Source organism: Cryptomeria japonica, chromosome 2 (genome assembly GCF_030272615.1).
Source record: "Cryptomeria japonica chromosome 2, Sugi_1.0, whole genome shotgun sequence".
Taxonomy (NCBI): Eukaryota; Viridiplantae; Streptophyta; class Pinopsida; order Cupressales; family Cupressaceae; genus Cryptomeria; species Cryptomeria japonica.
The window spans coordinates 146,869,603-146,941,691 of NC_081406.1; the positions used below are offsets into that span (position 1 = coordinate 146,869,603).

The window sequence follows — 72,089 nt, forward strand, 5'->3', positions numbered from 1 at the left end:
CGGACCCAGTATAGCGCATAGCTTTTTCAACAGCTAGAAACAATTTTAACAGTCCAAAAACTTTAGCGCATGTCTGGGGGCAGCCGAGCACGTGTGGTTATTATTTTAGCACATAGAAGAATTTCAGTAGCGCATGTAGACTCTGTTCTAGCGCGTGATCCAAAACAGAAAAATAGAAAGCAAAACCGGGAAAATTTTGAAATTTTCAAAAACATTTTTTTTAAGGCCTTTTTCCATCAACATCATCTTTCATCACAACAAAGTGACAAACAAACCATTAAAGCTATTTCTCAAGTTAAATTTGTGTCAAAACAAACCTTGTCAGAATCCGAAATGAATCGCGCCATAAAGGATGTCTCTCCTATCATAATCCAGAAATTTCATCATCAGTATCAACAAAATCCTTTACCATCTTACGGATTTTTATCTCAAAACATTTGTTTAAAATATTCAAATTGTCAAATCAAGTTTCTAGATCGGGAGACTTTTAATCCATATCATTTGACACACTTTGTCGTGAAGGGGCATCTAAAAGCCTTCACTTTCATAGAGTAAGATTTGAAATTTTCAAAAACAAGAATCAACTGAATCCAAACCAATCAAAGGAAACCATTGATCACTCATGCATGACTAATCCCCTTATTCTGAGAAGAAAGAACCTTTATCGCAACATCACGTTGAAGAAACAACAACCTAGTTTTTCCAAATTCATCAAAAGAAACAAGTTCTTATACATCAGTCAAAAGAAATGAGTCCTAACATAAATCAAGATCAAGATATCATGGCTCTCCAATCTAATCCCATTTTTGATCAAGATCCCACCTATCAAGAATCTTATGATGATCCCCTAATCTTTTGGTATTCCATCCACGATGATCCCCTTTCATCTCAAGAGCAGAGTCCCATTCAACATCCATCTCTTAAGCAAAATCATGATATTCCTTCCATATCCTCCACTATTCTAATTTGAAATCAAGAGGAAAGCACAAACTCAAATGATCCTACTCCAAGTCAAGATCAAGATCGAGTAATCTCTTCATCCTCCAAATCTATCTTAGGTCCTTTCATTCCAAAGTCAATCTCTTCTTCCAAATCTATCTTAGGTCCTTTCATTCCAAAGTCAAACTCTTCTTCTTCTAAATCTATCTTAGGTCCTTTCATTCCACAATCAAACTCTCCATCCTTTCATCCATCTTGGGTCCTTGCTTCCCTCCATCCACAAATCCATCACCTCAAATGATCCATAAGAAAGATCAACGAGGAGCACATCTTTGAAATTCTTTCAACCCTCTATCTAAAACATCTTTCCAAAACTATTCTTCTATCATTTCCTCTATCTATTTTGGGTCCTTCTGTCCCAAAATTCAATTTTCCTCCATCTCTTCATCACTTCTCAAGTACCACCACTCATCCTGAAAACCTTTCTATCTATCCTTGCACAAATCTTCAAACATTCTATCTATTATCCAACACCTCTTTTCTATCCTTCCATCCCTTTCATTCAATCCTTTACATAAAATCTTTCATCTGTGAGATAGGTGTTTGTGTCATTTTGTCACATACTTGCCCATGCTCGAATCTAATGTTCAGTCCTTTTCCTAGATATCTATTCATGAAATGCTTCAGAATCCGAGGTTGTTCCTCTTTAACATTTTCTTTTGGTTGGGATACACACTCAATCCAGAAAAGAACCACTTATCATATCTTGGTACCGACATCTTTTGATTACTATATCTCACACACTTAATTGATTTCTCTAAATCATTGTGATCTCTTAAATTGAAGACATGGCTAGTGAAAAATCTAAATTCTTGCTTCAGCGCCACTGTAATTATCAGACCCATGTAAGTTTCATCACTTACAAGCCAATGCAAGAAAAATAAAGAAAAAAAAAGAAATATCAAAAGCATGAGCAAGAAAATGAACATCAAGAAAAGCAAAATGCAATGAAATCCAATATCAAAATGATTGGCTATGGGAACATACAAGTAACTCCATCGGGGCTATGGATGCCTGGCTAGCAATGGAGCAATATTTGTGAGATTACAGCGATAACCTTGTCGGGGCTATGGACGCTCGCTAGCAACGAGGCTCTATCCAGGATGCTTTTGAAGTCAAGGTAACTCATGTAGCTAGCCATGTTGGATTCTGAAGATTACAATGATCATATGAGCCAGAATGAACCCACTTGCACACACATGGGTAATCAAAGACTAAGTACCTTGATCCAGTTTGGGATTCTTATTCCCTTTTGAGTCTGCTTCCTAGTTGCTAGAAATGTTCAGTTGAAATTTCCAGAGGTTCTAAGTGTGGGTTGGGTCTCTATCTTTGAAAAGTTCGAGAACACTTATTCAAATGGTGCTAAATACTATGACAATCTTACATATCACCTTTTTGCAAATGGAAACCTCTATGCTTGGGGGTAAAGTTCATCCACTCTATTCCTCCTACCATATCTCCCATGTCCTCTAATCCATATCCCTTATCCTATCTATTCATATCTTCTATCATCCAATTATTTCTACAATCTTGCTTCACTCTAATCCATATCCTTTATCCTATCTATTCATATCTTCTATCATCCAATTATTTCTACAATCTTGCTTCACTCTAATCCATATCCCTTATCCTATCTATTCATTTCTTCTATCATCCAGTTCTTTCTACAATCTTGCTTCACTCTAATTCATATCTATCTATCCTATCTATTCATTGCTTCCATCATCCAATGCTATCTATATCCCATCTCTATCCATATCCCCTTTTTCATCCTTGATCTTGATCAAAACTATGGACAACAAATCTATTTCCACCTCAATGGTTCAGTCATCCATTCATCCATTCCTTTTCTTGATATACATTGGGGCAACCAAATACATCTTTCTTCTAATCCAAAAACTCAAAAAAATCAAAATATCCAAAAACTCAAAAAAATCAAAATATCCAAAAACTCAAAAAAATCAAAAAATCCAAAAACTCAAAAAAATCAAAATATCCAAAAACTCAAAATCAACAAAATCAAAGCATGAACACATGGACCATCCATCAAATCAGATCAACAACAAGAAAACTCTCAAAGCCTGCAATCAAACTTATCACATGTCTTGTTAATCAATTCATTACTTGAAATCAACATCAACATCAAACATGTCTTATATAGGGATAGGTACACTCGAAACCAGACAGATCGGTCTTATACGGGGTACTCACTCTTTGAAACCAGACATTCTTATCAATCATCGACCAAATCATAACAATGACATCAATCAGTATGACTGCTGGATTTTGTTCTAGTTAGCCTTATCTTTATCAATTGATGGAAATACATGTTTCACAAATCATATTGTACATATCATATCCACCCATCTGAGGCATCACCAGAAATTCACAAATGCTTATCAATCTTGGACATACTTAGTGTAGTCACTGTCCTTGGTTTATCTGAAACAATTATCCAAATAATATCCCACCATGGCTAGGTGATCAGTGTACATATCCATATCAAAGTAGTATCAACAACAAGGGGCAAAATCCTGACCTTGCTAGGGGCATTTCGCCTTCAATATTTTCAACATCAGACCAAAAATATAGCAAGACAACAAGGATCAAAACAACCAACAAATGCCAAATGACAATATGAGAAGGCTAAACATCATAGACTTGAACTAATTTCAACTAAACACAGATCTATTTGCAAGATGTTTTAATTGAAAAGAATACATTTCCAATAGCATGCATGATTACTTATGGTTGTTAATTTTTGCTTATCATATCTCCTAAGTAACTCAAGGATGTCTTACGACTAGAGAAGCAAGGAAGGAATGTGATGTTTTATTTGTCTTCTATCTATGAGTGAAGTCTTTTATCATGCAAATTTGTCCTACGAAGCAATCAGGTGGCATATCGTTGAGGACATTTCGAATTTGTATGGGACAAAGGTTAACTCTTGTATGTTTACGCAATCCGCACTCTGGTCATCCTGGTTCAATTATACCTTGACGCTTGTGCTATCTTGCAAAATCAAATATCATGTAATTTTTTCTCAGGTCATTATGGTTCAATTATACCATTGTGCTTGTATAAATTTTCAACATATCCTAAACAAATCAATGCTCAATGATGATATCTACAAAGAAAGCAAACAAATGGCTATATCGGATGGCAAATGCAGAATGAGGATGCTACCAAAAACATAGTTGTGTATCACTTTACACATAGCTACATATCATTTTACAATTAATTGTATATCATATCATACATCTCATTTTCAAAATATCATTCATTATTCATCATTGCATCCCTCGCATGCATACCTATCACATCACCATGGAATCTTTTTTCACTTTCATATCTCTATCATTCTTCTAAACTATCTTCTATCATTCTTCCAAACTATCTTCTATCATTCTTGTAAACTATCTTCATCATTCTTCCAAACTATCTTCTATCATTCTTCCAAACTATCTTCTATCGTGTCTTATACAGGCAGTATCATTCCTGAAACCAGACGCTCGATCATCCATGTCTTATATAGGCGGTATCATTCTTGAAACCAGACACTCAATCATCCATGTCTTATACAGGCAGTATCATTCTTGAAACCAGATGCTCAATCATCCATGTCTTATACAGGCAGTATCATTCCTGAAACCAGATGCTCGATCATCCATGTCTTATACAGGAGGTGTCAAACCTGAAACCAGACTTGCTCTCATTCCAATCAATCTAACCAATCTTATCAAACCCATGCATGCCATCACTATCTACTCTTCTATCTTTCAAACAACATTCTTCTTCTTTCGAGAGATCATTCATGCTTTGTGTGCACGAATGATCTCCCGAGGGGGCATTATCATATCAAATATCAACATCAAATCCAATATCAGTTTCCACATCAAAACAAAGCTATCAAAATCAAACTCACATCAACAACATAAAGCAATTTGCTCATCTACATCAAGTTCAAAATCCTATCATTTCATATCAACTTGTAAAACAACTCAAGTTCTCAAAAACCATATCAAAACTTGTAACACAACTCAAGTCTCCACAATCACATAAACTTGTAAAACAACTCAAGTTTCCCACCCATATCAGCTTGTAACACAACTCAAGTTTCCAACCCATATCAACTTGTAACACACATCAGGCTTCACACATTGAACTTGAAACAGAACACACAAACAAATCATATTCACCATCAAATATCGAATCTGGGGCATCACACATCAAATAAAATCTGGGGCACGACTGGCAAATCAAAAAGAGCGACACAAAAATTGCATTTGATCATAAATCATGATAAAGCATCATTTTCTTTGAAATACCATGTGCACACACGTCACTTCAAAGAGGGGCAAAATGTAGACGTATAAAAATGACCATATTCCTAAATGAATATTTTATGTTCATTTTTCTATTTGATTAAATCCAATTTAATTAAATTATCCACATTCTTCTATTTTATTAAATAAATTATTCAATTTATTTAAATTAAATTCACTATACCCATTTAATGAATAAATCATTTTATTCAATTAAATCCCCCCTATCCACTTTTAATTAAATTCAAATTTAATTAAATAGTTATCCTACATTGAATAAATCTAATTTATTTAATTTCTCCAAATGGCAACCAAATTGAATTAAATTATTTCAATTAAATCCTATTATCCCTCCATCCACTTGCAAAATCCCAAACCCCTTTCTAATCCCTTCTAGAATCTTCTAATCACTTCTAATTAACCTAACCCCTATTCTAAACTTTGTCACATCCCTAAGCAAAGGGAAGTCACTTCTCAAACCCTCAAAGTCTTTGATAACCATTAAAGGCTTTCAACCTTCAACCACTAAATGGCTCAAAGTCTTTGATAACCATTGAAGGCTTTCAACCTTCAACCACTTAATCCCCAAAGTCTCCAATAACCATTAATGGTTAACTCAAACCCTCCTACATGGTTAAAACATTTATTTTAACTCAACCTTCACCCAACCCAAAGGTCTCATCAGGCCATTAATGCTTTGACCATGATTATCTCTTAAACATTTGCACAAAGGTTTATCCTTGGATTAACTCTTAATCCAGTGGGTAATCCTAATTTAAGCTTGACCCTTAGCCTCTAGATAACCATGAGGTCTTCTCAGGCCTTTAATGCCTCCAACCTCTTCTCTCAACCCAATCCTATGTTGACACTTGTTCCCATTTCATTGATGCCAATTGTGCACATGGATCCCCAACTTTCAAACTTGGCCCTTGATTAAACCATTCAATCTTGACCATCCATTGCCCTGTTTATGCTATAAATAGAGCTCTCATTCCTCCATTCTCAACAATCATCCTTCAAATTTGTAGCATCACACTTATGCTCAAATACATTCAAGCTTTCTCATTTCATATATGCTCATCATTTAGCCTCTTTTAAATTAGGAATTAGACTAAATATGCATGTATAGAATAATTTCTTTATCATTTTAGCTCAATCATAGACTAATATATCATGTTAGGATAGTATTCATACTAATCTCATCATCTTATCATCTAGTTTATTGCATTTCTAGAATCATATATAGCTTACAACACATCTCATACTAAAATCAATCAAAGCATCCCTCGTTCTTGCATTTGCCATCCCTGAACCATTTTGCTCAGTGATTTGAGAGCAAAAACATTGGTTTGAGGGACATTGTGAGATAGAGAACCATGGGACCCACCTTGGGAAGCTGAGTAATACATTATTACTCCATAGGTTGCACCAAGAAGTCCTGTGTGTGTGTGTGGACTAGTATTTTGAAATATTTTCACATATTTAGTTTTATCAGCCGACTTTTCCCGCATACAGTAACCATTTCATATATCTCACTCTCGTGGTGAGAAAGCTTCTCTTCTACATCGGTACACCACTCTTTCTATTGCTTTGCTTACCAGTAAACTCTACTATTTTACCTCTCCTCTATTATGCTCTACTGGATCTCGACCTCACTTCTCTTCTCTTTACCGGTACTAAACTCTATTGGGTCTATGCCAGCCTTCTCTAAAGCTTCCTTCACTTCTGCTCTGTCGATATGAACACTATCGGTTCTGCACTGCTACTAGTTGAACACTTCAACTTGGTTCTCCCTCATATTGATTTGTTCTCACATGCAAAAGTAACACTTGATCACTTTGCAACACTATCTTCCTTTCTTTGGCAACACTATTCTCTCATTCAGCAACACCATCAATATCTTTGGCTTGCATATATATAGCCTAGTTCTCCTACAAAAAGCCAATTCAAATCTCAGGTGGTTAGGGTTTCCTCATCATCTTTGAGGAAAACCAAATCCAATCAGATCTTGTCTGATCTAATCTCCTAGATAGCGAACTGTACATCTCCTCCATTAACGCACCTTCCAATACATGTCTTCTAATCTTAGCAACCATGACCTCATCTCTTGACCTGCCTCTGTCAAAATGCCATTAATGTTTCTGTTGTTTCCTTCTTGAGGTCTTCTAACAACTGGATCTTATTTCTTAGATCTAGGCACCAACAACTCCCTGATTTTTCTTAGTTGCTCATTCTTTCTCAAGCCACACTGTTTTGATCTGATCCCTAAATCACGGGATCCATATTAAATACATACCTATAGAAACACCTATCTCTACACGACACTCTACCAACCTCCGCATGCTTTCCACCCCATCTCTTTGTGGCATCCATGTTGGTATCCACCTCTTCAGCAATCAACTCCATTACTGGGTTTATGTATCAATATACTAACCCTGTAGGTTAAACCTTCAAACCGGTCTGTCATCAACCTTGCACTCTGCTTCTCTTTTGGTGAACTACTCAATTGGTCAACACTCTTGCTAACCTACCTTATGCACATTTTCATCAGATGGAGAGTCTTCTTCATCTGGACCTTGTCCATATTACATCCTTTAGTGCTCTCTCATGTGGCTTCCCTGTTTGTGCAGAAAACCTTGGAATAGGCACATGTGATCTAGTGTTGGCACATTCACTGTTAGTCATCTCTTCACATGGTGACTACATCTTCATCCATTGGGAATCCTGCTATTATGTAACCTCATAGCATACCGGTGACCTTTTCATTTTTCTTCTCCGGTGTTGATGTGATTTAAGTAACATTTTGCCTCTTCATCACAAACAAAATCTAAGCACCTTGCTCATCCCGCTTGTACACTGGTCATGACCTTTGCAGGCTGACAACCACTCACTTGGTTGATCTGAATTCTCCATGTCAACACATTACTTACCAATTGACATCCTTTCCTTACTGATGATCTACAACACAAGGTGATATCAAGAATATCTCATCTTGTACTCCTGCATGACAGTGTTGCACATACATCTCTCATATCGATAGTCATCCCATACCGGTTGACATCAATGATAGAAATACCAATAATCTATTATACCAATTGCATTCTTCTATACTGGTTGACATCAATGACAACACAATGCCAACACCTCTCCCTCTCTTCTTAGCTCTCTCCTATTCTCTCTTCCTCCCCTCTCTAAGTCATTACCTTTCTTTCCCTTTGGGATCCCATATGACCCCTAATGACACCATATGACCCCTTCGGATACCATATAACCACTCAAGACACCATATGACCCCTTTTAACATCCTAGTACATGACGTGACCTCTTAGGACACCATATGACCCTTGAGGATAATATGATGTCTTAAGGGGTTATATGGTGTCCTAAGGGGTCATATGGTGTTCTAACACATGTGTGGCCCCTCAGGACCCCAGATGACTCCTGAGGACACCATATGGCCCTTTTTAACATCCTGGTATGTAGGACATGACCCCTAAGGACCCCTAACAACACCATATGACCCTTTAGGACACCATATGGCCCCTTATGACACATATGACCCCTTAGTACCCCATATGTCCCCTAACAACAACATATTACCCCTCAGGATTTCATATGACCACTTTTAATGTCCTAGTACATGAGACAACCCCTTAGGACACCATATCACCCATTAGGGCCAAATGATGTCCTAATGGGTCATATGGTGTCCTAAGGGGTCATATGGTGTCCTAAGGGGTCATATGGTGTCCTGAGGGGTCATATGGCATTCTAATAGATTTGTGGCCCCGTAGAACCACATATGACCCCTTAGTACTGCTGGCATATGTGTCGAGTATGTTGACATGATGATATTGTGTTTTCATTGATGTCAATATGCTAAAGAGTGAACCGGTATATTGAAGTTAAGCAACTGGCAAAGTGAACCGGTAATATGTTATGAGCCGATATATGTGCAAAAGGCGAAGCGGTATGCTTGTCCAAGTGAACTGGTATATGAAAGGTTTTCTATCAAGGTTTAATATGGTATGAGTACTGGTTGGTAGTCCCAGCCTCAGCGTTTCTGGTTGAAATGTTTTGAGCCTGTGTTATTCAACCAATGGCATTGTGTGATGAGTTAGCAGTGTAATGGAGATCAGATCATGTTGCCATGTCAGCCTTGTGCGTGTGAAGGATCTTGCATGAAGGAGATTGATCCTATCTACCTCAGGAATATGTGAAGCCTCTGCAAATGGTGGAGAACACATGATGGGTTATCGCCTCCATGAAGTGGTGAAGAATGAATGATGGAGAATGTCTTGAGATCTATTCAAGACCGTTGTATTCTAAGGAAAAGTATTCAATGGTCAGGATTGAACTAACTGAATTGCTCAACCTAATTGTTTAGGGTTTAGGGTTTGTGTTACTGACCTATCTATTTCCTATAAGGTCAATGTTGTGTTTCATGTTGAAGTTGTTGGCAAATGTTGTGTGTGTATCTAAGTGCAAAGATACATGATTCTTGCTAGACCAGATAAGAGAGTTGATACCTACAGAGTGTATATGCAAAAGGAAGGAACTAAAGTGGATTTGCATTGGTATTGAGTGCTATTACCAAATCATTGTAATTCCTGTTGATCTCTAACCACTTCAACAGTTGGAAAATCCCTTAACAGGGTAGCTTTAACCAACTTGCTGTAAATCCTTTAACAGGGTGACTCAAAACCATTGGGTTCATGAAATCCTCTAACAAGGTAACCTCTAACAGGGTTTAACCCTTAACCAGGTATTATAGCCATCCCTTAATCGAGTGATCCCTAATAGGATCGGTTCCTAACAAAATCTATTGTAACAATCTTTAACCAGACTAGGTTCCTAATAGAGTGGACTTCTAAAGAGTTCAAGAACAGCTTGTGGGTATTCATCCCCACCGTGGTTTTTCCTAGTTGGGTTTCCACGTGAAAAATATGTGTGTCATATATGATATTTTTTCATGTGATGCTTTGTTGTTTTCTGTCAAGTGATGAATCATGTTGATCTAGCATGTTATTATATTTTTGATGATAGATTACCTGTTTATGCACAAGGATAATGTGGGAATGAGGGTGTAGGTTGTGTGGAAAGATAAGTGTTTCCGGTTTATATCTTTCACAATCTCTTTGTGCTTAACTAGTAGTAATCTGATTTATGACCGGTGTTAGTGATTGCTAGTCAAGTTCACTATTTGTAGTCAAACCAGTTTAGGAAAAGTTTTTGTACCTGTACTAATTCACCCCCCCCAGTACCGGTTTGGTACTCATTGTTTATCATTGTGTTATCAAGTACCATATGAGGGAGTTCATTAAGGGATAGGGTTAAGGAGGAGGGAGAGAGGGGTAGAGAGGGAGAGAGAGAACTATAGAGGGGATATATAGATAGGTGAGAGACCTAGATGGTAAGAAAGGAGTGAGATAGATAGAGGGGAATAAAGAGAGGTGGGTAACGAGACCTATATGCAGAGGTAGATAGGTGGAGAGGAAGGGAGGGATAAACCTAGAGAAGGAAGAGAGGGTGGGATGGAGAGGTAATGACCTAGGCAATGGAGATAGAGAATAAGAGAGGAAGAGAGAAGACAAGAGAGTGGGGGAGGGAGATAGAGATGGAGAGGGGAAGAAAGGAAGGGAGAGACCTAGAGAGAGGAATGGAGGAGAAGAGAAGAGATATAAGAATAAAGAGATGAGTAAGAGGGGATGGATGGAGAGGTAGACATGGAGGGAGTAAGAGACCTGGTGAATGAGGAGATAGATAGGTTTGGAGAGAGAGAGAAGAGAGGGAGAGAGTTCATAAATAGATAGGGGTAAGGGGAAGGGAGAGAAAGGTGGAGAGGGGGGTTGAAAAATAGAGGGTGGACATTAGATAAGTTATAAACCTAGAGGGGAAGAGAGAGGTGGGTAATAATATAGGGAGGGAGAGGTACTTAGGTGAATAGGGAGGGAGGGAGAGCCCTAGATATAGGGAGAGAGAGGATAGAAGGGATAGGTAGTGACCAAGAGAAAGGAGTGGGAGGGGAGAGAAACAATAAGAGATTGAGAGAGAAGAAGAGAGAGGGAAGGAGTCAAGGATATAAATGGGGGTAAAAGGAAGGAATAAAAGGTAGAGAGGATGGGATATACTTAGAGAGGGGAGAGAGAAGTGAGTGAGACAAGAGAGGGAGAGAGATAGGTCTAGAGTTTTGGGAAGATAAAGAGAGTGAGATATAGAGATAAAGAATGCTTATAGGAGCATGCTGATTACTGAAATTTGACATGTTGATTACTGATATTTGACTATCTAAAATTTTATATGATCCTCTAAAAACTAGAATCTACATTATAACTCCTATAGAGTTGAAACCACTCTCAAACATCCTGCCAATATATACATGAAATATAACTTAAAGTATAAGTCACATTAATGTGACTTATACTTAAATATTATATTTCATGTATATATTCTCTTGCCAGGGTGGGCATAACTTGTGATCAAGTTCAAAAATGGGGCAAGTTGAAAAATTGGATAATGCAAAGCATTTGGCGCTCACCAAATGAAAAAAATTGACCTTTCACATTTGGTGCAAGCAAAATGTGAAAACCCAAATTTTTAAATTTTGCGAGTGCCATATTTGGCTCTCACCAAATGGTTTGCTTTGGAAACCACTAACTGTTTATGTTGGATTGTACTTTGGAATCCAATCCAAAGGGTTGGATGACCATTTTAGGCCTGAGATGTGTTTTTATCAGAAGATTAGAAAATTTCACATATTTTTGGTCGTGCTCTCCATCAGGTTTGCATGTGTTTCAATGAAACTAAAAAACCACCATAGTGACTTAAAGCTCTCTCTTAGCTATCCAAGCATGTAAACTTTTTCACATTTTGATTTTGTTAAGGCTTTCATCTATAATTTATTTTGTTAGTGTGTTCGTTTTTGGTAAAAAACCAGCATGCACTATTTTGACTATAGTTTTTTACACATTACATTTTTAGAAACTATACTCAATTCTACACAATTTTTTTAAAAAAATGATTTTTGATTAGTTTTCAGAGATTTTAAGGGGGAGCACACTCAAAATTCTATTTTTTAGGATTTGTCCACTTTGAAAATTAGTAAAAAATCATATACTCATTAAAAAATTAGCTGAAAAATCTAGCATAAACTACAAGGTGTTAGATAATTTCTCATCGAAGCAATTTTAAAAATTAAAAAAAAAATTTAACATTTTAGAGGGGCCACAATAGACGCTATGTTATGTTTCTTGCATAAAAATAGGACCACTTTTTGTGGCCCCTTTTTTCAAGCCCTTAATCTCCACCATTTTCAAAATAAATTAGTAGTTTAGAAAGTAGACTCGAATTACTCTAACTCTTGTTCTTGTTGCATCTTCTAATTTAGAGTGTAAGTATGTTCAATTTGTCGTTGAAGTTTAGACTATGCTAATTTCAAGAAAAAAAAAAAAAGTGGCATCTTATGACCTCTTTTGGTACCACAACTTGGTGCACAAACATTTACTCTAATATTAAGTTGTTTCTCAACAACTTAATATTTGTTACACATAATTAAATACATGAACACTAATCTCAACAATATTTCAGTTCCTTCTTTTGATATTTTTGGGTGTAATTTATTATAGTTTGTCGAAGTCTTGAAATTTTTCTTGTGTTGGGATTGTCAATTGCTAAGAAGATTATTTGGGCACCTCTAATGCTTTGAAGTTCTAGTTGTGAAGGTTTTTCAGATTAGATTTCTTTGCAATTCGAAATATGTGAGTGTATGTGCTTTTATGAATTATGAAGCTTTTATGGGATTGTAATGGAAAAGACAAGGAATATGATACTATGCAGCCATATTAGCCAAAATTCTAAAGCCTAACAATACAATAGGTATGTACAGTTAAGGAGATTGTAAGTAGTAGTTGCATAAATATTACTAATGAAGAAAGATTGGTCAACTCAAATATGAATCTTATCATTAGAGTATAAATGAAGCAAGCTAGTTCAATTTTTCAAAATGGTTCAGTGATACGAATCTTGTCACAGTTTTTACTAAAGCTCGTTAAAGTTTGAAAGATTAGAAAATAAGAGAATTAGGTATCCTAATTTTGTTAAAGAGAATAGAGAGATACCCCAATAGTCATCCCTTCATAGTTTTGACTATAGCCGATTAAAAATGGGAGCCCCAAGGCATCCATCCAAAAGACTGAAAAAAGAAGAGAATTGGGCAACCACATTTTGCCCAAGAGAATAGGTTTTGAATATGAAATGTAGATTTTTAAACATTGAGTATAAACATATATTCCAATAGAAACAAAGAATAGTTTTTAACATAGACATAAAAATATGAATTCATTTAATTGATTGCATGTCCTTCTCAGAGTTGACACATAGAATCCTATAAAAAATAGACAACAATCTAGAATATTTTCCTTCATATATTTATCTTGGAAAATTGAAAATAAAATTGCCTTTAAGACTTGTAAATTATGAATGCCAAAAATTCCATCAATCATGCATTACGCATGTGATGGATCACATAAAAATAAGGACCACAATTTAAATACAACCTTCTACAAAAAAACTTAAAACTTATGAACACTATTCTTCTTGAAGTTTTCAAACAAAACAAAAATGGTTACAAACATGTAGTTCTAAATCAAAATCATAAAAAAAATTTCAAATCATGAATTATATACCTATGGGAGTTGCTTCTATGCATGACCTTAGATGTTCTAAATAGAAATGATAAGTAGCAACAAAGCTAAGCTATCCCACTACTTAGGAAAAGTATGTATCTATGCTTTGAAACTTAAGAAGCGACATATGCTAGGAGACAAATAGGTGTCCAATCTAATTCAATTTGACTAATAGAGCTTGTGACTTGAACATAATTTCCCAAGTTTTCTATCTTCGTTGCTTGCAATTGTTCTATAGATAAAATAGCTATGGTGGTCATGGAATAAAAGCTTTCTAAGTTGTTCCTTATTCTTAACCACTTTTATTTTGTGTGTAGTTTTATTTGGAACAACCCTTGGAGTATGAAAAGTTGTGGCATGTGTCAACTTAAAAAGGTGGGATAAATTTCTTGACTCTTAGCATTCGACAATACAGTAATATGAGTTTTCTTATTCTTTACTCTTGAGTTCCATCTAATTTTGATAAATTTATATTCTAAACTATGAATATAGAAGATCCCTCATTAGAATTTTAGGTCAACTCTTTCAAAGGGGTAGAATTCATATTTTCACTCATTCTTGGAGGTGATATTTTTTTTTTAGAGTGATATATTTCTTTCCTCTCTTTGGATAGATAGTTTGAACAATTTTTTTGAAATTTCTAATAATTTAATAAAATTATTGATCCATTACAATTTTAATATTTTGAAATTCTTAACAAATGATATTTGATGAATATCTTGCACCTTCATATTAAGGATTCTTAGTAATGCATTCATTTACTTAGTACTACTATTATGCAACATTGCAATTAGCATCTATGTCTATGACAACTGACAACAACTAAATCCCTTTCAACAATCCTATTTTGTGTGCAAATTGCAATCATTCTATTCTAACGATGAAATTTCCTTGAGTGCTATCAAACAGTTGATGTCTTTGTCTATGTTTCCACATATTTGTATGCATATTTAATAGTGTACAACTATAACATATTTAAACAATTTGACCTATGATCAAATGTTGATCTTCAATGTGTTCACCTATGTCACTAAATCTTATGGTGTTTTTCCTGTGACTATATATTAACTTATCCAATCTTCCTTGACTGAAAACAACAAGGTTTATCCATAGAGCAACATAAATGACTATATTTACACTGTCATGATGTCATGTCTTTATTGTTCCTCATTGTTACTCTTCAGAGTGATTTCAATAGCTTAGGCAGTCACCTTCTCTAGGTAGAGGTTTGTCATCAATTATCAAGCTTGTTTATAATTGAACATGGGAAGGTTTACATGGGCTGCCATCTTGTGTAAACCATGCACCTTACTGTCACCATTTTACTATCTTCTTTATAGATCATTGTTACATTTAGGGTAATCATGTTAATCTATTATTGTGTCTATACCTTGGGCTTATGGTCTTGGCTTACTTGGATTGTTACTTATCTAATCTTGACACCACTGTCACAAATGAATTAGCTTTTTTTCTAACTAGATATTGTTATACTATCAAACCATCAATTGTCATCATGCTAGAAAGATCTTCTTTCTTATTGTGAACATTTTGTATTTTGATGGTCTTCATGGCTATCACTTTTCTAATATTGTCTCTTCTTTTGATGAATTCATCAAAGATCTTGTGCCATTTTTTTTTAGGTCTCTCCTTAATGCATGAATTTCTCACCATTGTACCTTATGGTAGTGAAACATTCACTCCTCTCTAATTATCTTCTTGGGATTTTGTGCCTTAGAGTTGTGATAAGGATGCTTCTTCTATGTAAGATGATAGGTCATGCTTCATTGCCATGGTAATCCAAAACTATAATCTTCTTGTTTATCATAGGCCTACCATTGATTATTGTTATGAGGCTGCAATGATTTTTATGGTTGTATTCTAAGTATTATAGACATTTTGGGTTGGAATACTCACAATGACATTTGGTGTTGTTGTAGAAATTACATCGGAAATAGCCTTAGTTTTGGATGGGCCAGCAATGAATGAAGTACTGTTTAATGTTGACAACTTAAGGAAATCAATTTTCCTTTTCATCTTTGCATTTAAGGCTTCCATTTCAACTCTCTTCAACTCTTTTGCAAGAGTTTCATTTTCTATTCTAGTTGTTTCCAGCTCATTGTAAATTTGGGATAACTTTCGACTTAGATCTGGAATAGTTGAAGATTTTTTATTATCTATCTTAACACTAGATATCTTCTATTTTCCTTTATCCATATCTAATTTAAGAATCTAAATACCTGGCTGACTAAGATCTACTAACTTCTGGTTATCCATATTACTCTTAGTCTTTTCCTTTGTGATATTTTTAGATTTCTTATCTAAAATCTCTCTTAAAATAGGGCCGTCAACACTAGGCTTATCCTTTTCCTGAGCCAAGGCTTTGAGTGTTGCTAATATTTGTATCAAACCATCTCTCTCTATCATAGCTCTAGTAACTTCGGATTCCTTTTCCTTTTCTCTTTTACTTCTCAAATCTATTTTTTCTTGGAGTTCTCTTCCCAATGTGTCTATGTCTCCAAAAAATTCTTTTGGATCTCGTATAGTTATCTCAGATCCGAAAGTATCATCTAAATCAATCAAGTTCACATTATCTTGTTCTCGTATTGACTCATAACCACGAGAAAAATTTGTTGTGAGACCTAGAGGAGGAGGTACATCAATACAATTTTCACTTTGGTGACTTCTACTTCTACTCTGACCTCTTGTCTCTTCTGAATACTGAACTTGAGTACATTCTTTTCTATGTGGTTGCATTTCTTCTTTAACAGGTGTATCAAATAAGGAATTGAAAAATCCTAAACTATCTAATTCAGAAATTTTAGAAGATTATACATGAACATTAGGAACATGATTTGACTCTAACTTACTTACATTCTTGTGCTTAGACTTACATGATGAGGGAGAAACACTTGTATCTACATTTTTTCTTGTTCCCTGTCTCTGTGGAGCTCCATGAAGCTCTTCCAACTTTTCTTCAGGATGCAGCCTCATGTAACCTATGGTGTTCTTCGCTTTACTCATAGTAGCAAAATCCTTCAAAGATTTGTTAGAATTATTAAAAAATATATGCACTGGCATAGAAATCTCAGAGTCACTGCCCAAATTTCTCTGGGATATCAAATAATATATTGCTTGATAATATTTGGAAAAAATTTGTGAACCTTGTTCACAAACTGGAATATCTTTCTCACGAAAACATAAAACACCTTTTTCACAAGAAAACATGAACCAAAAACACAAAGCCGCGGGCTCAACCGTAAAATCAAAAAGATACTATGAAAACCTCTACTATATTATAAATAAAACCCTTCTAACCAGAGACTCTTTAAAGTTTATATTGCCAGCAGAGTCGCCATTTTTTGTTGATGCCCAAAAATGGGTTTACACTAACACAGGCCAAAGACCAAGCTATTTTCTTCTAAATATCTATGGAAAACCACTTCCAACTATTAATATTCTTCAAAATTGGACAAAAAATAATAAGGATACAAGACCCTTCTGCACTTTAGGCTCTGCAAAACAAGGGACATTGATCCCCATGCCAATTTGTGATTTCTATGCCACAATCACAAATTATACATGAAACAATACAGATAATCTCATATAAAGATTCAACAGAAAGGGATAATGCTTAGGAATTGCAAATTCCTCAGTGATCATCAACCAATTTGAAGCATAAGATAATTAAAACACATGACAACATACATGTAAATGAAAATATTCTGAAATTCAATAGGTTATAGCAAATAAGTGGTGATTTTGAACATAAAATCAACACCAAGGTAGTTGCTTAGCTATGATCAGTGCCTTACTCTATTGGGTACATGAATTCATAATGCATAAAATTCATTCCAGTAGAATTTATCTAATAACATATAAACCTCAAATAATATTGCCTTGCAATACATCATTTTTGCAACCCCAACCTAGAACTACTTATCAAAATCCCTACAAATATCCCTACCACTCTGCAATTCTACTCAAGCATTTAATTAGCCCCTTAGACCAAAGCATGAACACAAAATGCATACACCACAACAGTGCAATGAAAGATAAAATATTTGATAATATGCATTCAAAACATGATAGAACAATACACTAGAGAGAAATGGGGTTGAATTATATTTCTATTCAATAATTCAACTGTCTCTGTAAGGATACAATTCATACATAAATCCTTCAAAAACCTACAGAATTATAGACATAAGACTCTTTCTATTTTTCTCTGCAAAATGAACTTTTACAACTTTTGTTTCACCTAAACTTTGCTATTAGAAATAAAAATTTGGAACACTCAAGGGACCAAAAATCTGAACCCTGTCTCATAGCCCTAAATTCCCTTTTATAAAAAAACATGGGAGAAAACAAGCTTCAGGATAGAGGAGACACCTATCATCTCAAAATAATTGCATACAACTACATTCTCTTACACAAATATTCATCCTTGATTTCTCTTATGCAGGCTCAAAGTCTGCGGCCACTTTTTCTAAGACTCATGATGAATTTTACCACCATTTCGGTTATACAAGTTCAAAAATATATGCCACTAAAATACAAAAATGGTTATGCAAACTATTTACAACCTTTATTCATCATTCAGATACACACTATTCCAAATGCTCTATTCTTCATCGGATGGCCAATAAAAACTCATGACTTCATCATCTTTTTCCTTATATGAAATATATTTAATGGCTACCTTGTTTGCCTCTCTTTCAAAAGTTCCAAAAAATGATCCAGTGGAAATTATTTTATCCATGCTATCCTCCAGCATATCCATGTTTATCCTTTCACATATTAGCTCTACCTGGGTACTGATGACTCTTTCTGCCTCTTCTTTCCAAGATTGTAAAGGCTTGAATGCCCCTTCTTCATCTTCAATATCTGGAAAAAGAGTTTGTTTCAATTCACTGAAACTTTTCATAAATTCCCTTACCTTTCTTTCTATATTCTTTGGTAAAGCTTCCTACATTGATTTTACCAACAAAAATGGTGGTTGGAGTGCATGTGGTCTCTTGACATGATACTCAAAGGCCATGGACATTATTTTGAGCTCATTTTCTCTTTGCAACCATTTTGTAAACATAAGAATTGCCACTTCTTTATCGTCATCAAGTTTTTTAATACCATTGAATAACAAAGAATATAAGGCATGGACACTATTGAGCCTACTAAAAACATTCTCATTCAAATGAGTTAGCACTGAGCTAACTATATCCTTTTGTTGCCCGATTGATTGATCTTTTGATTCTTTTAGCTTATTTTCTAATTTAACAATCTTTTCTAAAAGCTGAGACTGATTTGGTTTAGTTGATCTTGTAGCTTCAAGCTCATCATCATCATCATATGGGACCAATGATATACCAGGGATACCAGCACTTGTATTAGGCTGAACTGCTTCTCCTCCCTGGACCATAGGTGATGTCCTAGATGTTGATGGCTCAGATGGATCTATAAATGTAAGAAAGGAAACCTTTATTTGTCCCTGCTGAAAGAGTTGCACTCTTGTTTGCAACTCCACACACCTTTTTTGAGATGTATTGTAATCATTGAAAATATTATCAAACTTTCTTATCAGCTCTACCTTTTCCAAAGCTTATCTTCTTGCAGTCTCATGTGCCAAATAAGAAACATCAACATTTAACTTTGTAGCCTCTACACTTGGTGTGTCAGATGCTCTTTTTATAATAAGGCTTCCCCTCAAATTAAGGTTCAAGTCACTGAGGTTGGGATTTCTATGTCCTTCTAGTGCCCATATTTCCAAGGTTATATAATCATCCACAAAATCTGATCCTTTTAATGCCAACCTTGCTTCTTCTTCTGAATTGAAATGTTTGTTGGTATTTTGGTATGGTTTTGTCATTGATGTCAACACCTACTAAACCTTATCAACTCTGCAACTTTGGAGAATCAGCAACATTCACTGGAAAGCAAATGACTTATGCACAGTCATTGGTATATGGTACACCGATAGGATATAATGATCACCGACACTTGGAATGGCATGGAAAATACTCGGTTATGTCAAAGACATCATTTAGATACTATCTTAGAGATTTGTTTATTAACATATTCATATTTGCATATTTGTTCTTACCGACAAATAGGTCCAGGTTATACACCGGCAGGATTATCTTTTCCAAATCAGCATGACATGCTATGGAGATGATTTATTATTCTTGTAAATGCACCAAGCCAACATGTTGAATCAGTTATTGCATCGGATATTGTTTTATTTGTAACTTTATTTTATTGTAATATCTTGTAGAGATGACCTACTAAAATTGGTCTTAGGTTATGATATAAATGTAAGATCTTATTTGTAAGTGTAGACATCTAAAAATGGTCAACGCTTGCGGAGTCATACTTTAACATTTGCGCATTGCCTTATTTTAGAGTTTTTGCGTCACATTAACATTTCTCCTATGCTGTGCACTTGGTCTTTATCTTTTGCGAGCATCGAGTCCTTCTTCTGCATTCTTCATTTGTCTCGCTTTCGAATTTGGTCTTGTCGATAACAATCTTCAGTCATGATTTTGGTCGATCTTATCCCACTGCATCAATGTGCATGCTCATTTAGCATATTCCGACATCATCAATTTGATTTCATTTTGGACATCGTCAATCCTAATCGATGATAGCATTAGGGTTTTGTCCTCTGGTCAATCTTGTCATTTTGTGATCAATTTGTCATCAATCTTGTCATTTTGTGATTGATTTGTCATCGATCGTTGTCATTTCAATCTTGTCATCTTGCGATCGATTTGTCATTGATCGTTGTTATTTTCAATCTTGTCATTTTGTGATCGATTTGTCATCGATCATTGTCATTTTCAATCTTGTCATTTTGCGATCGATTTGTCATCAATCGCTGTCATTTTCAATCTTGTCGTTTTGCAATCGATTTGTCATCGATCGTTGTCATTTTCAATGTTTTCATTTTGCCAAATCGATTGTCGTCTTTCTCAATCATGTCAATTTGGAGAAAGTAGTCATCATTCCTCATCAATTGATGCATTTATCAATCAAATCGTTTGTCAGCATTGGTCCTATTGTTAATCAGAATCATGATCGAATCGACATCAATTATCTTTTGTCAAGACCTAATTGTTGTCCTTGCATTTCTAATTCTCCCTCTAGGTTAAATAATTCATTTGTTTATCCTAAGTCTTCTTATCACAATTAAATATTTATTTAATTGGCTAACTAATTCTTCTCTCTTTTTGTAAATTAATTAATGAATGAAAAATTATTAATTAATTTACCTAATTTTCTAATTTACTAATTTCTCCTAATTCCTAATTTTCTAACTTCTCCTATTTCTCCTAATTTCATGGGAATGACGTGTCAATTTTGTCATAATTTGTCAATCAATCAATTTTGACATAGCAATTTGTCATAATTTGTCATAATTATCAATCAATCAATTTCACATAGAAAGTGTCAATTTGTCATAATTTGTCATATTTGTCATTCTTGATTTGAAATTTCCTTTCAAATCTGTTCATGCTAATCTTGTCTTTTCTCCAATTTATCTATAAATTGGATGAATTTCTTCAATCCCAGTTGATCACATTATCAAATTAATCACTTTTTTGAATCGATCCCTGAATCAATCATGCTTCTAGTATTCTTGCGCTATTGTCTTGTCAATCTTGCTTTCACATCATGCTTATGCACTTGAAGGTGAGATCCACAAAATAAAGCAATTTGAAGAAGAAAGAAGGACAATGGAGAATCATGGAGGAGACATCCGCATTTGTGATGGTTTGCGTTTGAATTGAATGTTTTATTTTCATATCTCTATTGAATGTTTGTAGGTTTTGTTATCATTGCAATCTGGTTTTCGTGATTGAGCTAGTCTAATTTGCTACTTGATTTGATGACTTCCAAATTCCTATCTACATTTCTTGGTGAACCCGACGTGAATCAACCATCTAACCATGTTTTGAGTGCCTTTTGAGCTGATTTACAGGTGAAAAACCCAAGAAATAGGGCAACTCAGGGCTTTCTGAGAACTTCTGCGCCTATGTCAAAGAGATATGTGCCTATGTCAAGGGATCTACACCTATATCAAGGCATTTTGTGCCTGTATCAGAGGGATCTGCACTTGTGTCAATGCATTCTATGCCTATGTCAATGCATTCTGAGCCTGTGTCAAGACATTCTGTGCCTGTGTAAGGCCAAAAACAAAGGTAAAAATCAGTGTTTTTACTTGCAAGTTACTTTGTTTTGCATTTTGTTCTGGTATTCTAGTTTTCTTTGGTACTGATTCTCTGTGCAGCACCTTGGCATTATGTGTGACAAAGACTAAGAATGAAACTACTTACAAATTTTATGCACGTTCGCTAAGTCAAAGACCAAACAAATCAAACTTCTAACTTAGTGATTTTGCAGGTTGCCTTATATTCCAACCAAACTTTATGTTTGTGATTCATAATTAGGCACCTAGTATGTTTGCTAAGTAGGATGGAATGAACATGTCTTCACTTTTCTTGTCAAGTTTGACATTGGAGTAGGAGAGTATGCTCTCATCCTTCTTAGGGTGATCAGAAATCCAGATCATCAATACCATTCTCATGTTTTGGATTGTTTGTTACCTTTAGAGGGCCTGTCTTCCCAACCATTTGCTTTCTTTTGCAAGCAAGTGACAATAGTGAGAAGGGAACGACCCAAAGTGAGCATAGCCAGAGTACCTTGGCATTCTAACTCACTATAAATAAATACTTGCTGGGTGAAAGCTTTGAAGGAAGGGTTACGTGGGAATTGTAGTTACTTGGGAAGTGATGACCCTTGGACTCTTTCTCATATCAGCATCTAAGTAGAGCCTCACGGTCTAAATCATGCTTGCGCGACTACATTTGTTTGGTATCTTGGTAGGCCTATGTCTCAATCACGCTTGTGTGACACCAAGGAGTAACGCTTAACAAAAATCCTTATTAAACACCTTATATTTAGAGGCCAAAAATCCTTCTAGTTGCTTGAGAAGGAGGAGTTCGGATACTTGGAAGAGATACTAAGTTCGCCATGGGGAGATTTCCATGGGGACTAATGCTTGGCTGCCCTAAGAAGTGAGTGTTGTGGAGGGGAGCCCGTGGGGTCAAGCATCTATGTATTCTCCTTGAATCTCATAATGAGTCTACCTCTCAAGTACCTACTGTCCTTACCTACCATAAGAAATGTGTGAAGGAGCATGATTGTCTTGAGTCTAAGTTAAAATATCTTGTCTTCTTTGCTTGTCAAAAGTTGAGTTGTGTCTCATTTCAAAAACAAGAAAAATTAATTCAAAACAAGGTTAAACACAAGAGTATTTCATTCAACAAAGTTCAAAACACCTTCAAACATGGTTGTCAAACATTTTTCAAAATCTTGTCTCAACATTCATCTCACTTAGGTTTAGGTTCATCCTAGGTTTACATTTTGCAAATTCATTGTCAATTACCAAGGTTAAGTTTCACCTAGGTCATACTCATTTGCATGTGTCCTCTTGCATTAGAGAAATACCATTTCATAATTCAACCTTAGGTTTTGCCTTAGGTTGACATTGTCATACATTTGCATTTGCATCCTTGTCCTCATAACATTTAGTCACATTTGCATACCCTAGGTCTCTTCATTAAGCTTAGGTCGTTATCATATCATATTAGGGTCGTTGGCATTGTAATTGTCCCTTTGCATATAGTGTCAAAACTAGGTTTTGTCATACTTGAGTAATCCAAATCTTTGAATAAATCCTAAGTCATTGTTAAGAAGTCTAGACCTTATCAAACCTTTGTCTTTTTGTCATCACTGTCATTTGGTCAAACCTAGCTTAGTATCCAAGCATATAGGGGAGACATTGTCATTTTGTCCTTTTGTCACTTGGTCCTTTTGTCCTTTGAGGTCTAGACATCATTTCAATTTCCTAAGGGTCTCATTTTTAGAATTGCATTCATGAGTTTGTTAAAATATTGAAAAACAACAAAAATGTTAAGTTGCATTGTCATCCTTTTAGGTTGCATTTGTCAATCCCATTAGTTGCATTTCATAGTGACATGTTTGTTGAAATGAGGTCTCAACCTTCTTACAAAGCCATGTCATCACAATTGAGAAATCAATCATGTCAATCCAATCTCTACATGTCTCAAAACTTGGATCAAACTTTTTATGATGAAACAAGTCTCCAAATACAAAAGCTAGAGGAGAAACTAGCTCAAGAAACGGAGATATTGGAACAAAGAGTGAAAAACATTGAGAAGAATACATCAAAAATGTCCAAAATGTTTCAAAAATTTCTAGGTCGAAATCCAAAGATTGAGTCAATTGATGTAAGATCTCTTCTTGAACAATCAGACATACTAGCTCTCCTCTCACAAATAGAGATGATGAAACAATTTCAAGAAAAGAGACAACAACATTATGTGCCAACACAACAAGAACAAGAAGGTGTTTACTATCAATGACATTTTCAACCATCACAACCAATGGTTCAACCAGTTGTTCAACATTTCCAATAGACAACCAATTGTCCAACATATTCAACCAACACAACCAATGGTCCAATTTCAACAATATGTCCAACCAATGGTGGAATATCAACAAGTTCAATCAACATATCAATGTCAACAACCACAACCAAACATTCAAAAACAAACCTTGCAACATGCACCAAGCCAAGTTTCAAACATGTCGGAACAATTGAACCAAGTCCAATATCAAAACATGACATCAAACCAAAAACACGTTCAAATTCCAGATACAACCATGTCAAAACCTCGAAAGAAAGGTGGCTTTATTGCAATGCTCTTTAGGAAATTACCAAGCAAGTTCTTTGAGGAAGATCAAGATAATACACTTATGTCTAGCAATGCCTCATCCCCCCGCAAACAAATTGACTCCCCAGTGGCATCTATCCCTACACCTTTAGAAGTTTCACAAGAACCTTCTAAATTGTCCTCATCAAACAATACACCCAAGGATGCAATTATCCAAGGGCTATCCATAATTGATTGCCATGATAATCCAATTCATGATGCACATCCTTGTCATGTTTCAGAAATACAAGACCCAATGCAACCATGCACTTTATTGCCATTACCTATTTTAGAGGACCCCATCCAAAGTCCCTCTTCCTCATGTTCAAGCATTGATTCCTTGCCAGAATCCATCACAAATGTTCAAAGTGCATTTCCTTCATGCCAAAGCATTAATCCCTTACCAGAATTCCCCATGCATATCCAAAGTCCAACCTCATGTCAAGAGGATAGTTTAGAGCATGAAGAAACGTGTCTTGAAATAGATCAAGATCAAGATCCTGAAACCTTATCAGCCCATCCAATTGTTGACCAGGATCCCATTTCCCCAGACACTCGCAATGATTCCATTATTCCTGTCCATTCTATCCAAGAACACAATGTCCTTTCAAATCCTATTGACATTCCACTTCCTAAGAAAGATCAAGATATCCCTTCCATCCTTTCCGATGATCCCATTAAAAGTCAAGAGAAAAGCACCTTTAAAGAGGATTCCAATGATCTTACTCCTTGTCAAGATCAAATTATTCCTTTAAATCCTCAACAAGATCCTTTTGTTCCTCCATCTCCTTGTCTTAATGCTTCATATACACTCCAAGATCGCATTTCTGTTGATGATCCCATTATTTCTCCCATTCCATCTCTTGAAGAGCCTATCATTGAACCATGTCCACTACACAATCCTAGTCCCCCTCACAATCCTAGTCCCCCTCATGATTCTAACGTGTCAGTGCAAGATGTTCATGAACCCTCAACATGCATAATGGGTTCTTCCACTTTGGTGCAATCCGATCCACTTCAAGATTTCATTATTTCTCTCATATCATATCCACCTCATAAGGGACTCGCATCTTCTTCCCAAATAAAAGAGTATCCTACAAGTCAAGATATTCATAAAGGCAAAGGAGTAGACCTTCACAAGAAAGAACCCCTCCATAGCAAAGAAGATCTTAAGGGTCATGTCTATGCAACTCACTCTCAAGATGTTGGTATCCCTCCATCAAAATCAAAACATACACTTACCCCATCATACCTTCCATCCATCTTAGGTCCTTATATCCCTTCATCCTTTATGCAAGGTTAGAAAAGGCACACATCCTTGAGTAAATTTAATCAATCCAAAAGAAGTCCATTTCATTCATATCCATCCATCCATTCCTTTCCCCCTCCAAGCAATTTGGATGCCAAGTATAAAAGGCATAAGTCTAGAAATCCACATGTATTCAAGGATCAACATGTCCAATATAATCAACATGTCAAAACAAAGAACAATATGATCTATAAAGAAAAAGAAATATCCAAAAGGCCACAAAGGCCCATTGCTCAAAAACAAAAGTCAAAATATATATGGGTTCCTAAATCCCTTGTGCAAGCAATGCACTACAAGGAATGACAAAAGCATGAAAAATCAAAAACCATGTGGATCCCTAAGCAGCTCCTTGAAGCACAAAAGCCTAAAGAAATATCTAACTTAGCATCCAAAGTTGCTATTCCTCCATCCAACCCTCTCAAATTTGTTCCTCCATCACCTTCTTCATCCATTTTGGGCCCTCATGTCCCAAAATCCCAAGCTATTCCTTCATCAAAATCTCCATATCCAAAACCCACTCTTCCTCCATCAGTCCATCACCCCTCAAGGTGTGTGCCAATGTTGATCTTGCCTTCATTTCCATCCACTGAAGCCCAATTATTCCAATACCCTATCCATTATCCAATGCATATTTTCCATCCTTCGATTCCTTTGATCCAATCCTTTGCATAAATCCTTGCCTTAGTTTCATCTCATTTTCCATGTCCTTATCCTACCAACGTCTTTGAGCATGCTTTTAAAGGTCATGGTCCTTTTTTTCTCAAGGCTACCATCCAAACAAAAAGATGCTTGAGTCCTTCTTCCATCCCCTATCATGTGTCCATCTTCTCTTGAAAAAGTCAAAATACAAAAAAAAAAGTGAAAAAAAAAGACAAAAGAAAAAAAGTAAAGCAAAAATAATTCGTCCACTGGTGAAAACTTGGCAAAAAGGCGCCTTGGGCAAGTACCATGATGAAAACCTAGAAAATAGGAATCATGCGTAATCTATGAACTTCTTGCGTGTCATATTTGGGGGTAGGTTTTATCCTGTCATATCCTATTACCCTTCATTATCCTGTCATATCCTATTACCCTTCATTATCCTATCATATCCTATTGCCCTTCATTATCCTATCATACCATGTCATTACCCTTCATATCCTATTGTCCCTCATGTCCAGTTTCCCTTTCCACCTTTGATCTTGACAAGGCTAAGGATCTTCATGAGCATCATGCATCTTATTTGCAGCTTTTAGTCTATCATAGCTTTTGGTATTTATCCATTTTCTTATTATAACCTTTCATCCACATTCCTTAGCTTATTGCAACTTTCTGCCACTATCCCTTAGCCTACCCTGACCTTTAGTCCATGTCCCTTATCCATTCTTGGTCTTTCTTATCCTATCCATATCTTATCACTATCCATACACTCTTTTTCATTCCCTGATCTTGATCTGACATAAGGACGCAAAATTTAAACATGGTTTCAAAAACCTCTTGACATATCCCTCATGCCATGTCACTGCTTTACATTGTCATATCCAGTCTCTTGTCCCATCACACAATAGCCCTTGAAAATTGCATCCATATTATCTCCATGATAAAAGGCCTTTGTCTTCCCTCTATCCACCATCATTTCAGAAAGCCTATTTATCCACCTGTCATATTCCTTACCTTGCTAGACACTAGGGGCAAAATCATAACAAATTGAAAAATGTCTTGAAAAAAATCATAAAAATTGAAATAATGAACTGAAAAAAATCATAAAAATGGAAAAATGTCCTGAAAAAAATCATAAAAATCAAATAATGTCCTGAAAAAATCCCTAAAAAATCAAATAATGTCTTGAAAAAATCCAAAAAAATCAAATAATGTCCTGAAAAAAATCCCTAAAAATAAAAAACTGTCCTGAAAAAACTCCCTAAAAAGTCAAATAAAGTCCTGAAAAAAACAAAACAAAAAATAACTCCTTTGTGCATAGACAGATCGTTGAGCATACATCCAACAACAATCAATCACACACTGCGCTTTATTGAAATCACGCATTCACAGATGAACTTTTTCAATCAAACCAGACATTCAAACTGATCACAATTGTCTTCTCAATCGAACATCAACATCAATATCATTTGAATTTGTCACTACTATCATGGGTCTTATACAGGGTGTGGTATACTCAAAACCAGACTGTGTCCTATCTTAGACGAGGTATTGCATGTCCTGAAACCAGACAACATGATCATCCTATCAACACTTTCAACTTTTGACAATGAAGATCAAGATGTTTGTTTGACTTGTTGGAATTAGCGAGTCTTATCATTTATTGATTTATCTTTGATCATGTTCCTATGTTGCTCGATGATGTCACTGAGTGATTTAGAGTAACTAGGATGGTTCATGGTCCCTTTTCTTATTTTTTGTTGTTGTGTTTGCTATTTGTGGAATGTTTGTTACAAACTGGGGCAACTATATCATTGGGTGTCTGTGATAAGTATGTTCGCTTTGTGAATGCCGCACATACCTTGACCCTTGATGTATGCACCCTAGGATGCTTCACTCATTCCTTGTGTGTGATGTGTCTGTTTGCAATAAGGGTTGCATTTCAGCTCTGGCCTTCAATGCCATGAAGCTATGCATCCATTTTGCTACATTAAATAAAGGTTCTCACCTACAAAGTGCATTAGTGAAAGCAAGTTTTTCTTCATCTCTAACTGTCCTCTGTCTCATTTCTTCTTACTAACATTTCTTCTATCAGTTTAGGTAGTCAGTTCGGTCTAGTTCTCCGATCTCCAAAAACATAAGCTGCATCCTACATTCATTGATTAGTATATTTGCATTATAACATTAGCTGCATCCTGCATCCATTGGTTAGTGCATTTGCATTATATCAAGCATTTTATCCATTTCATATTATAAACGCATCGAAAACACATAAAAATGTATCCATACATATTCCACAATAAATAGTGCATAAGACATCCATGCATGGAAAGTAAACACATCACCCATAACACATTGCATCCCATCATATCACTGCATATCATATCATATATCACAATAATATCTGAGTACAAAATTGGACTGTCTGTCCTAAGTATGGCCCGCAGGCTGACTACATAAATGTCACACTACATATGTCTCTATCATAAGGAGTACATGCCTCTGTCACTGGGTGCTCCCTCTATCCTCCTCATCCCTACCATGTCTCATAGATGATGTCCCTCCTACCCTAGGTCCTGGCTATGGTGGTCTCATAGGTCCACTCACCCCCATGCTGCTCATTGACCTCTGAGAGTGTGGCCTGCTCTCTATCCTTGATCGTGCACGATATGACGCTGCCCTTTACTCTGGTGGAACTGCACTCTCATATAGTTTCCTCCAATGGCATATCTCCTCTTTGGTCTCTACCAGCATCTGTGCCATCTCATGTGCACTGGCATCCCTAATCGACCCAATATACTCAGTCACTCTCTGCTCTTCTTGCTGTGCCTAGGCTATCGTTGTATCTCGCACCGCTATAAGTCTGGCTATCTCTACTCTAAACTGATCATGCTCTATCCTCAAGATAGCATTCTTTCTCTCTAATGTCGCAATGTGATCATGCTGACTCGCTATGGTAGCCCTGCATATCTCCATCTCCTCTATCCTAGCTGTCTCTAGCTCTATGGGTATATCCTGCAATGACTCTTGATCGCTTGAATCTGGCTCATAATCTTCATCCTCATCATCTCCATCCTCATCATCCCCCTCATCCTCTCCATCCTCATCCTCATCTCTATCCTCATCATCTCCCTCCTCCTCTCTAGCGAGTGGGAAGTCCTCCTGTCTCCTAGGTACCGGAATATCAGGATCTATCAATGGCACTGGCCGTCGTCATGCAAACCATCGCTCATACTCCTCTATCATCCCAGAATCCACCACATCTGGTCTCCAATCCCACTATCTCTATTGTAGCTATGTGAAGTTAGCATATGCTATGTGTGGCTGAATCATCCTTCCCCACTGACTCGTCTCTTTGTGAGATTGGGCAAAGTGTGCAGTCCCTCTAGGTATATCCTGCCTCTCTCCAAACTGTCATCTGACTCTCTCTAGTAGGTACATCTCAATCACTCTCTGGCAATTCACTGGTTGCCCAATCAGGTATCTCTCCTATCTACAATATAGTAGCTCATCACTATCATCTGACCATCCAGGGCAATCAAGATATGGCCTCCATGTGAACTTTCTCAATCTGTCTAGCTCATGACGCCAATACAATATGTATCTGAAAGGACCCTATCTCAGTGCTCCCCCATAGCAGTACACGTATGGTCAGTGTGGTAATACCTATCTCTCTACAATCAGTCAACATATGGCTATGTGCTCAAATGCCCATACCTGTAACAGTGTGACTCCACAACTCAAAGTCTGCACTCCCTGATATGCTATCTGATGCAACTGAAAATATAGCATCGCAAGCATAGATGGTCCCCATGCATACACAGTCCCCTCTATCACCATCCACTCTAGCACTCTTCCCCATCCAATAGGGAATCCATGTCCTCATCTGTCCCCTACTAATAGGCATGCTATAACCACTACTATCACTACATATCGCCGATCATACTCTGATGCCATGGTCTCCCAGCCAATCTCCCTCTCTATGATATCAAGGTCATCTGCGTCACACTCAAATAATCTGCACAAAGCATCTCTCCCTGTTGTTGGGTCATACTCTATCATCTCTCCATGGATCGGAATGCAGAGGATACGCCATACATCCTCTAGTGTCACTATCGCCTCTCCAGTCGCTAGATGGAAAGAGGAAGTCTTTGAATGCCATCATTCTGCCAATGCGGTCAATAGTCCTATGTTTGCCCTAATCTTGGGCATGAATGTGATATAGTATAATCCAAGTCCTGCTAATGTATCTTTGTCCATGCTCCTGAGTCTATGTCGTAACATGAAGCAGTCAGGTCGGTTCTCCCACGTGATCAATGGATATTGTCGACTCTGCATCACAATTGGGGCACACTTTGTTAGTTTTAGGGTTTTGCTCCTATGGGTTGCATTTCCTCATTTCATCCACAAATCTAGGTGTTCTTTATCTATTTTGACCTATCCTACCCTTATCCCCCTTTTCGGGATCATTCGTATGCTGTTTTTGGTCAAATTAGGGTTCCCAGTGCACAACTGCGCTTGTGTACCCTATTCTGCACCTATGTACCCTACACAAGCACAAGACATCCCACACAAGTGCAGGATACACCCACATAGGTCCATATGTCATTCTTTTTGTTCCCTGTGGGCCCCACAATGTCCCGCAAGCAAGTCAAATTCATGAAATTGACAATATGGGTTTTTGAGATACATACCGCTACTCTCGTGTCGTCCGGTCATCTGTAGGTACGTACACATTTGCCAAGGTGATATGCCATTGGAATGTTCGCCATCTCTCTGCAAGCATCCTTTTCTAGATTAACAAATCCTCCACTTTGGCTAGTGCAAATGAGCTCTTTTCACTCTCTTTGTCTCATTTATAGATCTTTGTCAGTGCATAGATGGACATGCACTATCTCCATCTTATGTTGGTCGTGGTCTTTTGTGCCTTCAATTGCTTGTCCTTTGTGTATTTGATCTCCGATTTTTAGTCTGTTTGCTCCTATCATTTTCTATCATTCTTATCGATCAATTGGCCTCTTTTCTGGATGTTTCTGGCCAATTCCTCGAGGGGGCATGCATGTGTCATTGTCAGTGTCTGGGGCATTTTCATTATCATTCTTTGAAACAACGCTTAGAATTGCATTGTCTCAAAGAGGGGCAAAATGTAGACGTCTAAAAATGGTCAACGCTTGCAGAGTCATACTTTAACATTGGCGCATTGCCTTATTTTAGGGTTTTTGCATCACATTAACATTTCTCCTATGTTGTGCACTTGGTCTTTATCATTTGTGAGCATCGAGTCCTTCTTCTGCATTCTTCATTTGTCTCGCTTTCAAATTTGGTCTTGTCGATAACAATCTTCAGTCATGATTTTGGTCGATCTTATCCTATTGCATCAATGTGCATGCTCATTTAGCATATTTTGACATTGTCAATTCGATTTCATTTTGGACATCATTAATCCTAATTGATGATAGCATTAGGGTTTTGTCCTCTGGTCAATCTTGTCATTTTGCGATCAATTTGTCATCAATCTTGTCATTTTGCGATCGATTTGTCATCAATCTTGTCATTTTGCGATCGATTTGTCATCGATCGTTGTCATTTTCAATCTTGTCGTCTTGCAATCGATTTGTCATCGATCGTTGTTATTTTCAATCTTGTCATTTTGCGATCGATTTGTCATCGATCGTTGTTATTTTCAATCTTGTCATTTTTTGATCGATTTGTTATCGATCGTTGTCATTTTCAATCTTGTCATTTTGCGATCGATTTGTCATCGATCGTTGTCATTTTCAATCTTGTCATTTTGTGATCGATTTGTCATCGATCGTTGTCATTTTCAATCTTGTCATTTTGCCAAATCGATTGTTGTCTTTTTGAATCATGTCAATTTGGAGCAAGTAGTCATCATTCCTTGTCAATTGACGCATTTATCAATCAAATCATTTGTCAGCATTGGTCATGTTGTTAATCAGAATCATGATCGAATCGACATCAATTATCTTTTGTCAAGACCTAATTGTCATCCTTGCATTTCTAATTCTCCCTCTAGGTTAAATAATTTATTTATTTATCCTAAGACTTCTTGTCACAATTAAATATTTATTTAATTGGCTAACTAATTCTTCTCTCTTTTTGTAAATTAATTAATGAATGAAAAATTATTAATTAATTTACCTAATTTTCTAATTTACTAATTTCTCCTAATTCCTAATTTTTTAATTTCTCCTATTTCTCCTAATTTCATGGGAATGACATGTCAATTTTGTCATAATTTGTCAATCAATCAATTTTGACATAGCAATTTGTCATAATTTGTCATAATTATCAATCAATCAATTTTGCATAGAAAGTGTCAATTTGTCATAATTTGTCATATTTGTCATTCTTGATTTGAAATTTCCTTTCAAGTCTCTTCATGCTAATCTTGTCTTTTCTCCAATTTATCTATAAATTGGATGAATTTCTTCAATCCCAATTGATCACATTATCGAATTAATCACCTTTTCGAATCGATCCCCGAATCAATCACGCTTCTAGTATTCTTAAGCTACTGTCTTGTCAATCTTGCTTTCACATCATGCTTATGCACTTGAAGGTGAGATCCACAAAACAAAGCAATTTGAAGGAGAAAGAAGGACAGTGGAGAATCATGGAGGAGACATCCGCATTTGTGATGGTTTGCGTTTGAATTGAATGTTTTATTTCCATATCTCTATTGAATGTTTGTAGGTTTTGTTATCATTGCAATCTAGTTTTTGTGATTGAGCTAGTCTAATTTGCTACTTGCTTTGATGAATTCCGAATTCCTATCTACAGTAAGATCGGGGATAGAATGCGAAAAATAATTGTGTGAAGGTATATGCAAAAATAAGCAGAGCGATACACACAGACATCATTTGAAGGTGAAGCAAGGTTTTTGTGAAAGCATATCAGAACTACACTGGCACTGAATCCAGCATATGAAGATGCTATTTTGAGTAGTACATCCTTATTGGATTTAACCATCCAATTATAGTTAGTGTGACTCCTATTTTGAGTTTGAGCAATGAGCTCTAGGCGCTTGGCCTTTCTGCATGTGCAGACCCCATTTGTATACACTTACTATCTGCAGTAGTATTATTTGATTGTGGGTAAGGTTTTCCACCATGGTTTTTCCCCTTATAGGGTTTCCACATACAAATTTTGGTGTTATGTGTTGTTGATGACTTTGTATTTTTGTTTCATGCATTAATCTTTACCGGTATTGCAATTATCTGATAAAACTGTCCACCGGTATAAAAGACTGGTTCACCGGTATTAAGCAGTAAGTTGGTTAAGTTGTTTTTGATTTAAATTTATTTGACAACTAATTCATCCCCCCTCTTAGTTGTCTTCGGGACCTAACAATTGGTATCAGAGCCAAGTTCTCTTTTGTAGAAGTTTAATAGCTTGAGGAGATCCAATGTCTACTAACTATTTCAGGAAGGACAACCCTAAACTTGATGGAACCAACTATGGCATATGGAAGATCAGAATGGAGACACATTTAAATTGCATTAGAAAGGACATCTGGGAAGTTACAAAGAATGGCTATACTGCTCCTACTCCTGGTCAGCTTAATCCACCTAACTTGGGAAAAAATGAAGAAAATGATTGCAAAGCAAGAGAAGCACTTTTGAGCACATTAATAGATCAACAAATAATGGGATTATCAGATAGATCAACTGCTAAAGCTATTTGGGATCATTTGGAAATACTGAATGAAGGAGATTCCATAGTCAGAATTGCAAAACTTGAAAGCTTCCGGGTTAGGTATGAAAATCTAAAAATGGAAGAAGATGAAAGGATTTCTGCTTTTATGGAAAGAGTTAATGAAATTGTTTTGGGTATTAAATGTTGTGGAGGAACCTTAAGTGAAGATGAAATTGTTTCAAAAGTTTTAAGAGGATTTCCACTGGCATATAAAATGAAATTCACTGCTATAAATGAGTTAAGAACAATGCCTAATACATTAGTAACTAGAGATACATTGATTGGAAAACTTTCAGCCTTTGAAATTGAGGAATTTGGTCTTGTTGCTACCATAAAGATAAATTTAGCCTTTAAAGCATCAACATCATCTGCATCATCATTTGACAAATCTGATTGGAAAGCCTTTTATGCAAGAGAACATGAGGAAAGCAGGAGAGAAAATGAAGAACTTGAAGCACTATTTGCAAGGAAAATGCCTAAAGGTCCACTTGGAAACAAGTATAAAGGAGTTATGACAAGAGGAAGATTGACAAATGAAGAGGTATGTCCTATTTCTCAAATTGAACCATCATTAGTTAATGAGGCATGTGAAGATAAATATCGAACTAAAGCTATGGAAGAAGAATTAGAACAAATTGAGAAGAATAACACTTGGACATTAGTTCCCCGGCCTAAAGATAAAAATATAATTGGAACCAAATGGGTATTCAGAAATAAACTTAATGAATATGGTAAGGTTATCATAAATAAAACAAGACTAGTGTGTAAGGGATATTCTCAGAAAGAAGGAATTGATTATAATGAGACCTTTGCACTGGTAGCCAGAATTTAGGCAGTTAGATTATTTTTGGCTTTTGCAGCACATAAGAACTACAAAGTATATCAAATGGATATTAAATGTGCATTTCTAAATGGAGATCGTGAAGAAGAAATTTACATTGAACAACTTGATGGATTTTCTTTGACAGATAACAAAGATATGGTTTGCAGGTTAAGGAAAGCTTTGTATGGATTGAAGCAAGCTCCAAGAGCTTGGTATGCAAGATTGGATAAGTATCTTTTAAAAATTGTTTTTTCTAAAGGTAATGCTGACAGCAACTTATACTATAAAGTGACTAATAATGACATCTTGGCTATAGAAGTTTTTGCTGATGATATAATCTTTGGAGGAGAAGATGGATTATGTAAAGACTTTTCTATTGAAATGCAGCAAGAATTTGAAATGTCTATGATTAGTAAAATAAGATTCTTTTTAGGATTGCAGATTTCACAGACTGACAAAGGTATATTCTTGAGTCAATCCAAATACTTAAAAGAGTTACTAAAGAAGATGGAGAACTCTAAACCAGTAAGCACACCTATGACTACAAGTGACAAACTATCACTAAGGGATGAATCTACACCTGTTAATCCAACTAGGTACAAATCTATGATAGGAGGTTTACTATATCTAACGCAAATCAGACCTGATATCATGAATGCAGTATGTATTGTTTCAAGATTTCAGAGTAATCCTAAACAAAATCATGAATCAACAGTAAAAAGGATTTTATGGTACTTACAAGGCACTACAAATCTTGGATTATGGTATCCTAGAGATGAAAACATTGAATTATGTGCATACACATATGCAAATTGGGTAGGAGATGCGGATGATAGAAAAAGCACCACTGGTGGAGCATTTTTCTTGGAAGCAGACTAGTTTCTTGGTTGAGTAAGAAACAAAGTTATACATCCTTATCAACAGCAGAATCATAATATGTTGCAGCAACAACTAACTGTACATAGGTACTATGGCTTAAACAAATTTTGAAAGACATAAAGGTAAAATGCAAGGAACCTATAACTATCTATCATGATAACACTGCAACAATTGATATATCTAAGAATACAGTACTACATTCTAAAACCAAACATGTTTCCATCAAAACTGAATTTTCTAAGGGAAAATGTTGAAGCAAAAGAAATAAAACTAGTTTATGTGAATAATAAAGAGTAGATTGTAGATATTTTCACTAAACCTCTGCCTAAAGAGACTTTTGAATATCTTAGAGATCAGCTTGGGGTCATACCCCGACTGGTAGATACTTAGAGAGTTGATGGTTGTCATCAACCGACAGAATTAACAGAGAAATCTTTTACTCCGACTTTGATGAGGAAGCTACTTCTCAGGGGGAGTAGTTGGTATACTAAATTGGTTGGTATTTTGTATATGAACTTGGTTTTGTAAGTAAATTTGGCATTTGATGTCAAAGGGGGAGAGATTGGTATGGAAAAACACAAGGAAACACATGACACTCTCAGGGGGAGAGATTGTTACTTTGGGAGAGATTACTTATATTTTGGTAATATTGGTATCTTGGTATTTGGCATTTTTGTTTTGGCACTTTGATGGTTTTTCCATCTTGTGTTGCCATCAATACCAAAGGGGGAGATTGTTGGTATTTTGGTATGGTTTTGTAATTGATGTCAACACCTACTAAACCTTATCAACTCTAGCACTTTGGAGAATCAACAACATTCACTAGCAAGCAAATGACTTATGCACAGTCACCAGTATATGGTACACCGGCAAGATATAATGATCACCATAACTTGGAATGACATGAAAAATACTTGGTTATGATGAAAACATCATTGAGACACTTTGTCTTGGAGATTTGTTTATTGGCATATTCATATTTGCATATTTGTTGTTACCGGCAAATAGGTCCAGGTTATACACTGACAGGATTATCTTTTCTAGATCAGCACGACACGCTATGGAGATGATTTATTATTGTTGTAAATGCACCAAGCTGACATGTTGAATTGGTTATTACATCTGATATTTTTTTATTTGTAAACTAATTTTATTGTAATATCTTGTAGAGCCAACCTACTAAAATTGGTCTTAGGTTATGATATAAATGTAAGATCTTATTTGTAAGATCGAGCGTGGAATGCGAAAAAGAATTGTGTGAAGGTATATGCGAAAATAAGCAGAGCGATACACGCAGACATCATTTGAAGGTGAAGAAAGGCTTTTGTGAAAGTATATCAGAACTACACCAGTACTGAATCCAGCATATGAAGATGCTATTTTGAGTAGTAAATCCTTATTGGATTTAACCATCCAATTGTAGTTAGTGTGACTCCTATTTTGAGTTTGAGCAGTGAGCTCTAGGCACTTGGCCTTTTTGCATGTGCAAACCCCATTTGTATACACTTACTATCTGTAGTAGTATCATCTGATTCTGGGTAAGGTTTCCCTCCGTGGTTTTTCTCCTTATAGGGTTTCCATGTACAAATTTTGGTGTTATTTGTTGTGGATGACTTTGTCTTTTTGTTTCATGCATTAATCTTTACCGATATTGACTAGTTCACTGGTATTAAGCAGTAAGTTGGTTAAGTTGTTTTTTATTTAAATTTATTTGACAACTGATTCACCCCCCCCTCTCAGTTGTCTCTGGGACCTAACAATGTTGACCCTTTGACATCCTAATTGTATCAAAAGCCACTGCATCTGCTATGTCCCATTTTGGTAAAATCAGGACTCCAGCCTCACGTATAATCTTCTTGCGTTCATTAGCAATAATTTTCTCAAATTCTTCCATCATCTCATTCTTTACTTCTTCTTGGTTCTCTTGATCCAATCTATCTAGCCTTTGGGCCTTTTTCTCAGTAATTCTTCCTTTGTACTCTTCAATGTTCATCTTCCATACTAGTTATAGAAAGGTTGTGCTCCTCATAAAAGTATTATCTTCAAGGAACCTATCACATGCCTCCTTTCTTGCATCCTTAAAATCTTTACCCTGGATATCCAAAGGAGTGAGATCCAACTCCTAACTAGGGGGCAAAGGAGGAACATTGAGTTGCATTTCTACATTTGTTTCTATGAACATATCTTCCTCCACTTGTTCTTCATCTTTCCTTACAAATGAAAAGGGTGCAAGTGATGGTGAAGGACTTCTGTCTAAGTCTTCAAGATCAATGATCTTGATTCCTTGAAAAGGCTTGATTTGTATTTTTGGGGAAGGCTATGTACTTATTATCTTTTTACCCTTTTTCCTTACTAACCTTCCACTATGATTACTACTCTCCTCTTCATCACTTGTTTCTTCTCTTTCTCTTTTCTAAGAAGATTCATAAGTAGGTCTCCTTCCTACCATGCCACCTGCTCTCTGAGGTAAAGGAGGTTGCAAGCCTAATTGTTGTCAACCATGAAGTTTTTCAAGTTTAGCTATCTTCTCCTTTAAAATCAACTTTAATTCATCAAAAATTTTCCTAACAAAGTCGACCTTGGCACAAAATGGGGTAAAATCCTTGAATGGGTCATGTTTTGGATTGCAGCCCATAACTTTCTGAAGACTATCCACTTTTCTTTCCTCCATTCCTGAGTCATGAAATCAAATTCATTTCTAATTATATCTTAAGGAAATTTATGCTCATGAGGCAATAAACTTCCTTTATTCTTGTTTCTCAAATGTTGTAGAACCCCTCAAGATCATTGTGTCTAGCTATACTCACCCCTAAGATATGGAGCAAAGAATTTATCAAAATGTTCATATCCTTCCTTCAAAATTACAAAATAAGGGAAGATAGTGTAATCTGAGAAAATTTTTCCTTTACCCCTTCCTTTTAAATCCTTGTCATGAATGAATTCTATTTGCCACATTACATCAGCAAATCCCATTCTCAAAGGAACATTGAAAGGCAGTACATGTAGCTGTCCGAAGAAACCGTAGATTCTGATAATAGTACTTACAGGATAAGGGATAAAATCCTTTCAACTATGCTCAATCATGACAAGTGGTAACCTCTCTTTGGGTTTTACAAAATCATGTAATTCTTTAAGAATTCTTGGTGGGTGTACTATCAACCTTTGCCTCAACTTAGAAGCAAAATTATTATCAAAACTTACAAAGTTGGCCTCCTGTCTATACCAAGACATTTGTTCTTCAAAGTTGCACTGGAATCTCTTGGTTATCAATTGTCCTTTTGAGGTTTAGGGTTCCCTCAAAGTAATTTGCATTCCTAAACATGAACATATACATGAGTAAGGAATACCAAAAGAATTTAGCACAAGCCACTTCATTCTTAATATCCTGTAACCCCTCATGAATCTTTTCTTCAAGGTAAGGGGAAAAGTTGAAAACCACTGTATAATTTGGAAGCTAAATTTGCATGGTCATGTACATAAAATCAAGAGGCATCACTGTAATTTTAAAACACAATATTTTGACATAGAGAGAAGAAGGTAGCTTGAAAGTAGGGAGCAAAAGAACCAATTGGGAATGGCTCCTCTGAGCTAGGGCTAATATGACATGTTGTACTCCCTATTGTAGCCAAATGCATTGGAAGGAAATTATTTCTAATAAATTCTCTCATCTTATAGTATCCTATTTTTTGCTCATTCAAATCTTCTCGTACCAAGCTTGCAAATGGTTCATACAGGTCAAAAACCTCCTGGAATTATTCTGTTTTGATAGTCAATAAAATCTCTCTTTCATTTCCCCTAATAACCCTCAAGACTGGGTCATATCTATTTGTAATAACTTTTAGTAGGTCAACATCCATGAAGACACCTGGCACTACTAACTTACCCAAATCATACTGCTAGGGATTAGATAAATAGGAATACAATTTTCTCTGTCCATACCATAGTTTTAATATATCTAGTCTAGTTATTGGTACACTAACATCTGGCAAGCAAAATGCTTTATTAGTTAACCCTTCCCCTAGGGTTTTTCCACTCACAAATTTCTACCCCTATTGTCTATCATTTGTCGAGGGCTTCAATTCATCCAAGAAATCATCATAGAGATTTCTTTTTATGTAATCAATTTGTCCTGAATGTTTTCATGAGGAAGCCATCTTTTGAAGCTAGGGTTTTCTACTATAACTTCAAATTAAGGAAGAAAAGACTAGGGCTAACTTGAGATTTAAATTACAATAGTAATTTAAATAAATTTCACTCTTAACCCTAGAACAATTGAAATTCTTTTCTTACAATTTCATACACAATTTATAACATCAATTCATTTCAAGAAAAGATGAAGGAGCTTAGACAAACTTACTATTTTGATTACGCTAGAGGGATAGCAATTGGGTATTGCAAGGAGTCGTTTCAACCTTCTTCAGCAGCAGGAATATCTTTTGGATCGCTATGAAATAATTTATGAATGAAGAACATCTTTTAAAAGTGCTTTTATTACTGCCTAGAATGAAACACAAATGTCTCATCTGCCATTACTACTCATGCAAGCAAAACAATGGCTCTTAACTTGCATTTGAAAAGTTTAAAACCTGACCATCGATCATCCTCCACATTGGCAAATCTTATGGACCAAACCATTCAATTTGATAGTTACTATCCAATGTGGCAAGCAGGTCCATCCTTGGCATGATATGGCACATCTAACTTATCACCTTTTTCACCACCTTTAGTGACCCCACCATCAACTTTCCCTAGCTCACCTTGGACACGTGGCATCATCTCGTGATGCCATGGTCCATAATAACCTCGTATCTTTTGATTGCGGGACCACGAAAACCATCATATCTTCTCTTTGTTTACCTTCTACCTGCACTGGTCACTTAACAAAGGCCACTAACTCCCGATCATTTCATAGACCGCAATTAAAACATTGCCGCTTGATATAAGCACATGCAAAAATATTTATTTCTAGTAACTCAGGTTTTAACTGTTGGGAACTGGTAACATCAAACATTTTGAAAATTCAAACTGTTGGCTCACCTTTCTCCTCCAAGCATATGTGGCAACATCTCATGATGCCTCGGTATTTATCATCCTTGTACTTTTGACCACAGGGAAGCACAGACCATCAGATCTATCCTATCTTTATCAACTGGCTAAAATATTTAGGAATTTCAGACTTAGGAAAATTATAGACAGAAGCACAAATATTTAAAAGGAGATCGACTATAGGGAAAATTTAATGCGACTTAGGAAAATCATTTCATAGACTGGTCTATTGCAATTTAGCACTTAGGAAATAAAATGGCCCCGCCAATAGAATACAACCCTCATCCTTAAGTGGGAAAAAAGTAATGAAAAAACATAAAAGGCCCAAATATTTTCTTTTATACCAAGACTTAACAAGAAATCACAACCCCTAGAACCCTAAACCCTGAAACCTTGACAAAGGGCTTAATAAAACCAGAATGACCAAAATTTTGCAACACATAATTTTAGGTCCTATCATGACCAGTACCTATTCAAGAGAAACATAGAGTCAAATAAAACACCTAATGAGAAATAGTATCATATGATCAGCGGTAGGATTCAATACTAAACACATAAGACTTGCTTAAAGTGCTTAAACTAAGCAGGCATCCACAATTTCATCACACTTTCTCAAATAAATGTTGGAGTGTTTAAGACATAATTTAATTCATTCACTTGGAATAAAACCCATCAAAATACACACATTCCCCATTGGAGAAGACAAGTTAAATTTCTAGTAACACTCCAACTCATACAACATAACACAAGAAGTAGGAGCAAGAAAATGAATGTTCCTTATTAATTTTTAGAATAAGAATGTTACATTCATGATAAACTATTTTGCTCACTGGATTTACAAAAGATTGACTGTCATTAAATTGCTCTCACGTTTTCCTAGTACATACTAATCAAAAATTTTGGGATCCTTCTTACATGGCCTTGATTTTCCTTTTATAGAGCAAGGGAGCAAACAAGCTTCAGGCCAGTAAGACACATGTCAAAAGACTATTGCCTACAAGCTAGAATATGCCCTAAGGCATATTTACATTGCATAATTTAAAATTATTGGATATTAAATGCGAGCGACAGCCTTGATAGCTTTTGGAGGCTGGATCGACAAGCTTGATGTTGACAAATGCAGGGGTGCTCCTCTACAAGTTCTCTATCAGGGTCAACTGTACTTGGGCACTGAATCTATCAAGTACTTCGGGGTTGATGACTAGAAAATGAGTGCTCTAATCACCCCATCCCAAGTAGGAAAGCTATCCAAAACATAAGATGCACAAAAATAGAAGTGACTCTGACTAGTCCTCTTCTTCAGGTTTCTCTTCTTCTATGGTACAATATCTTTTGTGTAGAGAATTGAACTCATTTGCAGACCAAAAAAAAATTTTCAAACCCTAAAGCTTACCTATCACCTCTTTGGTCCTATGTGCTGGTACCACTGCGGCCTCCAAGGTGAATTTATGATACATCATATCCACCTCCATGATCTTATCAATGATGTTGTGATATGAATTGTTGGCAATTGACACTCATTGGATTCATTTTATTGTCATTGATGGCAACAAAATATGATGGAAGTCATAAACTGGCACTAGGAAGCATATACCAGTAGATACCAACTTTGGAGCATTCAGGGATACACCGACACATGCACCGTCATCAATACTTCTTTGGAAGCCAACATCAAGGAGGATTTACTTAAAATCATTTTATAAATATTATTTTCAAGGCCAATATTCTTGTAAATGTATTTTAAGCCGACATAAGGACATAAGGCATATCATTTGTAATAGGTATATAGGTCAGTCTACTAGGTTATTTTTGCAAGACAATGAGACATATGATATGTGTGGATATAGGAGAATATAGAAGAATTGTATGATGCGAAATATATGTATGGAGATCATTTTGTATGTGAATTCTATATCATGCAATGATCTATAGATATCTTAGAAAGCATTCTTGGAGGAGAGGAGATACCAGTAGTAGTTCAGAGTTTATGAACTGGTACATAGCAGAACCAGAACTAGAACTCTATTTGGCATAGCAGATGCATTCTTGAGTTCATTTTTAGTAATTTACTTTGGCAGAAAGCTTGTAGTCAGTGAGGCTCTTTAGTGATGAGCAGTATGCTATAGGTAGTGTGCCTTCTTGCAAGTGTAGGCCCCTATTATATGTAATATATTTTCATATGGCCAATGAACTGATATTGTGGGTCACAAATCCCACCATGGTTTTTCCTCCTTAAGGTTTTCCACGTATAAATTCTGTGTGTTATGGTGTTCATTTATGTGGATGGTTTATTTTCTTCTTGTTATATGTTTATTTTTTTACCGGTATATATATGCATGGTCTAGAAAGTTAAAAATTATTCATTCTGGAAGAACACTAATTCAACCCCCCCCTCTTAGTGTTCTTGGATCCCAACAATTGGTATCAAAGCTTGGTACCTCGGAAGAAGTTTAACAACTTGAGTAAGATTCTGAATATGAAATCTTTGAACATGTCTATGCAGAAGCAAGTTGTGATGGCTCTTGAGGATTATGATGCTGAAAGGATGAAGAACTTGAAATTGCAAGAAGAATTGAATTCTGCAAATGAATTCATTCTTATCCTGCAAGAAAGGTTATCAGCTGCTCAAGCCAAGAGAAAAGAACTTTTGCAACAACCAGATGATGAGGAGAAAATTGCTCTTAAGGAATAATGTCAGAAACTAAGTCAAGCAAACATGCTCATGAAGAATGAAATAAAAGATCTCACTATGAGGTTATCAAAAGATATTGAGGATAGAAAGAAGAAAGAATATAATCTCGTTATATCTCTGAAGAAAAAATTTGATGAATGTGGCAGATTGACTCATGAAAATAATTTGTTGAGAAATGGTTTGGCACACTCCCGGAACAATGAACAAGAAATTTAGAGACAAGTAACCACTCTGAGAGATGATCTAACTACTGCAAGTGAGTATAAAGAAAATTTTAGGATTAGTGTTGCACAATTGGATGACTTATTGAAAAGACAAAGACAAATTAATGATTCTAGAGGACTTTGATTTGTACAAGGTGAATGCTCCGATACTAAAAATGAAGATCAGACAACCGGTATGTAAAACTAATCAAAATAGAGGAAACCGGTAAGGCAATATAATGCTTATAAATTAAATGGTAGATGTTTTGTTTGCAATAAATTTAGGCATATGGCTAAACAATGTAGAAATAAGGCAAATCGAAACTACAATTTTGTTCCCGCTCAATGCACAAACTGCAAGAAATATGGTCATAGATTAGAAGATTGTAGAATGAATGTTAAATATCATGCATGTGGAAAGTTTGGACATTTTTCTAAACATTGTAGGTCAATAAATGATACTGAATATGTCAAAGAAATTCAAAAGAACAATGTTACATGTTATGCATGCAACAAAATAGGTCATATTGCTAAGTATTGCAGAAACAAGACTCAACTGGTTAATAATGAGAAAGGAAAGAATAAGGTAGATGAAATACAACAAGATCACACTAAGAGATGGGTTAGAAAATATGAAGAATCAAGTGGAGATGGATCTATACTACTAACTCCACCGGTAGAACAGAGTATTCCTCCACCGGCAAGAAATTCCACCAGTAACTAAGGCATAAGCCTTAGGGGTTGGCAATGTCATTGCTAAATTTTGCATATTACCTCGGAAGAGATTTGAAGAATTGTTTTCATCATCGATGAAGGTTCACCCGACACATAAATGTGAAACCGACATCCGTAGGGTTGTTGGTGAAGCATTTATTACAAAAAATTAGGGTTTTATTCATTGATAAAAGAGGCTAAGTGAATTCATTTTCACTCATCGAGCATTCAAGAATTTAGAGAAAAGTAAAGGTGAGTCAAGAGCGAGCAGAAGCATTGTGAAATTTTTTTGAGCAGCTATCAAACTTCCACCGGCACTCACTTTCAGGTATTTTTTGACATGGCATCTGGATCTTCAGCTCCTACTTTTATTGAAAATCCCACCATTATCAAAGTCAAGGATAGGTTAAGGCCAATATTTAAGGAGGTTCCTAAAATTTCTATAAAGGAAGACTCTATAGGAGAATTTTCTAGGGTTCCTGACGGTGTAATGTATGTTGAAGATGTGAGGGCATACATTCACTGCACCCTTGAGGATTTGGGCACTGAAGACATCAAAAACATGTATCAATCCATGATACTGGGAGACTCTGGAACCATCAAAATGGAATTAAAAGAAATTGAGGATCTAGGGTTAACCGATATTTGATACATACCAAAATCCAAAGATGAGGTGATCAGATACGTTCTAAGTAGGGTTCACAATGAATTTATTTGGCTAGATAGGCCTTACATGATCACGAAGGAGGCAATTCAAGTTGTCACCATCTTACCTAGGGTCAGACAAGAACCTAGAAAGAAAATTTCCAACACAGATGTCAAAAAACTCACCGGTGCTACACCTTATAGCAGATCAATGAGGATAAGCACAATCACCGACACAAATATAAAGTTTTTAAGCATGATCATAGGTTACAAGGTAACTCAATCAAACCAATTGAATTCTATTGCTAGTTCATGCATTCATGTTGCATATCAGACACTGAGGAATAATGTGAAATATGATTTATGTGAGTGGATGAGGAGTGAGTTGATGTTAAACCTTGGAAAGATCAAAGGAATCAAGAAAGGCACCTTTAGATATGGAAACTTGATTGTTTGTTTAATGGTTTACTTCTTAAATGAGCTACCCGGTATAGGGAAGAAGCATTGGGCTCATGACATACTGGTAGGTATGAAGATCAAGAAAGCTATCATCGGTCTTGGTACCGGTAGAGATGAGAAACTTTGGGGGTATTTTAAGACTTTTCAAGAAAACCTAAGGAAAAGGTAGAGAATTTTAAAGAACATTGTGGAGAAGTATTCCACTTATATATGTTTCATGGTAAAAAATAATGAAACTCTTATGGAAGCATTTGAACCTAGGGAAATTTGGGTTACTGAGCTTGGATATGAGGTGGATGATAGCATTTTTGAACTCTATGCAAAGATGTTGTTAGATGCCCCATTAGATGATAAGATAGAACATTTTGGTATAGCAAGAGAGAAGGCTTTTGAAGTGAAAACTAGTTTTAATAGGAAGAGAAGAGAGAAGAAAATAGAAAAGATGTCTGCATATATACAAGATGTGCTTTATAAGATAGACACTCAACTGGGTTCCAAATCAAAATAGGCAGCTAAACCGACAAAGGTTGGAACTGCAGAAGTGAAGAACCCACAAGTTCATATTTCCCCTATCACTTCTGACTCTGATCTTGAGGATAATGAACCTCTAGCTTTCAAAAGGGTACAAAGGAATACTGTGGTAAAACCACCGATAGAGCAGAAGAAGGCAGAGCCTAAGAGGAGACTTGTTAGAAAGGCAACTAAGCCTGTTGCACCTCCACCACCAGCATGGAAGCCTATGCAGAAGAGGAAACCGGTCACATCGGAAACCACAAGCAAAATGAAGAAGGGTGATGATACTAGAACCAGTAAGACCACAATGACCTGTGTTGAACTTATTGATGAAATTACAAAAGATGGATTATTGAAAAATATATTTAAGTATTATGAATATTTAGAAGAGAATGAGAAAAGTGAATTAGAAGAGGCTATTTTTGTTGTATATAGACATCTATAGGAAAGCCTTAATTAAAATTTTGAAGAAGATACCTTTATCCTTGTATAATAAACTTGAGGCTAGGAGACTTGGCGTTGTCAAGAGAGATAGGGAGATCAAAGAAGTTGCACTTTTGGAATTGTGTGGTACTGTAAATAATGAGGAAATGAAAAGATGTATAAACACTACAAATAGGACAATCTTCAGTAGTAAATCCCAAAATATAAGCCTTATATGGGGAGAGTAAATGAGGTGGTAAATGATTAAAGTAAGGGATGGACCAAATTCTTTCTGAAAAACCTAGACTTTCTCACATCTCAAGAAGAATTTGCAAGGACAACATCTTCCACCATTCTTGACAAAATAAAAGGGAAAGGTATTTTGGGAAGTTCAACTCCAGTTTTTACACAACTGATAGTAACTATAGATACTCAAACACAACTGGTAGCTAAGGAGAGTGTACAGTCTATATCGACACAGACCATTTTTGAGCAAGGGAATGTACAAGACACTGGAAATTTTGTGGATAATACTCCACTAGTAGTAACTGACACTGCACCAAGTGGCGAAGCCACTGATGCAATGGAGATTGAGATGGAAAAGGTAAAAGCCATTGAGTCAATATCGACAGGTAAAACTGATTCCCCAGCAAAGGTTTTGACAATTGACACTTCTCAGGTTGAGACGAAATCAGTCTCTGAGTTGAGTCCAACTGAATTAATCATGATGGCTACTAAGAAATTACTGAAGGAAGGTACTATAGATAAAGGATTAATTGATCAATTAGTATTTGTATTGCATAGATTATTGCCTGACTATGAGATTGAAGATGGAGCAAGCCCTTCCGGTAAGCTTGAGACTCTAATAGAGCACATATCCAACAATTTTCAATCTTTGAGGCAGATAGCAAACTGACTAGCTTTGGATAATTTCACAGCAGCAAAAAGAATAACTTTTGATGAGCTTATAGAAACAGGGAAGAAGAAAATTGAGGAAAAACTTATCCCTATTGAGGTTTGTTTAAAACAATGTATAAACATCTACAGAGTGTGTTGTAACATAGAAAGTCTTACAGCTAAAGTAGATAGCAGATTGAAGGAGTTATATGATAGGATGGCTAAAATTGCTAACTCTTTTGATGGATTGACTACACTAACCACATCTATTGATGGACAAATTTTGTCCTTGGAGAACCAAATTTTTTCTTTTGAGAAGGAGAGAGATAAAATCATGAGAAGAGAAAGAAATCTAAGAGGATTGGTAAGTCCTAGACTATATTCATTGGGTGTTCACAAGAAAGAGTTCATGGATATGATAGCTAAACCCACACTGGAAGATATACAAGAGAAAGAAACACTTGCCTACTTACTAAGTGGACTTGCATCTATTTTTGATACTTTCAAATCCGGCTAGGATACACGTCTTCAGTTATTGCAAAAGGCATACTTAGAAATCTTGAAGATGACTAAGCTCTAGTGAAACTAATGGTATTATTTTATTCTTTCAATTCTTTCACTGATCTTTGGCATTAATGTCAAAATGGGAGTACATTCATATGTGAGAAATATCAGGGAAACACATTTTAGATGGAGTGTATTTCGCAGGGGGAGCATATCGACAGGGAATCCATTTTTCACATGAGTGTTGTCATCAATGCCAAAGGGGGAGATTGTTGGCAATTGACACTCATTGGATTCATTGTGTTGTCATTGATGGCAACAAGATATGATGGAAGTCATAACTGGCACTAGGAAGCATATATCGATAGATACCGACTTTGGAGCATTTAGGGCTACATCGGCACCAACATTGACATCAATACTTCTTTGGAAGCCGACATCAAGGAGGATTTACTTAAATAATTTTATAATTTTTATTTTCAAGACTGACATTCTTGTAAATGTATTGTAAGCTAACATAAGACATATCATTTATAATAGGTATATAGGTCAGTCTGCGAGGTTATTTTTGCAAGGCAATGAGACATATGATATGTGTGGATATAGGAGAATATAACAGAATTGTATGATGTGAAATATATGTATGGAGATCATTTTGTATGCGAATTCTATATCATGCAATGATTTGTAGATAATTTGGAAAGCATTCTTGGAGGAGAGGAGATACCGACAATAGTTCAGAGTTTATGAACCGGTACAAAGAAGAACCTGAACTTGAACTCTATTTGGCATAGCAGATGCATTCTTGAGTTCATTTTCTGTAATTTACTCTGGCAAAAATCTTGTAGTCAGTGAGGATCTTTAGTGATGAGAAGTATTCTCTAGGCAGTGTGCCTTCCTACAAGTGCAGGCCCCTATTATATGTAATATCTTTTCATATGGCCAGTGAACTGATATTGTGGGTCACAAATCCCACTATGGTTTTTCCTCATTAAGTTTTTCCACATATAAATTATGTGTTATGGTGTTCATTTATGTGGATGGTTTATTTTCTTTTTGTTATATGTTTATTTGTTTACTGGTATATATATGCATGGTCTAGAAAGTTAAAATTGTTCATTCCGACAGAACACTGATTCATCCCCCCCTCTTAGTGTTCTTGGATCCCAACATGAATCACCTTGGATAGGTTCTATAGCCAGTGAATTCAAAACTATGCTGATGGCATCCTTAAAACCCTACCTCTATCTGTCAAAAATCTTTGATTCGCCCCTCTCTTGTGAAAATAGTGGGAATGTTCAACTTTTGAAGTCCTTGAAAAGAATCCATCTTACCAATTAATGTCTTTTTCTCCTCCTCAATGTAAGGAAGCTCTTTAATCAATAAATTATAATTTTTCCTTTGTTTTTCCCACAATTTGGGGTGTAGAGGTCACATTCTTTACTGCCAATAGGACCTCTTTTAAGATATGACCCTTTGGCAACCAAGTGATCCTAATAGGATGAAAGAATTGAATTATCTCATCCAATTGGTTGGGAAGCTGAGGAATTAAAGAATAAGAGATATGTACCTCACTTAATTTTTCAATGACTTCCTAATCTCGAAATAATTCTTGCTGGCCTCATCTTTTGCCTTTTGGAGTTCCTTTAATTTCTCAATATCTTCAAGTCTAGGTCTTGCTGTAGTCCCTCTCTCTCTCTCTCAACCAAATATTTTTTTTAATCTTACATTTTCAATGAATAATCTATCATGGTCTTGGTTGAGAGCTACATGCTTGGGTGAACTCACAAAGCTAGTTTCCACTTTTTGGTACGTCCTGATTTTTGCTGAAATCATACATTTTTAAAAAAATATAATGATTTAAGCTTTAAGAGGTCACATTTGAAGTAATTAATTGAAGAGAGTTAAATCAAAGGCTCTTAGATCAAAATTTCCTGGATAGAACCTCTCTACTTCTAAATCATACTTGCAATGGAGTCCCCTTTGCATCTATCAAATGTTGATAAAAAACCAATTTTACATTAGCTTTTGGGGGGGTCAAATTAATTCATTTAATTTTATTTTTTTAAGTATTTAGTCCTTATTATAAGCTTTCCAAATAGCATAACTTTTAATATATTTAATTTCATTAATATATTTTTATTTTATTTCTTATGAATGTAGGTTTTTCATAGAACATGAACCTCTTTGTTCAATGCATTGGGAAAAATAGTAAACTAATTCAAAAAAATTCTTAAAAATATCTTTGCACTAGGTATTGGTGTTTTCTTTCTAACAAAAAAAATAAAATTGAATTTTGATATATATATATATATATATATAACAAGTTATGTGTTCAAATGTACACCTATATCCAAATTATAATTAGTCGAACTTCAAAACTTAATAAAATAAAAAATATTCAACATATCACTATCAAACCAAGTGCATGCCCTGGGTATTGATGTTACAAACCAAAATTCAAATGAATTAAGTTTTTATCATTTATATAAAAAAAATTATGCATTTAGGGATACACATCACTCTTAAAAAATGTTGTTTGCTGTAAACAACTACTTTTTGAGGGAGATGGAAAAATCAATAAAATTTTATTCAAACAAATTTGCAATAAATATATTTAGAATCTACAAACAAGATGTTAAAAATCACTAGTTTATATCATCTTCAAATTATTAATGGTTTAAAAGTTATAGGTGTCAAAAAGTGAAGGTTTTTTTCAAAATATTCATCTAAGTGTCAAAGTTGGTCAAAAAGTGGGAACCAGTATTGTGAGTTCACCCGCTTGTTCCTCACAATCTCATGGCTTTTTGCCTCCTCCTCTGTTGCCAACTTTGCAAAATGTCCAGAATGGAAAGAAATTGTTGATGCCTCCATAGATGATGTCTTAGTGAGAGTCATAATTAATGCATCTCTGACCCTTCGTTCTGCCCCAAATAACACCGTTGGCTTATTTTTACTAGGAGCCCTTGACAAAATTGAGAAGTCCTTTACACTTGGATTTACTCCTGACCCGTGCTCACCAAATTCTTGAGCATAAATGGGATCCCTTTTCCTCATGACCTAGTCAAGGAGGAGGCTTTTTTCCAAGTCCAACCCAAGGACAAGCAAAATGTCACTAATTGCTTCCAGCTCTCTTCCCTCTTGAGGGGTGCACCTAATGATTTCTATGTCAAAATTCTGAAGTTCTTCTTCAGACAGGTCCTTCAGCTTCTCCCTCATCCAGAATGATTTTAACTTTGGGGTGTTGACAAAAGCATCATCTAACATGAACTGCATAGAAGCAATCACCCTTTCATTTGTTGTTTCCTCAACTGAAATGGTGCTTGGGATTAGATACTTATCAAGGTCCACAAGAACCTCTGTAGCTTCATCCTCTTGGATGGTATCCCTTGGGGGATAAGGTGACCTAATGTTTGCATCAAAAGTTGGCTCATTGACTTCACCAAAGTCAGAAGGATTCGCAATTCCCTTTTGTTCCCTTCTTATTAGTTTTGTTGTGGGAACTTCATGTGATGGTGTAGGCTATGAGGGAGCAGTTTGGGAGGATTGTCCTATGAGAATTTCCTTCCCTTTTGATTTGGAAGGCTCATAAGATGGCCTTTCTTCTTGTCCTTCCTCTTCTTGTTCTTCTACATGCTTCCCTGCTCTTCTTCTCAACTTAGATGCAAGGATCTTATCATATTTTTCTATCATACTTACCATCCTTGCAAAGTCATTTTGAAGATTAGAACAAAAATCCTTGAAGCTTGGCTCCCTTTCCTTTCTTTCCTTTTCCAATTTCTTTAGGTACTCCCATTTCCCTTTCCTTTTGACAGCTTCAGTTAGGCTAACATTTCACATGTAATCCTCCCTCTCATCAAATTGATGGGAATAGTCCCCAATCTTGAGCCTATGAGTTCTCAAATCATTTGTATATCCCTCAGGTTCAAAATTTATGGCTCAACCAACTTTGAGCCTGTAACTGCTTGTTATGAAATTTTTTACCTGCTCAAGTGTGTTGGAGCCTACAAAAAGATCTTCAAAAACTATAGACCTAAGGAAGTGTTGTCCTTTTCTTGCAAATCGAACCATCTCCCTTTCCAACCATAACATCTGCCACATGAATCCAATGAAGGAAAGTATTGGGAGGAATGCCAATGGTAGAATATGAGGGGTTTGAGGGCACCCATACACCCTAATTATTGTACAATTATAATTAAAAAAAATCTCCAAATTTATGAGAGAATGCCCCTTCTGGATTCTTAGTATTCTTATCCTAGGCATCTTTGATTCTCAAAACCTTTATAATATGAAGGGGTAGCCTTGGCATTCTAACTCCCATCATCCATAGAACCTTCATGACAAAATAACAATTGAATAACTTGTAATCTACAAATCTGGAACATCTTTTAATTGGCCATCTTTCCCCTATCCTTGGATTGCATTTCTTTATCCACAGAGCATCATTCTACTCTGTCCTGTTTTTAAAAAGAAACATGTGGCATATCAAAGAATAATGCTTGAATTTCAGGTTTTCCCTCTAATCCTTAGCTGCTATTAATCTATCATGCAGCTGGTCCTCTAAGTATGAAACAAAATCATACAATTCAGTAGTTTCCAAAAACTGGATCCTTGCTGCCATGAACAAGTATTCAGTTGGTATCCTGGTTAGGCCACAATCCTCTTTCATCACTTGACATATGGCATAGTAAGTCCTCACCAAATAATCTTCAAATATTTTAATCTCAAAAGGCTTATTCTCTGAATAAAAAAGGTAACCCCTAGTATTCTTATACATTCTTTTCAAATATAGGGGCATAATATTTCCCCTATTGAGCTTTGTCCTTGTTTCATATTCTCCCAACAACCTATTCTTGTTGATCTTAATTAATGCACTCCTATCCAATTCAAAACATTTCACAATTGCCTCCTTGCTCACATCTAGCAGAATGGATCCATTGGCATCTTTCACTGTCATTCTCTCGGGAAGGTAATTGCAGGCCAACTTCTTAATCAACAATGGCTCTACAAACACATTGGGGACAATGAGCTTCCCCAAGTTGAGGTTCCATGGGTTTGAAGCTGGAGCAACTTTGTCTCTATATCCATAGAAGAAATGGAAAATATCCCCCTCTCTCAATAGTGTGGGCATCTCGGCATTGGGAGCTATTATCTCCAAAATTGGCATTGTAATTTCCCATCATGTTGGAGCCCTTGAACATCTCCAAAAGGTCATGGTTGAGGTTATGGGGCTCCTTTTTCTTCCTCTACTCCTCGGCTTCCAAATTTTATGGCAATTATTGGGTAATTTCTTCTAGGGTTTTACCTAGCACAGAAGAAGGTGGGACCTCCTCTTCCTGCTCATGCTGGGATTCAGATGGGTTTGCAAAGATAAAAGGGGAGGGCTCTATTTTAGAAATTTGTGCTAATGATGTTGTTGCTACAGGTGTGGCCTTCTTTGCAGGAGCTCTTCTCTTCTTATGTTTTGGAGCCTCCTCTTGAGGGTTAGACCCTCCCTCATGTGGGTTCTTTGTGACTAGGGCTTCTTGTATAGAGGATTGGGTTGATGAATCCTTGGGGGAAACCTTTCTTCTTTTTAGGGTCGGTTTCCTAGCCTTGGGAGTGAGGCTAGGCTCCTCTAAATGCTCGCTATCTAAGGACTCAATGACAATTTTCCTAACAACTCTCTTCCTTTGTTATTTTTTTATATTCTTGTTGAGGAGTATTTCTTGGTTTATCTTGGGGATTTTGAGCAACAATTGGAGGGTTTTGCTCCTCTATAGGTTTATCAGCAATAGCGGGGATAGGTAGAATAGTTGCCAAAGGAACAACATGGGTAATTTCGGGCAGGGATAACCTTGCTCTAGCTTGGGAGGACTCTTGAGATGCAGCAGGGGAAATTTTCTTAGTTGGGGATACTATTGTTATGCACAAAATAGGAAACCCTACATAGACAAACATTTTCCTCTAAACCTAGGGCAAGAACTACCAAATTCACAAGCAAATACCTCTAAGCTATTCTACAAAAGAACTGAGAAAGATGCAAAAGCTTAACTTACGGATTTCAATGCAAATGGGTGTTGTATGTAGCTTAGGAAACACTCTTGATTGATTTGATCACTCGGGTTCACCTTTCTTCTCTTTGCTTCATTCTTTGATTGTAGGGTGAAGAGAAAATGAGCTTTGAATTCTGCCTTTATTTCTCACAGATGAATCGCCATTACTCCATTCATGCGAGCTTTAGGAAGTTGGTGGCCTTCAAGATTAAAACACAACTATTGATATTCAAATGGATGGCTTTGATCTCATGATGACACCCTTGACTGCTGACATGGATCCCTCTTTTTATCAATCTTCCACCTTAGATATCCCAAGTCTTTAACTTTTCCATATTTGTGAAAATTTGACCCATTCAGGATAGCAAGGTCCTTGAATTTTCCTGTCACTTGGTATCCTGCAACACCCTTTATCTATCACTATACCCCCCGTGGGATAGAGGGGCTTCACTATTTCCTTTTGTTTCTCCATCCTGCATAATATTATTACCAACATATTATCCATCTGCTATGTTGATCTCACACTTTTCGTCCTCGTGGGATGGTGGGGTAGCATTTCTTTGTGTGAAGAAGTTATCCTGCATAGTCTTTAGTTCATTGTTTCTTCCAACATAGGATGGTGGCATTAACACTTTATTTGTTCCTGCTATCTTGTGCACATTGTTTCCCTTGTTTGTGTTGTATCATGTTGTCCCGCACTGATACTTTCCTCATTTGCAACTCTCATGAGGAAATGGGGCATAACTTTCCTCAATCCTGTCATCCCGTAGCACATCCTTCTGCCAATTTGATGATCCGTGGGGTGCACATTTCTATCTCTGAGGAACATCCTGCTATCCTATGACCTTCAAAAGATGACAACTTATGACTTGTGGGATAACGGCCAAAGGTTTGCATATACACATCCCGCTATCCCACACTCATTGGGGACACAAAGAAGACTTAAGTGAAAAAATTAGCACGTGGAAACCTTCTATGGGTAAATTAGTCATGTGAGGGGCCTTCCTAGGGGATTTGTAACTTAGATCTAGCCATCTAGGGATACATAAAACCTTTGAATTGGTAAATACATTTGCAATCGACCCAATAGAAAGACTTAGCAAATGGGATCGGTAATTGACGATGGATAACCCTTCCTGTCACAACTTAAAAAAGAGGAACCAACTAACAACGGTCAATGATGAAATATAACACAACCCATGAACAAATTAGAAAGACCATAGAAGAAAACCCTATCAAAACCCTAAACCCTAGGATTTCTTTTTTTTTAAAACACAAGTAGGGCATTTAAGAACCAAAATTGTCAACACTTCCAACAGTATCTTTTTGAAACATTGACGCTTGTTGTAAATGTGGTTGGACTCTTTGCTCTCATAACTTCTTGGTGGTCTCAAGTGCTTCTTTTCATGATTGAACTTGATGCCTTCTTCCTATTACTCCATTGGGACTACCTTTCTAATTATTGTTTCATGTTGCTAATGTTCTCATGACCTTAGGGCTGCTTCAATACTTCTCAGGATTGCCCATTTTTTCTTAAAGCCTTGTCATTGTCCTGATCACAAAAGGAAAAAATATAATCTCCATATATCCTTCTCTGGATCAGTATCTTTAGCAATATATTTATTGTTTCCAATCATTGACTCAGGAGAGCAATGACTACTATGCCTTATATATTCTACAACAAAAGAGAAGATTCTTACAATAATGACTTCTTGAGTTATTAAAGTGCATGATACTATCAATTTTGACTGAAAGAAGGATCTTTATTATTGAGTATTATTTATTCAATTTAGTAGTATACTTTTTTCTTTTTTCCTATCTGATTTAATAAGTTATCTTTTCTCTAAAATATGTTGCCTCAGTCATTCATCCCATTCACAATCAAACACTTTACTTGGATGCAAAGCATAAAAAGAAGTTGAAGGAGGAATTTTGTATGTATTGAAAATATGTATTTCTCTTATTAGTGTATGAATTGATAAATGTGAGTCCGAGAAGTGAATATTTTTGCATTGCAGAGGTAGAGCCATGGACATTTGAACAACTTAGTGGGGCTTTATTTAATCTAGCTCAATGCTCCCATCAAGTTTGAAATCTAAAGGTACATGTACCTATGATGTGTAAATATGTTTGTTTGTACTTCAAGAAATAATTTTAAAAGTTTAACTACTCTATTTTAGTGTAATTTATTAGTGACTCATAAATTCATGAATTTTTTGAATCATTGGCAGAGAATTTTGTGTCTATTTTCAGCTAATTGCAAGGCTCATTCTGCAGACATTTCAATAGGTAGTGGTACCCAATCTAACAAGATGTGAGATTTGATTTTCAATATTCTATCACCTTATTTAGGAGTAAACATAATTAGACCTCCCTTCATTTTGTGGCCTAGCAAGCTAATGCTAAATTCAGCCTCATATACAATAAACAAATTAGTAGTCAAAACTTCATAACATTTAGGAAAAATGATGAAAATAAAATTTTGCCTTGGTCATTTATCATTCAAGGTCATGGCCTTGTAGAAATGTATATGTTATCTTTGGAGATACTTTCTATCAATACTTGAACAATAAGCAAAAGTAGCTCTAGGAAACCATATTGCTTTCATTCTACATTTTTTCAAAAATGTTAATCAAATCTTATTGATTTCATTACAACTGATTTCATTATCTCTTTGTCAAGTGACAATCAAATTCTCAATGGAACTTATCATGAGTTGTCTATTATAAAGGTTGTTATCACATTCAAACCTCTATCATAGACCTTTCAAAACCTTTGATTGTGATGTCTTGTGGGTCTCATGATCTGTAATCTTATATGTGCCTTTTGATATTGTTTGTTAGGCTCATTTTTTTATGATTTTGTGACCGAATCCTCTATTGCTTACATATCTATGATATGATTTAAAACTATTCTAGGACATTAGCCTCATCCACCAATATCATTGTCATGATATTTGTCATCTTTATGACTGCTAAAACAAGGTCTATTATTGCATTATTGTGAACTTCTCTGACTGCATCCATACTTTGTCCCTTGTTGTTGATTGTCCTAATAAACTCTTTGTCACTTGGTGATAATTATGATTTCCTCTCATGATATGGAGACTGCTATCATTGGCCATAAAATATTTGATATTCTCTATCAAAATTTGTTATATCCTTTTTGTGGTATCATGACTTCATTGTTTTCTAATTTTTCCATCTTCATATGACTATCTTTAACTACAAATTAGACCCTGTCAATATTGTTGAGACTGTTAATGATTCTTTGGCCTAATTTTTTCTTCTTTGTACCTTCATATAGGGTCAATTTTACTCTACAGGTCTAAACACTTCTTGATGAAGGCATAATTTGAAGTATATTCCATGCTCTCTCACTATCCTACAAGCCTTTATACTGCTTTGATGAGCATTTATCTTAAATTTTTTACCGCGATCTCAAGTTTTTTATGGATTGTACTCCCTGTCCATCTTGCATGACTTGGATTTCATCTATTGTGATTGATATTCAAGACTATTTTTTGTGAGTAAGGATCCCTCTTGCCTTTGTAACTATGACAATATTATTAATGGATCCTTGGTATCGTGGCATGATTTTTGTATATATGTTCTTGTAGATTTGTCAAAGGAATGCTTGACATGGTATCCTTTATCATAACTATTTTGGACTACTCTTGACTAAAAAATGTCACTTTGTTTTATTCTTTACTCATGTATGTTGTGGCTATGATCTTTCATTGTCTTGTATTTTTTGCCTTCTTGGACAAAAGAACTACCCAACTTCAAGAATCAATATTATTTACTCTTTCACATTGTTCTTATTGTGTGTTTATGTTGTCCACTTGATATCTCTATTATCTTTGATCAAAATTTACTCTTCTAATATTATTTTTTATCTTAAATGCAAACTACTTTAGAATTGATTTTGATCCCACCTTTGTAACTAGCTTTAGAACTAATTTTGATCCATTGATGGTATGATAACTCAACTGATTGCTTTAGCTTTAATCCATTCAATTAAAACCGTGATTTTGCATTCCTTTGTAAGATTGTCTTTATGGATGAGATGAACACCTTTTGATAGTGAATTCATCATGGACTATAATTTGGTCTTGATAGAGATATTACTCATAATAATCTTTTTGTAGAACCCCATTAAGTAATAGGCTTCTTGATAGTTCTTTGTCATTCCATCATTCTCACAGTTCTTTTAGTTTTCTACTAATAAGGATTGTATTCTTTTATTGAGCTACACATGAATAATAACCTTTGAATCACTACATAGTTTGTTCTTTCACTTGTTTACAACAAGATCATTGCCATGTCCTTTCATGGAATGTTGCTAATGAATGCCATGCCTATTCATTTATTATCATTGATACCCGTGTTCATTTGGTGTGTTGTTATGAGGTTTTCTCATAGTCACATGACTGTCTTCCCCTTGTAGATAGGTCTCTTTGAAATATTTGTTCATTCAATACCTTAAGAATACTATCATGATTTCTCTTTACAAGATAGGCATGCTATATAACTATGCTCTTGATGATTTGATTGGACTTTTATTTACACCTCTGTGACTTGGAATTCTTTGTCTTGACAAAGCCTCCTGCCACTATCTCTTACTAGTCTGTGATACTATGAGGTATATACCCTGTCTCTTGAATCTAGTAGCCTCTTCATGATAGTCCTTTGTGATATTTCTTATTAGATTCACTATCTTATTTGCACCCTTTTTAAGATTGAGGTATTGACTAATCTGAAATATTTTAACTATTTCTTGGGCTTGTGACTACAAATACCTCATCATTTAGTACTCAAACAAAACCTATCACCTTACACTTACACATTTGATGGAATTATCTTTGCCCTTTGTGTAGCTGATTGTCATATTCATCAATGGATTGCTCTAGGTTTGCTCATGTTACTGGTAGACCATGTATACAATGTCATTTGATTAACAGGTCTGTATTTACCATTAGAAAAAATGTTGCCTTGATGGTGATATTACTTAGATCATTTCTACTATAGTCTTCACCTTTATAATAGTCATTTCTTAAAACAAAACAATCATTTCTTGAACCATTTGCATTGTTTTAAGATTTCTTAACATGGACTAGGAACATTACTCACACTTTCTTGAATGCACTTTCCTTATTGTGATTGAGTTTTGTTATGTATACTAAGATTTCCACAATATTATCTCAAAACTCATATGTGATTTCATCTTTTACTGATCTTTTTAGTCCTACAATAGAAAAACCCTTTTCCTCTGATTAATGGCATGTTTTCTATACTCGGATGCATGTAAACTTTATGTGTATACAAGAAGAGAAAATATTAGTCTTATGCAAAGCTCTCAAAATAAAAAACTTGCAATCTTTTCCTTGATTGGTATAGCTCATTTTACTAACTGTCACGAGGCTCTTTCTCTTTCATCTTTGAACTAATTATATCTTATTATAAGCTCACTATCTTAAGACACTCAATAAGACTTTTTTTTTCTCAGGGTTTACATTTTATACCTCCAAGGTTTGATCATTGGTAATGATATAGGCACTATCTATCTTGTTGCATGTTCTTATCCTTTAGCTACTAGTACTGCCTTTTAAGTCTTTCATTTTTCATAGATTCTATGTCTTCATGTGATGTTGGTTTCTAGACTGTGATTTTTGCTCCTTTACTTATGAATAATCTTAATAGTTAAGACACCTTTCACTATTTAAGACCCACAAATTGTTTGGAGGATTGTTAATATGATGAGGTATGTGGCTTCTATGAACTTGCTCCTCACTGTCTTTTCAAACCTTAATTTGCTACATGAATGCTTTCTCTTTATGTTTATACCTTAACTATGATTACAATGTAGATCATTAATTTATGATCATAACTATCAACTTCTCTTGTATTGGACGTTCTTCACAACCCCTTGTCTTCATGACTATGGCCTTATATTCCAAAGTTTTTCTTGCTCTGATTTTGAATAATAGACTGTATATTTAATTTTGGGTTCACTATCCTTATTCATTGAGCTTTTATCTTTTACACAAGATATTATTTTGTTGTCTTAGATTAAGGCCCTTTCACTATTATATAGGCATTTGTCCTTATAGCTTAAAATTATCCTCATTGGCTCTGTCTAACGGACTATTTGCTATCCTTACACTCTTGGCTAGTTATCTTAGATCCTTCATTGATGGTGAGACATTATCTATTTCCCCTACCCTATCACTATGAATGGCTCTTTTGTACACCTTGCTATAGCTTTCCTCATGCATTCATTATTGTATCTTGATAGCGAGTTCTACTCTTTTTTATGGTTATCTTATTTTTGTTACTATTGTGATCAATCTTATGTATCATTACTTTTAATAATTTGGTTGTAGCTTTCCTCATGTCAAAGACTACCTTTTCATATTTTCTCTTTCCTTGTATGTGCTGCTCCATGCAAGGGTTTAATGTCTTGACCTGATTTAGTCTTTGGACTATATGATTTCCCTTACTTCAGTCAAAACCTCAATAACCTCATGTGATCGCAAATGGACTATATTGTTCTTAGGGTAGGACTTAGAGCTATTGTTATCTAAAAACTACATTATTGGTATTAAGAATGACTTTTAAACCCTTGAATGATGAACTAAAACAAATGAGGAAGATGCTATTTCCTTAACATAAATTTTTCATGCCATTATGCTTGATGCTTACAAGATATTATCACACATAAATGAATTCCTCAAATAAATGCAAGATAAGGAACTATCCCGATAGATGCATGACTTCTGCTCAAAAAATGGCCTTGAAAGCTCCTCAACATGTGGATCCTAGCTCAATGTAGATCTTGGTAAAACTCTCCTTTAACTCATTCTAGAACAAATCCTTGAATATTTTAGGTTTCCCTTATTGTGCACCCATTTTGTGGCTTTTCTAGTAGTATAACAAGCTGATGAAGATTTGCATGTTTCTCTTTTTCAGAAAAAACTCCATCATTTCAATAAAAGCACATAATCTAAAGAGGTAATTCCATGTAAAACTATAAATCCTTTATCTTTTTGGAATGCCATTTCAATTTTCTTGGACTTAAGACTTAATGGCCATGAATGATCTTTATTGTTCATCCTTGGTACTCATTGTTCATTGTTATGAGTTCTTACATCTTTCTCCTATTGGTTATGACTATTATCTTCTCTTTTCATAAATCAGAAAATGTTTGCCCTAAATCTTGAAATGACTGACATTTGTTGTTGTAGGTACTCTTTGTGGCTTCCATTAATGGATCTTTTCTGTTTGAGGCCTATATGGGTGGCATATGGATTAGGTAGAGTCCTACTGCAATTAGCTTTCAGTTAGCAACAACAACAATTCTAGCCAAGTTTTGGCATCCTTTTTGACAAATTCGACCCAAGAGAATAAAGTTGCTTCTTTGTTAATCAACATAATTAAAAAAAGAACATACAAAAATTGATTTGTCATTTTTTAGTTTCTTATAAATATTTATCAAATGCTTATCTATGTGTTATTGAATGTTATATATCTCAACATGATATGTAGTTTTTTTGTTTTTGCAGAAACTTGCTAATAAAATCCAAGAAGGAGATAAAGTTATGGTGTTGGATCCATTTTTGGTGTTATTGTGGGCATTGGCCAGATTCACTCACTATGTATTGTACATGGAATCAACCTTGAAAGAAACAAAAGATACAAATGTAAATATTTTAAAGGTTACAAGTAACATATACCCCTTGCTTATGAAGACAAAATAGATGGAGTTGTCCATCTAAAAGAGAAAGAAGGAACCTTCACATGATGGCCACTAAAATATTTACAAAAAATGAAATAGTTGATGTTTATCATGTACTAGCAGTTAGACAACTTGGCCTACTACTTTATACAGTGGTTTGAATGTGTTGTTCAGGGATCTTTATCTTTAACAATATGTTTATTTCTCTATCTTTATCACATGGTGTATTTGCAAGAGTTGGAAACTCTTAGAATTTGACATCTTTGATTGTGTGTGTGTGTGTGTGTGTGTGTGCACATTCAATTGATCAAAATTGCATTATATATTTTTATTGCAAATTCTATTTTTTTTATCCTAATGTTGAATTAATCTTTTATCTTTTGTGAGATTGTTTTTGGTTATGTATTGTAGAATTGATACCCCCTTATTTATCCGCTTATAGCTTATCAATTAGGGGTTATTATTTTATTAAGTATTGCAAAGCTTAAGTCTTCATCAATTTGAGTTTCGTATTCGTCTGTTGAACCCTTTATAAAGTTCAAAATTCTGGTTCAAAGTGTCATGCCCAAATTTTAGGGCAAAAAACGGAATGTTTTTTTTTTTAAACATACTAATTAATTAACGAAGTTCACTAAATTAATTACCTAGTCCATAATTAATTAAGTCAAACTCATTAACTAAAGAAGGTGAAGATAAATTTAATCTCCTATAAGGCCTTATAATCTAAAATCCCTTTTATTTTATCAATAACTTAAAAATCGTTTAAAGTGTCATTTTATTTAGATAACTTAATTAACACGGGAAAGGTTATTTACGAGAAACTATTACTCACCTCTTGGAAACCAAATAACAATTATCCCATCTAACTTCAAGTGGAAGGCGCTTGAATTACTTCCTTTAATATCCATTTCAAAATGTAATGCTCTAATTAAATTAACTAGGGCATAAGTAAGTATTTACCACACTAAATATTTTTTTTTTAAAAAAAACTAGACTTTATTATTAAGTGTATATATTTCTCTTTCTTTTACTTCCTATTAGTAATCATACGGAAGTATTTAAATATTTAAAACTCTATTTAAATACTTACTCCAAAAATATAACCTGTATATATATATATATATATATATATATATAAACATATATATATATATATATATATATATATATATAAACATATATATATATATATATATATATATATTAATCCTTTAAAATATCTTTCCAAAATAATAGTCAATATGCCTTCCAACCCTAATTAGGGATTTATTTTTATATATATATATATATATTAAATGATTCTAAACTAACATATTATTTTTATTTCATTTACCCTAGCCCTACCCGGGCTAGGGTTTAATCTTTTTTTTCTTGATTACCATTTAATTTCCACAGGGTCGAAACCCCAAGGTGGCGGCCACGATTTTTTTTTTGATGCAGGTTTTGTTTTTATAAAGGGGCGACAGGGCCGAGGGTGCCACTGTGTGTACACACAATGGCTGCGCAGCACCACTATGTGTCCACACAGTGGCGGCCGTGGCCAATACTGTGTGTCCACACAGTGGGAGCCAAAGCGGCCACACTGTGTGTTCGCACAGTGGAAGCCGCGCGGCCCACACTGTGTGCACACATAGTGGGGTCCGCGTGCAAACCAAAAACCCTCTTTTTTTTCTTAGAAGGTAAAATAAAAGTTTTATTTTATTTTATATATATATATTTTTTATATATTTTATATATATATATATATATATATTTATATATTTATATAAATATTTATATATAAATTTATAAGTGTGAAAATATATATATATATATTTTTTCTCAATAAGATTTACATGCAGTTTTTTTTAAAACAAAATAACAAAGGAAAAAAAAAATTATGTTAAATCAAATCACACACACACACACACACACACACACACATACATATATATATATAGATATATAATTGGTATTTATAAGCTTAGGCTCTTTCTTTTTAATTTATTTTAATTACTGATACAAAGAATGAAGTAAATCTATTGCTAAGCTATTTTTCCTATCACATCGGAAATCTTTATGTTTTATTTTCTTCTTCTGAACTTAGAAAATACTAATTAGAAATACAATATGCTTTTCTAAAATAATACATTCATTGATTACTCAACCAATAGAATAACTAATTTATTTACATGTTAACAGCAATACAAATCATGATTTTCTGCAATTAAAATGGAGATAGATTCTCGGCTAAAAAGAAGATCTCAGATTTAAATAAAACTGATATTTTTTTTTTTATATATTACAAAAGAAGCTTTTGCATGCAAATCAAGCAATCCTTTTACTTTTCAAAATAGAAATAGAAACATATCTGGCTTTTTACAACTCTTTCAATATTCTGCAAATATTACAAGATGTTTCTTTATTTAACTACAATATTAAATCACATGCCCTATCTCAAAATTACAACTTGCCTCTCATTCAACGAACGAGGTATTTTTCTACTAACAAATTTAATCAAATAACTACAAATGGATTTAAGTATCTGCAACAATAATCTTCTGCATCTTTTCACTGTTCCTATTCTCTTCTCCTGACTTTTCCTGCATAATAAAACACAATATGACCACGGAGTGCTCACCTCCCAGCCTAGGCTAACTGGTAGCCACCCCCAAGCTCGGAGAACCAATTCCTAGATGGGTAACAAACAGGCAAACACATAGAAGGCAAAATACATATAGATTTTCAAACACACTCCCAACTTGGCTTCACAGCACCACACTTTGGTGATGAACTTTTCAAGGGTAATAGTGGACCAATACCCTGAGGAGAACTGCAAGTATGGAAAAACAAGTAGACACCTCATGGCACAATAAATACATCAAGAATCTCAACCCCATATTCCTTATGCCCCCCAAAGGCATTCTAGCCTTATATCCCTCCTTATGACCCCCATTGCACAAACAAGCCATGCAGCAAGGGTCACACAAAGATCCCTTGTGATCGCTCTCAAAAGAGAGTCTCTCACTCGAGGGTTGTCACTGCTACCACCCACAAGATCCTCTTCTCTCCCAAGAGTAAGAGGTCTTGAGAAAACTCCCAAAACACAAATAAATCATAATGCAAAAATACCAAATGAATTACTAAAAAAAAACATTCAAGAACACAGATTTCTTACACCAACATACTTCCAGACATATGCAAGAAAGAAGACATTATAATGAATAATGAAACCAACCTTAATCTGCCCAAAGGTATGATGATATTTGAGGAAGAGCTACCCAATCCATGAATCTTCTTCTACTACCCTTAGCCAATTTTTTTATCCAAATCTTTTCTATGCTATTCAAAATTTTCTTTGTCTCCAAAAATGGAGAGTGGGTGATTACCCTCCAATTCCCAAAAATCTTGCTTAAGAAGCTCATTCTCTGAGTTCTCACAAGTTTCTAAAAACCAAAAAAAAAAAAAAGAAAGAAAAGCAGAATGCAAAAAGACTCTCATTCCAAAAGGAAAAAATCTCAATTAGATTTAAACTTCTAATTTTCAATTTTCGCACAACTCAAAAAAGCCAATTTTTAAAGCATTAAAAAGATCATCAAAAAGTAGAAACTTGCCTAAAATTACCCCTAACCCCTAGGTATACCTTATGGGCTTTAGGAAACCCTATTAAACTACCCCTAGGTGTTCATTTAACCCATTTTAAACCCCTCTGAAGTTTATTTTCGGGTCAAACATATGTTGACCACTCCAAGATTATATTCCCAAAGTATTTATGACAACACATTATATTATTTAAGAAAAACTATAGTTAAACACTTTCCCACCAAGAGACACAAATAAAACATTTAAATTTAAATCCACACGTGTCAAGTGACACAAATAAAACACTTTTACAGATTAAAACATGAAATTGTCTCTTGTGGTTTTTTTACACATTAAATTTAAATAACACTTAACACTCATGCAGCATATACTGTTACGAATAAAATACAACACAAACGGGGTGTTGTCTCTCCAAATAGACAACCCCTGGCTTACGAACATACATAAGTCTAGGTTTGGTTCTTCGTAATTTTCCATGGTCACAGGGTAAATTTTCTGCGCATCTCAATTAACACATTAGTACTTCCAAATATCCATATATAATATAATTCAATAATATAACAATACACATCATCACTTGCATAAAATTTTCATCTGCACAGATTAAATACAACTTTTATCAAGCAAAATTCTCATAAACAATTTCATCCCAATTCACGCAAGCTTAACCATACATCATAGTTCTATTATCATAGTAAAGTCCTGCAAATTAAATAACGACATCTATCATTGCAATATCATTCTATCTAACAATCATGTAGTGTTCTATCCCATAAAGCATATAAGTAAATCATCAAACCATAGAAATGTTATCCAAATCCTGAAATCATATAAGTTCTAAGTCTCAAAATGCATCAAAATAAAGTATCCATAATAGTCTAAATATAAAATCTACTGAATGTCAGACTGAGTCGAGGTGAGGCCTTACATCGTCCCCCTCTAGGCATGAACTTCCTCCTGGAGTTCATCAAAGAGGTGGGGGTACTCTGATGTCATACGTGCTGCATCCTCCCATGAAGCCGTAACCTCATCATAAGAATCCCACTGGACCCTAACCTGGTCCAGCTCTCGACCTCGAATGGACAACGTCCAGTGTGCCAAAATGTGAATGGCCTCCAAAGCTAGCTGCCCATTCGACTCCACCTGCAAGGCATCCCAATCTAAAATGTGAGACTCATCATAGATATATTTTCTCAAAACTGATACATGAAACACATCGTGGATGCGTGACAAGCTAGGTGGCAAAGCTAAACGGTAGGCAACTGGGCCTATCCTCTCAAGAATCTCAAAAGGTCCTACAAAGCGAGGTGCGAGCTTAGAACCCTTTCCGTAACGGATTGGACTCTTATGCGGTCACACTCTCAAGAAAACTCTATCTCCAACCAAGTAGCTATGATCTATCCTCTTTGCATTAGCATATTTCTTTTGTCTATCCTGAGCCTCTCTGAGACGCTGCCTAATCAAATCCACCTGCTATTCCATATCCCGAACTATCTCAGGACCAATAACAACTCTATCCTCTATGCGATCCCAACTCAAGGGCGTCCTGCAAGGCCTGCCCTATAAAGCCTTATAGGGTGGCATCCTCAAAGAAGTGTGATGCCCATTGTTATAGGCAAACTCCACTAAGGGAAGATACTCCTCCCACCAGGTCTGATGATCCATGATGTACATGCGAGCATATCCTCTAACACCTGATTGACCCTCTCTGTCTGACCATCTGTCTCCGGGTGATAGGCTGTACTGAAATTGAGCTTAGTGCCCATAGCTACCTGTAATGACTTCCAAAAGGAAGAAGTGAAAAGAGAGTCCCTATCAGAAATAATCTTGTGGGGCACGCCATGAAGTCTAACAATGTCTCGCAAGAACACCTATGCTACTGCTAGAGCTGTGAATGTAGTACGAACTGGTGAAAAGTGAGCTACTTTGGTCAACTTGTCAACTGTCACCAAGATAGCATCATGGCGACGAGAAGACATAGGAAGACCAATGATGAAATCCATGGATATAGTATCCCACTTCCACTCTGGTATAGCATGAGACTGGAGCAACCCACCGGGATGGCGGTGCTCCGCCTTTACTCTCTGACACTCGAGGCATCGAGCTACTATCTCAGCAATGAGCTGCCGCATTCCCGGCCAATGATACAACTGCCTCAAGTCAGCATGCAACTTTTTAACCTCGGGATGCGCTGCATAAGGAGCTCTATGAGCCTCTGTGACAATGAACTCTCGCAACCCTCCAGAGGAAGGTACATAAATGTGCCCTCTGTGGCGTAACAGTCCATCGGACTCCAAAGAATAATCCACATATTTCCCTTCTAGAGTAACCTGAGATCGTATTACCTGACAAACCTCTGCATACCATCCATCCTCTGGAAAGTGCTGTAGTATATGGTCCCTCAAGTCCGTGCCCATGGATATGGTGTAAACCTCATGACCTCTCCTACTCAGGGCATCTGCAACAACATTTTCCTTTCCCTTGATGTAGTGAATGTCAAAATCATATTCGCACAAGAACTCCATCCATCTCCTCTAACGTGCATTAAGGTTCGGCTGAGTGAAGATGTACTGAAGACTCTGATGATCTGAATGCAACTTGAAGTGATGACCTAAAAGGAAGTGTCTCCACCTCACAAGTGCATGCACTACTGCTGCGAGCTCAAGGTCATGAGTGGGATAGTTAAGTTCATGAGTCTTAAGTTTCCTAGACTCGAAAGCTATGGCCCTACCACCCTGCATAAGAACTACCCCTAAACCCTCTAGTGAAGCATTTGTACAAACCATGAAGTCAGCTATAGGATCTGGTACAACAAGGATAGGAGCGCTAGTAAGTGCCTTCTTGAGTTCCTGAAAGGCCTTCTTGCACTTCTCTGTCCACTCAAATTTCTTCTCTTTACGCTGAAGAGAAGTAATAGGGTGTGCGACTCTGGAGAAACCCTCGACAAAACATCGGTAATACCCTGCTAAGCCCATGAAACTCCTGACCTCTGTCACACTGGTAGGCACTGGCCAATCCATAATAGCCCTAATCTTTGATGGGTCAACTAAGATCCCATCACCGGAAATAACATGCCCAAGGTACTTAACCTCAGATCGAAAGAAAGCACACTTCGATAGGCTGCCAAACAACTGATTATCCCGCAAACACTGCAATACCTGTTTCAGGTGCTCCTCATGCTCCTTCTCATTCTGAGAATATATCAATATATCATCGAGGAACACAATAACAAAACGGTCCAGAAAGGTATGGAATACCCCATTCATGAGGCTCATAAAGACTGCTAGGGCATTCGTAAGTCCGAATGGAACTACGGTAAACTCATAGTGACCATATCTAGTGCGAAATGCGGTCTTGTGGATATCACTTTCCACTATTCTCAACTGATGGTATCCTGACTTCAGATCTATTTTGGAAAAGACTTTGGCACCCTGAAGTTGGTTAAATAAATCATCAATTCTGGGCAAAGGATATCGGTTCTTGATGGTTACTTTATTTAGCTGTCGATAATCCATACACAATCAGAGAGATCCATCCTTCTTCTTAACGAAGATGATTGGTGCACCCCAAGGGGATACGCTAGGACGAATATGACCCTTCTCAAGGAGTTCCTCAAGCTATATTTTAAGTTCACTTAGCCCATTTGTGGTCATCCTATAAGGTGCTCTAGAAACTAGCTCGGCTCCTAGTACTAGGTCTATATGAAAATCAATCTCTCTATGGGGAGGCATTCCCGGTAACTCTGAAGGAAATACATCTGAATATCCCTTAAGGATAGGATGGTCATCGAGCGATGTTTCTTTTTCCTCCTCTTCTCCTCTGTCACTGATAGTGATAGCAAAAAGCTAACATCCCTTCCGCATGCTCTGCTTAAGCTGCATTGCAAAGATCATGCGAAGAGACACGGGCCTCTGAATCCCGGTAATACTATGGGCGAACCATGATCATCCTCACACTCGATCTTTTTCAGGTGGCAATCCATCTTAGCTCTATGGGCATAAAGCCAATCCATGCCAAGTACGAGTCCATAAGATCCAAGTGGAGTCACTCTAAGGTCTACTAAAGTGGTGGTCTTGCCAATCTATAGCTGACATGCCCTAACCTCTGATTCCACTGACACTCTAGCCCCTAAAGCTAATTCCACTTCCCAACTGACACCTTGTCTAGTTGCCACTAGCCCGCAATGCTCCACAAAAGATGGAGAAATAAAGGAGTCAATAGCTCCTGAATCAAACAAAATAGATACATTGTTACCTTTGATTATACCTAAAGATTCGATAACCGTGGCTTGATGCTCAGCCTGGTGGTTGTCAACCGCTGTGATTACTTTATGGGACCTACCCATATCACCAACTATCGGCTCTGAAGCGGCCATCCGTTGACTCCCTGCCACCTGTCCCTAAGGGCAATCCCTCGCCATATGCCCCATGGCTCCACATGTAAAGCAAGCACCCCGTGCCTGAAACTAGGCACCCTGAGGCCTAGAGAATGCCTGACCTCCTGTCCTACTGGATCCGCTGTACCCACCCCTAGAGGACTGTTGAGTCCCTGCCGGCTGTATGTACTACCCCTGTGCTCTCTGATCACGTTTCTATCCCTGAGTCTGCCACTGCTTGGGCTTGGAGCCCTGCTGATACTGTGGAGGCTTCTGCCTCTAGTTCTGTGGTGTCTGTTGTGGAGGAGGGGGGTTGGAGAACCCCTGAGAATTTTGGTTGTTTCCTTTCCAATGTGGTTTCTGGAATCCATAAGTCTGAGGTGCGGGATTTTGGTTCTGAAACCGATCCCTATTGTCCTGTGGTCTGACCTATATTTCCTCGGCAATCAGTGCCTTCTGTACAACAACCCGAAGGCTCTCTGGAGCGGACATCCTAACAGGCCCGGCTATACCGGCATTTAATCCCTTGATGAAGCAGTTTACAAGAAGTTTCTCATCCTTAAGATAATCTACATAAGGCAACAACTCAAAGAATTTACTCTCATACTGGGTTACTGACAAGCCTTTTTGTTGGAGATCATGAAATTCATCTATACGACGCTGCCTGAAGTGTTCTGATAGGTACCTCTCACAAAACCTCTCTATGAATATCTCCCAAGTGAGAGTATCAGGAACTAATCCACATTTGTACTCTTTTTGTCTCCACCAAGTGGAGGTTGTCCCTCTCAGAAGATGGACTGCAACACGTGCTTTCAAGTTGCTCTCATAAGAATGCAATGCAAAGAACCTCTCAAGACTCAGAAGCCATGCCTCGGCCTCTACTCCATCTATAGCCCCTCCGAAAGATGGTGGTTGGAGGCTCATGACCTCCCTAATGAGATCCCCAGGATCTCAACGAGCTCTCTCAAAATAAACTGGTTCCACTGTTGGAGGTGGTCCTGGCATATGCACAGACTCTGGCTCATTACCACCCTGACTCTCTATAGGAATCAGAGCTGGGCTCCTGCTTCATTCTCTATCAATAGATCTATGGCTCCCAGAGTCATGACTCCTAACCTGAGGGTTCTCTACTAGGATCCTTTCCTGAACCATGCCAATAAGATTTTGAATGGCTCCTAAGAGGTCTTGGTTGGGTTCATTTGGCTGTTCGGGAGGTGCTCCTGGGTTCTCCTCTGGAACTGATGCCTCCCTCTCTACCTCTTCACGTGCTATGCGCACACGTCTAGGACCCCATCCGTGCTTGCGAGCTTGTCGCGTCGTCGGAGGAATCCTAAGAGGAAAATAAGGTAAAACAATTAATTAATTAATTAATTTTAGAATAGTATTTAATTCAATTAAATTCAAAAGTCTGATAAAATCAATTTAACAAAATAATTTTAAATATTCTAAGGCAAAACTTAAGTGGAGTAAGGTTCCTAGTGTGGAAACCTTGCTCTGATACCAAAATGTCATGCCCAAATTTTAGGGCAAAAAACGGAATGATTTTTTTTTTTAAACATACTAATTAATTAACGGAGTTCACTAAATTAATTACCTAGTCCATAATTAATTAAGTCAAACTCATTAACTAAAGAAGGTGAAGATAAATTTAATCTCCTATAAGGCCTTATAATCTAAAATCCCTTTTATTTTATCAATAACTTAAAAATCGTTTAAAGTGTCATTTTATTTAGATAACTTAATTAACACGGGCAAGGTTATTTACGAGAAACTATTACTCGCCTCTTGGAAACCAAATAACAATTATCCCATCTAACTTCAAGTGGAAGGCGCTTGAATTACTTCCTTTAATATCCATTTCAAAATTTAATGCTCTAATTAAATTAACTAGGGCATAAGTATTTACCACACTAAATTTTTTTTTAAAAAAAAAACTAGACTTTATTATTAAGTGTATATATTTCTCTTTCTTTTACTTCCTATTAGTAATCATATGGACGTATTTAAATATTTAAAACTCCATTTAAATACTTACTCCAAAAATATAACCTGTATATATATATGTGTGTATGTGTGTGTGTGTGTGTGTGTGTG

General features: G+C 36.0%; 1 protein-coding gene across 1 annotated transcript; it reads right to left on the reverse strand.

The window, feature by feature from the left end:
- Positions 1–15,886: 15,886 nt before the first annotated feature.
- On the reverse strand, positions 15,887–38,163 carry LOC131859520 (uncharacterized). Its single transcript, XM_059213385.1, has 6 exons — positions 37,929–38,163; positions 19,136–19,459; positions 18,708–18,892; positions 16,900–17,041; positions 16,246–16,812; positions 15,887–16,155 (listed from the first exon to the last, which is right to left on the reverse strand). Exons 1-6 carry the CDS (start codon positions 38,161–38,163, stop codon positions 15,887–15,889), a joined length of 1,722 nt encoding a protein of 573 aa, XP_059069368.1.
- Between the last annotated feature and the right edge of the window lie 33,926 nt (positions 38,164–72,089).

What these genes read in the sequence shown, in the direction of transcription:
- LOC131859520 (XM_059213385.1), bottom strand. Translation starts at nt 38,163, where the DNA reads ATGAACATTGAAGAGTACAAAGGAAGAATTACTGAGAAAAAGGCCCAA. An exon ending in ATATTCTTTGTTATTCAATG is followed by an intron (nt 18,893 to 19,135) that starts GTATTAAAAAAC and finishes CTCTTTTTCCAG; the next exon opens with ATATTGAAGATGAAGAAGGG. An exon ending in AAGTGTTTCTCCCTCATCAT is followed by an intron (nt 16,813 to 16,899) that starts GTAAGTCTAAGC and finishes TTTCTGAATTAG; the next exon opens with ATAGTTTAGGATTTTTCAAT.